Here is a 72,089-nt window from a genome sequence, read left to right on the forward strand (position 1 = left end):
TTAGAATATGAGTGCAAGGCTAAACACATTTGGAAAATGGCGTAAAGTTATCAAAGAAAGTAGCATACTGTAAAAAATTTTATAAAGCATTTTTCCAAACTGTCAGATTATAGAAAGCATTTGAACGTGGGTAGAGTAGGATTTTCTTCAACGTTTATTTTAAGGTAATAAGAAATTAACTGTTAACTTTTTAAATGTCTCATTTTTCTAAACTATACAATATGGAACTTGAGTCTCAAAGTGACTCCTGATTGTAAGCCTCCAAACTTGAGGGAGAATAAAGGTGTGGAACAAATGTGTAGGTCTGGATACTTAATCCATGTGAGCTTCACTTTTTTATCCACAAAAATCATTTATTATTGCTCTCATAAGTTAATTTATACACAGAAGGCACCCTGAGCTTTCTAAAGAAGTGCAGTATCAAAGTAAGGTGCTTGCTGACACAAGTGGTAACTTCTTTCAGAATTAATATGGCATGAGTGTTAGATCGTTTCATTTGTAGAAATCACCTTAAGTCACCATTTCTCTCATCATAGAAAAAATATGTCTAACTTACATCTGAGATCATAATTTGGCCCATCAACTAGACAGAGAGAAAATCAAATCTACATTAATATGTGTAACATTAAGAATTACCAAATTTCTAATACTATTCTCCAAGTTTACTGCGCCCTTCTATGATGATTTTTTATGACTAGCTTTTTAAAGTTTTCACAAGTAACAGATCAGACACATAACATGCTTCACTTTTATATTCAGATTATATGTTATCAATAGACTCTTCCTCACATGAGCCCACTCTTCCCTGATGTTATCTCAAAAAAATAGACTGAGGTGTTTGAAAAGTTGCCCATCCCTGTGAATACTGAAGGTGTCTCAGTTTCAAGATAACTTAGCATTATATAAAATTCAGAGGTTTATACAGTGAAAATATCTGAGTTCAACCATGGACTGAGGTATCAGGATTTCAGCAAAGAAGAGATATATAGGAGATAAAAATGTAAGTCCTTCTGAGAGCAGCTTTGAGGATATCTGTATCATGAATCAGCTTAATATTAATGTAAAAGAACATAAACTATTTTAAATACATCACGTTTAAAACTCAATAATTCTGTGTGATATTTTACCAATTTCTTCTTAGAAATGTGAGAATGGTAATGCAGCTCGAATACATCTGCATGTGTGAATGTCATTAAGTACTATCTGTAAACAAGGTTTTTTATTTAATTTTATAGCTTTACAAAAATCAATTCATAAAAAGTTGTTTAAAATTTTTCTTACTCTTTTAGTAAAACTGACATCTTGTGATGATAGCCTCCTAGAGGAAGCGGAGTTTGCTTGTGTGATTATAACATTGGGATAACTCCTCAAAAGCAGAATTTCGGATTCAAAGATCAAGAACAGTTTTCAAACTCTCTCTAGATTTATTCCCTAGGTAACTGCACCCTCCTTATAGTTTTAAATACTATACATGGAAGACTCTCAACTGTGAAGCCCTAATCCAGGCATCTCTCCTAAGCTCTGAAGTGATAGGTCCAACTAAATAGTGTCTCCAAACATAAAATGTATTTAAAGCTTAAAATGTGCAAAAAAGCAAAAAAAAAAAAAATCCTCTTGATTTAACAAAAATTGTCCTCCAAATTTTATCGTGATTTTGATCAGTGACACCTCTGTTTTTCCAGTTGCTGAGCAAAATAAAAAACTCGAATCATTTTAGGATTCTCATATTCCTTGAAAATATACATTCATTGTGGTGGCATATCGTATTACGTGAAGAAATGTGTCCAAAACACACCTAATATTTGTGCTACTGCAACCATATTTTAGACCTGCATCACGTCTTATGTGGATTATACTACCCTTCCGCTCTTGCATTATCCACATGGCAACCAGAAGGATATGGTTAAAAGTTAAGTTACGTCATGCTTGTCCTATTCAAAGTGTACTAACGACTGTTTGTTTCATTGAATAAAAGTCCTTACCATGTCTTCTAAAGCCCTACTTGATCAGGCTCTTCCACATCTCTGATCTTCCTCTTTCTCCCAACCCACTCACTGCCACCCACATTAGCCTCCTTGTTTTACCTCAAACATGTCAGCATGCTCCTTCCCTAAGTGCTTTTTAAACACTGTTCCATCTATCTGGATTGCTCTTCCCTGGTATAGCGATATGGCCCATCCTCTCCCTTCTTTTGGCTCTCTGCTCATGTGATACTCATCTGAGATGCCCTCAGTAAACACCATTTGCAACATGGAACTCTCTATCCTAATATTTGATTTTGCTTTGTCCTGTTTCATTTTTTTCTTTATAGCTCTTGTTACCATTCAGGCTTTTAAGTTTTTAAATCATTGTTTGTTTGTTTGTTTTTCACACACAATGGTATGTCACTTGGAAAAGGCCAAGGTTTTGTCACTTTTGTTTTTACCTATTTCATCACATCTAGGACACTTCTTGGTTGATGATAGGTGTTCTTTAAATATTAATTGAACAAATTAATCAAGATTTTTGATGCATATTAGCAAAGAGCTTTCTGCAAGTTCAAGTCTGTTAACTCCATCACCAATGATGTTTGAAGGTACCTTTTCAATTGGGCCTTAATTAACATTTGGAAATGTAGCTCTGTGGTCCAACACACACACACACACACACACACACACACACACACACACACACACATTCATTTTCATTCTCTCTCTCTACAAGGCTAATAGGAATAGAGTCAAGGAATAATGTAAGATTAGAGCATTTTCATTGTGAGTAGAGTACTCTGCATAAGTGGGGCCTTGGATTATTAGAGAGTTGCTGAGGACTGAAAGAAGAGAAAAACAGGAAGGGTGTAAAGACAAATGCAAAAGAGAAAGGTAGAGGGCAATCGTGTACAACAATTGAAAACAGATTTGGGGAAGCTCTTTTAGCCAAGAACTGATATGGACATTGGGCTTTTGCATATGCCCAAATCACTAATTACAGTTTTTCACCTTTTCTGAGAATGTGCTCTGAGATCCAGCACACCAAAAGGAAACTTAGTTTTCACTATATATGTTTGGGAGCAGAGAAAACAGACAACCACAAATAATACACCATGATTAAGTCTGGGTGGTGAGATAATGGATTATGGTTTTAAGTGAATTATCTCATTCAATTCTCACAAGAACTCCTTGAATTAGCTTCTATTATTAGTTTGTAAGTATCTTGCCCTAGGTCCCAAAGCTAGAGCCTAAACTTCTCAGTTCTAAATTATTCTAAATTCATAAAACATTTTTAAAATTTTTCAGAATAAAAATATTCTCTCTCCTCTTCCCTTTTCTTTCTCTTCATCTCTTTCTAGCTCTATCTATTTATCTATCCATCCACATATATACATCACAACTAGGTGATTCATGGACTAATAATAAGACTGTGCCATAAACCAAGAGTTATGATTAGTCTAATTCTGAGCATGTGAGCTTCATTTAAATAAAATGTGATTTGTTTATAATGGATTTTATGATTGATACCCACTATTCATTCCCCCCTTACATGATTAGCCTAAATTCATTATGGTAGCTTAAATTCACCATCTTTACCAGTGACTGGTTACCAGTTTGATAGGCCTTGAACTATTTGGGCCAATAAGAAACCAGGGAAAGTGTCCTCCCGGATTTTGGTAAAAATAAGCAAGTAGTTCTCATTCCTACTTGATGAAAATAAAGCAGAATCCTTTGGTTTCTATTGTTAAAAACTAACATTGGGTGAAGCCAACACTTGTCTGGCAAAGGAAATATACCAGAGATAAATATATACAGATAGAGATGGAGATGACAGAAAGAAATGAGAAAGAGAGGGAGAGAGAGAGTGTGTGCTTAGAATTAACATTTAAAAATCACTCAAAAAAAGTAGTGTTTATTACTAAAGGTTAAACATAGTAAATGATAATCAGAATGATCAACTGGGTTAGAGGGTAGCCTCTACCCCCACTTCAGGTGTTTAGTAAAAAGGACATGGATCCCTGTGGAAGCAACTTTCAACTGAGAACAAAAACCATTACAAACTTCAACCTTTCATACTAGGTTGTAAACTAGAAGTGTTTCGATGATTACTGGGTTAAATTGGGATATTATTATTGGCAAGATATTATTATTGGCAAGTTACCTACTGTTCAGTGTTTTTAAGACTCAATAAAACAATGTTTGTACCAATTACTATAATAAAATGAGATAAATATCCCATACTCTACAGAACTGAGTTGTGACTATTCAGCACATCTTGCAGCATTTAAAATATAAATCATTATTCATCTTTCTAATGATATATACCCTCAATTAGTTACCAGTTGACTTCCATGTGTACAAAATTACTACTGGTTGTTAAACAAATTTATATTAAAGGATCAAAACCTAGGAACATTTTAGGACAAAGGTTATTTAGTACTGCATTTACAACATGTAAATTACTGCTAATTATTTATTGTTGAATACTTTTTAATCAAAGGAGGAGTTATTACAAGTCATTTACCTGGTGCTACAATGGGAAAAAAATAGATGTAGGTGGTTTTTGATTAAGGTAATCATAGTTTCATTCTTCAAAAGGATATCAAGCAAAAAATTAAGTTCAGCATGGCATGCAAGGATCAATGGATTCTGGCTATTGCCCAAGCGCATGTATTTCCATCATAAATCCTTTGTTCTAAAAAAGCAAAATTTATTTATTTATTTATATTTATTTATTTATTTATTTATTTATTTATGAGAGTGGGCAAGAGAGAGAGAAAGAGCATGAATGGAGGGAAGGGGCAGAGGCAGAGGGAGAAGCAGACTCCCACTGAGCAGGGAGCCTGATGGGGGACTTGATCCAGGACCCTGGGATCAGGAACTGAGCTGAAGGCAGATGCTTAATGAACTGAGCCATCCAGGTGCCCTCAAAAAGCAAAATTTGAGAAATTTTGTTCTTTCTTTGGGTTACTTTTCTTCTTTTTCATTTTTTAAAAAAATTTTATTTGTTTATATATTTATTTGAAAGAGCTGCAAGAGAGAGCATGTGTGAACAGGGAGGGGGTGGGGTGGAGCAGAGGGAGAGGGACAAGCAGACTCGGTACTGAGCTTGAAGCCCAATGCCGGGCTCCATCTCATGACCTGGAGATCATGACCTGAGCTGAAACCAAGAGTCAGATGCTTAACCGACTGTGCGTCTCAGGCACCCCTCTAATTCTTTTACCACATCTTCTTATAAGCTTTTTCTTTATTCCTAGCCTTACTGGATGGCACTCATCTATGTCTCTACAGCATCCTGTACCTTCTGCTATAATAGATTTTATTATGATGTATCACACTTCTGTAGTTGTCCATCTCTCCCACTAAAATGGTATCTCCTTAATAACAGAATTCTTTTTTACTCCTCATCCCCTAATACACATCACAGGGCCTAGCATATGGAACAAACTCAATAAATATTGCTGAATAAATCTGTTAACAAATAAAGTTAATGGGACACCAGTAAATTCTATTAGTGTCAATAGTGTAGGAGAACTTAAGTCATTATTTAAATTTTGGTTCCTGGGGGTGCCTGGCTGGCTCAGTTGTTAAAGCACACCCCTCTTAATCTCAGGGTTGTATATTCAAGCCCCATGTTGGGCGTAGAGATTACTTAAAAAGAAAATCTTTTAAAATATAAATAAATTTTAGCTCCATTTGATGTATTTTGTTATTTTTAAATAAATAAGCTTCAAAAATATTATCTAGGCAAACTTCCTATATAGAATTAACACTACACCTAAGCAATTATAGAGTGCCAATTCCATTCCTAAAGTTTATATTAAAAATAGTTCATAAAAATACTATGAGAATGCATAACAATATAACAGCAGATATGATTCTCTAATTTCATGTTTTAAAAAATTGAGAAAAAGAAATCTTTGTCTAGTTAATCAAAGGAGTTAGCTGAGAAATGTATATGGGAAAGCAGACATCTATAAAGCAATATCTAAGCAGAACTGCTGTATATATTAAGAAATCAATCATTAGTTCCTAAAACAAACAGAAAGTATTTGGTAGCTCCCCGGACAGAAGGAAGAAGGAAAGAATCAGGCCTATGGATAGAAACCATGGATATTAAATGCTGAAATGCATGCATCATCTCTCTTAGACATTTCCTTTGGATGATTCAACCCAAAATATCTCTGTGTCTGCACTTGTGATTAAACTTTTTGGAAAAGGGAATCTGACTAGTCTACTTCTGAAATTAGGAGAAATGTGGTTCTGTGATGTAGCTAATTGTGTATTTGGGGGTGAGGGAAGATAATTTCCCCAAAGGTCACAGATCAGATCAAAAATAAAAACAATGTCAGAACCTACCATAATCATTTAAGTTCATATATATATATATATATATATATATATCTTGTATATTAAATCTTGTAATGAAAGAAGAAAGTGATATTAAACAGACAATAGAGTTAACTGTGGATTGATATTTCAAAGTTATACTATGGATTAAAAACTTTCACTCATTTTTTTCAGTTAAAATTAGCTGATGTCTGGGAAAATTAACTTTCTCTCATGATAGTCTACCAGAAGATTCAGGAAAATAGACTCTCATTATTAATTCTTTTAACAGACAGAATTTGTTTTGATAGAAGATTGGGTAAACAGATGTTTGGAAGATTGAAAAAGAAAAAAAAAGTAATAATAAATATTGAAATAACAAAGTAGCAATAACTGCAGGAAGGAGATGCCACCCTTACAGAAGGAGAAACAAAGGGGATGTTAGAATCCAGAATCCTAGAGGGGGAGGGCCTCCTAGACCCAGCTGTGTCTAGTCCTTTGGGAAGCAGGTTGTACTCGGCTGTGAGAGTTGACTGCAGGTGGTTTGGAGCACCCAGGGAAGCAGGAGACTGGAAGGAACAGCTGCAGGGGTAAAGGGACATTCTCGTGCTAGGAGATCCAACAAGCAAAAGGACAAGAGAAAGTGCTTTCTCCCTTTTCCTACCATAACTTCTTTGTATGTCTCTCTTGATAAGGGAGAATTGAAGCCCCAACTTACACAAAAAAGAGTGTGGAAGAGGGAGACACAAGAGTGTTGAAGCTGAGAAACAATAGCTTCATAACCACTACAAACAATTTATACTTTGACACATTGTTATTTTTCCAAATTAGCCCTTATTTTATTGCCATTTTAATTTGATGTCATTAATTACAAGTTATTTCCTGTAATACTGATAGTATATAGAATGCCAATAAAGTTTTGTGAATTTAATTTTTGTCTTGGTTAAAAAGATGGGGCGCCTGGGTGGTGCAGTCGTTAAGTGTCTGCCTTCGGCTCAGGGCGTGATTCCAGCATTCTGGGATCGAGACCCACATCAGGCTCCTCCGCTGGGAGCCTGCTTCTTCCTCTTCCACTCCCCCTGCTTGTGTTCCCTCTCTCGCTGGCTATTTCTGTCTGTCAAATAATAAATAAAATCTTTAAAAAAAAAAGTTACCCAACTTTTACTAGGCAATTCTAGAATTCTAACTTTTGACTAGGTCATAGTTTAATAATAAGTTATGATTCTTTGGCTCTAGTAAATAAGGCCAACTTTGTAATCCTGTCGCCATTTTTTTGTCTCCCTTTAAGGCAGAGGATAATATCTATAAGCCTGCCATGCCAGACATAGTCCATTAGTCACAGGAAAAAACAGACAGTAGCGTGTGGAATGGATCAGCCCAAATTCATCATGACCACTAAAATCAACACAAAACAAATATCTTATTAGTGATGTGCCAAGCACTTGATCATTTCGAGTGAAGGATGGCATGTTAATGAATACATATAAAGGCAGTTCTCAAATTCACATATTTCAAATTAACAGCAATCAGTCAATTACACGCATGATATCGACTTGTTTCACATATTGCCCTTGAGTAGGCTGGAAACATATAAATGAAACTAAGTCAGATTTATGATGGATTTGGAGGAGATTCCTAATTCAAGTCATAGCAAATACTTTATCATCCTGATACACAGAACCAAGCAGCTTTAATCAAAATAACCAACTCCAAAATAGGCACAAATAATGTCTAAGCAGTTATGGAGGGGAAACAAACAACATCAACAACAAAATCCCTAAACTGAATAGAGTGGGAAGGCATTGAACAGGACCTTTGACCTGTTATTATATAATGGATTTTCTAAAGGAAGGTAATATATTTTCTGAATTCCATTATAAAACAGGATTCCAAAAATACATGGATCAGTAGTAGCATTGCTGGAATAAATACAGACATAGGGACTCATACAACTCAACTGCAAAAACCAAAAACAACCTCCAAAAATGGCAAAGGGCCTAACCAAGTAATTTTCCAAAAACATACCAACATCCAATAGGTACATGAAAAGGTGTTCCACATCACTAATCATCAGGGTAATGCAAATCAAAACCACAATGAGATAGCAATTCACAGCTGTTAAGAAGTCTATTCTTTTTTTTTAAAGATTTATTTATTTATTGGGTGGGCAGAGGGAGCGGGAGAATCACAAAGCAGACTCCATGCTGAGTATGGAGCCTGATGGGATCCCACCACCCCAAATCATGACCTGAGCCAAAACCAAGAGTCAGATGCTTAACTGACTACACCACCCAGGTGCCCCAAGAAGTCTATTATTATAAATGCTGGGTGTTGAAAAAAGCAAATCCTTGTACACTGTTGGTGGGATTGTAAACTGGAACAGCCATTATGGAAAACAGTATGAGTGTACCTCAAGAAATTAAAAATAGAACTACCATATGACCAAGAAATCCAACTTTTGGGTATATATCCAAGGGAAACAAAACCATTATCTCAAAGACATAGCTTCACTCCCATGTTAATTGCAGCACTGTTCACAATAATCCAGTTATGGAAATAACCTAAGTATCCATTGACAGATAAAGAAAGAAAATGTGATTTTACATATATGATTATACATGTATATTCAACTTTAATATAATATATAAGCTGAATATTATTCATTTTTATTTTATTTTTTTTATTTTTATTTTTTTAAAGATTTTATTTATTTATTTGACAGAGATAGAGACAGCCAGCGAGAGAGGGAACACAAGCAGGGGGAGCGGGAGAGGAAGAAGCAGGCTCCCAGCAGAGGAGCCTGATGCGGGACTCGATCCCAGGACCCTGGGATCACGCCCTGAGCCGAAGGCAGGCGCTTAACCGCTGTGCCACCCAGGTGCCCCTGAATATTATTCATTTTTAAAAAAGAGAGAAATTCTGCTATCCCTGGATGAATTTGGAAGCTGTTATACTAAGCAAAATTTATTTAAATGTGGAATCCAAATACATATATTCATTTTGGGGGGGTTACAGTATACGTTATTGATGGTAAATGACAAGATAAGGCTCCCTAAACCCCTCCCCTTCTTCAGAGAGTCTGGGATAGAAACGGCATAAAGGTTGGGAGAGTCTCAGTGTGTTGGGGGATGAGTTGGGGCAAGGAGTCCCCCAGCAACTGAGGGCCTCTCTCTTCCTCTTGCTTTTACTGGAGCTAGTGGTCCAAGGGGTTTTTACTCCTTGGAAGCCACGTGGACCATAAGGTCCACCACTTAGTTGCTACAGCTAGATTCATTGTCCTATCAGAAAATGAGCTTGACAAGTGGTCATTGAGGGAATGCCAGCCCCAACATCAACAACATTAACATTTAACACTGTAAAGTCACAGGAGACAACCTGGTCCTCAGTGGAGCTTAGGATGCCTGTGAGGGGGCTCTCTCACTCCTGCTTCACCACCTTCTTGATGTCATTGTACTTGGTAGCTTTCTCCAGAAGGTGGGTCAGATCCACAACTGACATGTTGGGGCTAGGAACACAGAAGACCATGCCAATGAGCTTCCTATTTAGCTCAGGGATGACCTTGCCTACAGCCTTGACAGTGCCAGTAGAATCAGGCATGATGTTCTGGGAAGCCCCTCAGTCATCATACCATAGCTTCCTAGAGGGGCTGTCCATGGTCTTCTGGGTGGCAGTGATGGCATGGACTGTGGTCATGAGTCCCTCCACAATGCCAAAATTGTCATGATGACCTTGGCCAGAGGGACCAAGCACTTGGTGGTTCAGGAGGCATTGCTGACAATCTTGAGGGAGTTGTCACATTTATCATGGATCATGCCCATCACAAACATGGCATCAGCAGAAGGGGTAGAGATGATGACCCTCTTGGCCTCATGCTTCACATGAGCCCCAGCCTTCTCCATGGTGGTGAAGACACCAGTGGACTCCACAACATACTCAGCTGGTGCTGAGTTCTCAGCCTTGACTGTGCCATTGAATTTGTCAAATGAATGGAATCCTACTGAAACATGTAGACCATGTCATTGAGGTCAATAAAGGGGTCATTGATGGCAACAATATCCACTTTGCCAGAGTTAAAATTAGCCCTGGTGATCAGGTGCCCAATGTGGTCAAATCCATTTACTCCCACCTTATCCATTGTGTCTAGGGGACTGCGGCTGGCACTACACCAGAAGATGCAGCTGTTGGTCCAATGGGGAGGAGCAGAGAGCCTAAATACATATATTCTTAATGCAATCATTTCAATAGAAAAGATCAATTTCAAACTATGTTTTATTTGGTAATAATTATAGTATTTTAAATATAGTCATGTGCTAATTGTAAAAATCCTTTTAAGTTCTTTAAAATTTTTGATAAAAGATCAAAACAATACTCTAGAGATCATTATGTTTACCACATATCTGCTTTGAGAATGAGGTCAGGCATAATTAATTAAATTAATGATGCCTTTAACTGTTAATATCATTTAGCAGTTGTAGTTTCACAGGGATGCATTGTGTAAATTTTGTTTTGTAAATCTATTCAGCAAAGTAGACATTTAAATTTGTCCACAATTACTTAAAATCTTTGAGATGTTTTGATTATGAAAAGCAAAATGGTGAACTTTCAAGAGAGGAAATATCCAACTGAGTAAGCAAGATGTATTTCCTCAGGTGGTATATAATATTTTATTGGGGGCTTTTTTATTTAGCTGGGTTTATGTATGTCTATCAGTGGGAGACAGTGAGATTCCTTGAGTCTTAGATTGTTTGCTTCTAATGGGACCATAGTGATATCTTTTTAATAGTATTATTTAGTCATAATTAGCATTTTAATATTAAATTTTAAAAATTAAATTAATTAAACATTAATTATCTTTTTTGATTGCGTTCCCACATCTCGTGAGGAATGTGAATTTGGACTCGACCTCACTCATGATATAGTTCTGTGATTTTGAATCCTCATCTCAATTCTCCCCTACGAGTATTGGTTCTGGGTGGACGGAAAGCCTCCTGGTAGCCTCTGTAGGATGAAAATTGGAGATTTTCTAATCATCTTTTCATTTATTGGGCAGTTTTTCAATGAGCTGTATTTTGTATAGAAGCCCAATGACAGTATGCCACCTCTCATTTGATCCAAGGCTCTGCCTTTTGTCCCCATATACATTAAAGACCTGGCCCCAACCACTAGATTGGCATTTGACACCCTTCACTCGAGGTTCCTGATAGATGGCAAGTGTTCTACCATGATGTTCCCTCTGTTTTGTTACTCAGTGGTTTAATTTTTTTTCTTGTGTTTGTTTTTTGAAACTTAAGTATTTATTTTATCTGACATGTATATTTGACATTGGGAGTGGCAGGAGTTGAAGATGTGCCTTCTTACCAGCTTAGTCTACTGCACTGAGGAAGACACTGTACGCTGAAGGTACATATAGAGCAGAGGTTGCTGCTGCTAATGAAATGAAAACTCCCAAAGAGATAAGAAAACTCTATTCATTCCAAAGGCCCAGAACATCCAGTACTTTGCTTGCTAATATTAGGATGTGCTATTGGATATGTTGCCACTCTAAGGGAAGGAAAAACAGAGCTAACCTAAACACACCTGTTGCTAACTTGCTATTAAAAAAAAAAAAAAGTTCTATAGCTCCATTTAAAAGTCATTAATTCAGTGCACACAGTATTTTGGATGTCAAAAAAATAGATACTATACTACTATAGTTTGAAATATGCAAAAATATAGTATATGCACATTGTTCTCATGAAGCTTAAGCTTTATCAAGGAAATATATCCAAGCACACTAGCTATACTACTAGCCATTATATGAAAGAAACTGAAGCACAAAGCTGAAACTATCAGTCTGATTGGGTAGTGGTCAAAACTTCTTTGGGAATAGGCAATTTTTGTCAACTGTCCATGTAATGAAATTTCAAACCTGTTTAGTGACCCTCTGATTTTTGTGTCTCCTTAGCTCTCCCTTTTATAGTGATCACAGGAAATGAGGAAAATGAAAGTGAAATTTATCCAGTGTAATTCCTTAGAAATTAATGCGTTTGGAAAGTTGGCTGGAGGGGAACACCAACACATAATCATAATAGTTAACGTTTTCCTGAGTGTTCACTCTATGACAGGCAGTTCCCTAAAAAGCATAGTTTTGTATTACCAGTGCATTTTAAATAAGCAATCTATTTCCTGTGTCATGCTATGGGGTACATGCAATTGTGTTTTCACTATTAATAGATAAAAATTTATCTTTCCATCTATCCTATCATAAATATGATTACTGGATTATTTAACCAAAGAAAGTTTCATTTAGTTTAAATAGGTAAAAGGATCCTGGAAATACTGTGGGGGTACCCATTAACTTTCTGTTGTTGTTGTTGCTTTTAAGTTTTTATTTTAAATCCAGTTAGTTAACACAGAGTATTATATTAGTTTCAGGTGTGCCATAGAGTGAATAGTGACTCAACACTTCCATACATATACATTAACTTTCTCTTAACATGTGAGGATACTAAAAGCAATTAAGAATTTAAAATATGAAATGGAAAGATTATCTAAATATTAATAGAAATAAAAATACAAAAATTTCTAATCCAAATAAAATCTCAACCTTATTTGAACCCAACCTTTGAAATATAAAGCAGGCTAGGTATATATTAAGTTGCACAGAGTTTGGCTAATAGCCATGAAATTGTCTAGTGGTACCGTAACACAATTGGAAGGTACTTAGAAATCTGACACAATGAATAAAACATTCTGCTTGGGTTCAAAGAAAGTACATGCTTATTTAAGTTACTGCCGTAAAAGACTTAGTTTTGTTTTATTTTGCTTTTTAAGTGAAGTTAAATATTTTCATTAAATGAGCAGTTCCCAGAGACGGAAAAGGATAAATTGAGGATGATTTGTTGTCGTCTTCTTTTTTATATCCCCTTAGTTGTGAGTCAATGGACTAAATTGCGATGATTTCTTAATTAGTTCAAAGGGTGTATAATATTTGTGATGTTGATAAGCTTTCCCATAAAGGAATATATTGCAATTACCTGACAAATAAAATACTGTGAATACTAAATATTTCCCTTCATTTGTTGGGAGAAGCAGTCAGGATAATAATCTAAAAAGAAAATTCAGAGTTGGAAAAACTGGATTCCAGAGCTAGGACGGATAGTTAACCTCACTGACCAATGATGTTTTCTTTTATCTAAAATATGGTGAGTTCAACCATATGATCTTTAAAATATGATCTTTAAATATTGATGTTTATTGCTTTTACAAATGCACCATAGTATTGTTTGGGGAGTAGAGACAATAGATTCACCCTGACCTTGATTTTTTTTTCTTTTTACTCCCTTTTTAGCTAGGGATGCACATTTAAGACATCAGTCTATTGGAGGAAAGAAATCAGTGAAACATGAAAATCATGAAACAACACATGGTAATAAGTAGTCCACTCTTGACTGAATATCTTACTATCAACAATTGGGTTTTTATTCAGAAATGATTTAATGGAATATTTTATTCTTCTTTAGACAGTCTCTATCCTTTAGATTTAATATCTTTAGGGGAAAAAAGCAAAATTAATAAAAGCTTTTATCTGTTTGTCAGTAGATGCAAAGGAACTGATTAAATGATGTGTATAATAGATATAGAACTCCAACCAACTCTCTGAGTAGAAACTACCCATTTCAGTCATATAAACATGTGAGAAAGTCCTTCCCCCTTTTTGCCACTGTCAGTATTTACCCATCATTTCAAACGATGCCCTCCTTCATCTCTCCATGACTAGAATGAGAGAACCATGACTTATTAGTACACGGAGACTTGAGAAATCATCTTGTCCAAATTTCTAATTTAATGTCAGAATAGATAGTCTTGGGTTGTAAGTCAAAAGAACTTGATATTAGTTCTGCGTCATGGCTCTACTGATAGCCAGCTCAGCAACAGTGGTCACCTAGTAGATGACCAAATATATTTCCTCTTCTGTATAATGGAATCAATAACTCACTTCCTATCTGATTGGGCATTTCTCCCAATCAAAGTAAATATGAAATATAAAGTTACTCTCATTAGCCCACTTTTATGTTTATCTTCCTTAAAATTCTATAGTCCTAGTTCTCAACCATTATGAGGACCAGAATTCAGGAAGAAATTGAAGGGGTGGAGTGACAGAAAGTGAAAATGTGCATAAACATGCAGACTGTCTTTCCCTAACCCCCACATGATGTGAGCACCATCACTGGTAGGATTTGTTATACTTGTGAATGACAACCAATGGCTGGGTCGGTTAGAAAGAAGCTGGAACTTCTTATAACATTGATTTTCATATCTTTAGGCCCCTGCGGATGAGCTACAGATTGATTTCAAACACAATTCCTTATTTAGTTCTTACACTAAAATGATACAATTCCATAGATTTCATTTTATGAAAGATTAAGGCTACTTCCTAGTAAACAGTGAGTATAAATTTTAGTACTCAAAAACTAAAATTGGTGCATTGTTAGAATTTTGGAAGTTTCCAATTCTGTAGAAATTCTACTTGCCAAGTACCATTATGCAACATTGTAAGCTATGCTTTGAAATCCCAAATTTCCAAGAAAAAAACTTTTAAGTATGTCATTAGTGTAGTCTTGAATAAGACAGGATTTTCAGCTGCTGCTCATTTCATTCTGTATCTCTGTGTATAAGCACCATTCTTTTTTAAAATATTTTGTCAAAAAAGCAAATATACTTATGGTAGTAAAAATACAGATTTTAAAGTTGAAATAAAACGATACCATTTTTGTACATGGGTCATGCACATGGACAGCGGCATACAATTCTAGGTGAAAAATTAGCATGATATATAACTGCATACTAGAAGCATGCACCATTACCAAAATGGTATTCCCACATTAGGAAATGTAATGATATGATTAATAACATTAGATATCCAAAGTTCCCTACTACTCTTTATGACACTGAGATGTCGAAATTTCACAGTAAGTGGATTAGGAGAAATTTCACCCTGGCAAGGGCTCTCATATGATAGTTAGTCCTATTCATTAGGTCAATTGAATCTGTACCTGGAGACAAACTCACTTTTAGGTAAAAGGAAGAAACCTAGCTGGTCAGTATGTCCTATCTGGAGAATACGCTGATCGGTGAAAATGACTATCACTGCTCAGTAGCCAAAACAAATTTCTTTCTTTTGAGGACCTTACATTCCAACATGATATGGAAAATGGACAGCAAAAATAATAAGAAAAATGTGTTGTATGTTAGAAGGTAGATAAAAAGAAAAACATAGTAGAAGAGAACAGTATCCTGCAGGCGGAAATGGAAAGAGAATACGATATTGTATTGTGAGGTCATGACAGACTTCATGGAAAAGATGATAAAGAAGGATTTCAAGAACAGGAGGGAGGGAGACAGCCTAGGCAATATTTGGGAGATTAGTGTTCCAGATAAAGGAAACAGAAAGATGGGAACATTCTTCCTGGGTTTAAGAGAAACTAAGAATTCAATGTGACTGACATGGAGCGTGTGAGAATGTGAGAGAGAAGCAAGACGGTCACAGAAGAGAGTCAATTAAATTGGACTTTCACGACTTATTCGGGGTAAAATGTTGAGCTATCACAGGGCATGAAGTAGAGAAGTGACATTATCTGGCTTACATTTCAAACGGATCATTCTGGCCCCTGAACTGAGTATAGATTGTAGTAGAAAGGCCAGGGGCTGAAAGAAATGAATCAGATATGAAATAATTGCAGTATTGCAGGTGAAATATGAGGGTGGCCCAAACTAGAGTGGTATTAATGGATGCAGTGAAAATTGGTTGGATTGTATGTATTTTTTCAAGATAGAGCTGGCATGACTTCCTCATAGACTGTGTCGTGAAAGAGAAAGAAACAAAATGACGTTAAAATGTTTATTTTTAAAAATCATTATTCTCATCATTTGCCATTAACTGGGATCTGAAAATCAGCAAGTGGCACAGATTTGTCAGGGAAAATTGGGAATTCGTTTTTAGAGATTGTAAGTTTTTAAAGGTTTATCAGACATTCAAGTGGAGACGTTCAGTAGCCTGTGGAGTAGATAAATACACTGGTGTTTGGACAGAGCTCTGGGCTGGAGTTCTACAATTTAAGGTTGTCAGCCTATCGACGGTGTTTTAAAGACATGGGATTCAGTGAGATCACTCAGAGAACAAGGCAAGGGCACAGAATGGAGCCCTGCAGCACTCCAACATTGAGAGATTAATAGGTCAGGAGAGTTCCCAGGGTAGGTGATAGGGGATCAGAGAGAGAGAAAGGCAGAGGCTGATTTCTAGAAGCTGACACATGTTTTGCTAAAATAGCAGCAGTTTATTGTCATAGATCTCTTTAACTACTGCCTGTTGGCCTCCTTGAAGGATATTTATAGATTCTAATGTTCATTCCTTTTCCTGTGTCTTCAGCAATGAATGTGGCAGAGGGGTAGAAATTGGGACCCAGGCCAGTCAGGATGCTGAGAAAAAAATGCTTATCTTCTCTATCATTGGTGCAAATCTGACAGAAGCAAGGGAAGTGGTGGAAAGGGCAAGGGCACAGATGCCTAGAAGAGTTCTAATACACAAAAAGCTGAAGAACAATTGGTTTAGGTCTAGCAGAAAGAATAAATATCTGGTAATTTGCATTCTCTAATAATTTTAGGCATAAGTAATAGTAGCAAAGTGAGGTAATATGAACTTGTTGATTTTCATTGAAAAATAATTGTATTTATCATACAGTTGTTGTCGACATGAAAAGTAAAAACACTTTTCCCTAATTTAGCATGAACACTCTTCATGAGGCATTCATGGAGTCCTTGAAACACTGAGATACCATTTATTTAAAAATCTAATTCATCTTGTCTAACGCCATTCAATAAAATTGTCATTTGGTAAGGCCATCATTAATTACTCAACTGGCAGAAATAACTATTTTTAGATATTCTCCTTTTGGCAGCTCAGCAAAAAGAAAGCAAAAATTGCCTCTGCAGAATAAGCAACTGAAGGTTTCTTTGTAGTCAGCATTTAAAAGTGACTTCTGATCTGTTGTTAAGACATATTCCTCTGGAAAAAGAGCATTATGGCACTTTCCCTCACCCTTTGCTTACTTTATAATTCATTCATAGGAAAATTAGAGGCTCAACAACAGCATAATTCCATCCTTGATGCTTGCCTTTCTTCCTTCCTTTCCTTTTCCTTCCTTCTTTCCTTCCTTCCTTCTTCCTTTCCTTCTTTCTTAGAACTACATAAAAAATGGCACTAGTGGAACGGGATTTCACTTTCCCCTTACCGAGCAAAGATGTTGCTGATTATACAGATCTGAAAATGAAAACACTGAGATAACAAATTTTAAGGATCCAGGACTTTAAAAAGAAAATATACACATAAGTTGAAATGCTTTAGAATATGCTTTAGAATATGAAAGTCCTAAACTCATATGTGGGGCTGAGATTCAATTTATAGCTATTTTTTTTCTTTTTATCACCAGCACTTGACTTATGTAGCACATACTTGCAAATGGAAGTTATAAAGGCACTCCTCTATGCATCCCAATATGAACTGTCTATTGATCAACCTGCTTTGATACCTTTGCTTATATAGCTCTAGAGGTACATAGAATTAAAAAATACCGGTACCCACATTCTCTGTAGCATGTGAGAAGTCTATATAATTTTTGGAGTGTCATGCTTCCATGTCAATGAAATTAAAAAATAATTACCTTAATTCTTATCTTAGACCACGTTACAATAAATACTTCCAAATGAGTTCAGTGTTCACAGTCTCTGTGACACCAAACCTATAAAATAACAAATGAATAAGAGCACCAATAAGAAAAGGTACTTAACATATATGCTCACATCAAAGAAAACCCATAGTGTAATAAAAAAAAAAAAAAGGCAGTGGGAGAATCAAGCCATCTCCCAGACCTAGACAGTATCAGCTCATCAAAATCAAAGAACTTATGATGAAGTAGTCAGCAGACTACATCTTGAGCGGCCATGTAATTTCAGAAGAAAACATCATCCATAGCATTAATTGTTATTCTATTTTAATTTTGTTGAATTTGTAGATTTAAAAAAATAATTTATGGATTTTCAAGACTCACAGAAATTATTAACATAATAATTTTATACTACTTAGAAAATGTTATAATAGTTTGTTAAAAAATGGCAGAGTGAAACTGGTTTCCTGAAGTCCTAAAACTAAATCCAATAAAATACACACACAAATACTTAGGATACACACAACAAAGTTCATCAACAGCAACCAAACAAGGAAGGGGTTCAAACTCATGCCATAAACTCTAAAAGCACGAAAATCAAAGAAACTATCATACCATTCTGGGAGGCCTCAATGGAGTGTCTAACCCTGCTATCCAAATCCCAAATTGTAGAGGAGAACATGATGCATTAAAAAAAATCCAATAAATTATTACTAATATGCCACAGTTTAGGGAGAATGAATATGTAGATAGGCAGTAGGAGGATCGAGGGAGAAAAAGAGATGAGACAGAGGGAATGAACACCGAAGTCTTTTAATATAAAACAGGATCTGAAGATCCAAGCAGAGGTGGGGAAAAACCACCAGGTTTTACATTTTCAATAGATCCATGGTAAAATTAGAAGTGAGGTGGAACTTGAATGTGTTGCTCTACCCCTTGGAAGTAAGGCACAGTCACCTACTAATGAAGTGAAATCCTAATATAGTTTTTTGGTTGGTTTGTTTGGTTGGTTGGTTAGTTGGTTTAGTTTGGTTTGGGTTTTTTGTTGTTGTTTGTTTTTGTTTGTTTGTTTGTTTGTTTTTTAGAGAGGGATAGAGAGAGAGTGAGTGCACACACATGCACATATGTGTGAGGGCGGAGGGAATCCTAAGCAGGCTCTACACCCAGAACAGAGCCTGAGACAGGCTCAATCTCACCACCCTGAAATCATGACCTGAGCCAAAACCAAGAGTCAAGATGCTAAACTGACTGGGCCACCCAGGAAACCCCCTATACAGTTTTTTAAAAATCTAGCTAGCAAATATTTCAAGTTCTCTAACATAAATTATTCCCAGTCCAAGTTGCATTCATAATTGCATGACAACTATGAAAACATATTATGAAAGAGAAGGAAGGAAGGAAGGAAGGAAGGAAGGAAGGAAGGAAGGATCTAACAGGCAAAAGACAAAGAAATAAAAAATCATTATTTGTTTATAAACTCTAAGGAAGGAAGGAAACAAACAAACAAACAAACAAACAAACCTCCCTGGGAGTTTCTCCCACCTTAGAAGAATTTAGTAAAGACTTAATTCTGTAGAATAAGAATTGAAAGGTAGATTAATAAAGAATGAGATTTTTGAGCTATGGAAACAAACTGAATAAATCAACACCATTAACTGAACAAATAAATTAATTAGGGAAAAAACAGGATCAAAAAAGTTGAGGATGAAACAACCGCCATAGAAGAAAGTCATGAGATCATTATTTTGAATGCAGAAGGAAAAAAAAGAGAGAAAGATACTGATATTGAAAGGACAGAAAGAATGTATCAGATCGTAAGTATAAGTGTTATTTTTGCAGTTAAATATTCCACAAATGGAATGTAAAAGTACACGTGCAGATAACGTAGGAAAAGTCTAGCTGTGGAATAAAGAATTGATTGTGAAAATGTAAAAGGTCACCTCATGTTCTATGAAAAATTGATACAAAGTAGTACACATTGAGGCATGCTCTAGTTTAGTTATTGAATTTCAAAATGACTAAAGAAATTTTCACGCACACAGGCAAAGGAACAAATGAATGAAAGGGGAAAAATCAAGTTTGCCTCAGACTTTCCACAATGACATTTAGTATCAGAAGAAAATGAAGCAGTATCTACAAAATTCCAAGGAGAAAATATTCAGAGAAAGACCAATTTGTAATTCAAGTTCAAAGGTTATTTATATATAAAGGCAGAAGGCATTTATCACCAGACACAGGGAAAACCCCTAAGTTCCTCCTGAAAACCTACTTTCTGTCTCAATCCAGCAAACCAGGAGAGGAGTAAAAATGTAGAAATCAGGAATACAGTTCGTAGTTGGAAAAATTAATAGGTAGGAAGTGAAACCCTAATATAGTTTCAGATATAAAACTGGGCTAAACAACTGAGAGCTGTATGCTTACAGAAAAGAATACAACTGTTTTGGACTTTGAGAAATAAAAAGCAAAAAAAGACCATTTTATCTTATTTTATTTTATTTTATTTTATTTTATTTTATTTTTTTTAAAGATTTTATTTATTTATTTGACAGAGATCGAGACAGCCAGCGAGAGAGGGAACACAAGCAGGGGGAGTGGGAGAGGAAGAAGCAGACTCATAGCGGAGGAGCCTGATGTGGGGCTCGATCCCATAATGCTGGGATCACGCCCTGAGCCGAAGGCAGACGCTTAACCGCTGTGCCACCCAGGCGCCCCCCAAAAAGACCATTTTAAAGCAGAAGGGTGGAAAGAAAGAAAAATAATCTAGTGCTGAATTCTCATCCTTTCTAGTAAGGAGGCATTTTGATAACATAAGATTGAAATTTAGAGAGAAAAAAAATATAATGGCTCCAGCTTTATACTGTCCATTACAATATTTCCTTCTTAACTTAAAAGGAGTATTCTAGGAATTAGAATCTGTTTTGTTTTTTTTTAAAAAAAGAAAGCATTTATCTGAAACTTGTTTCTTTCTGACTCCTTTTTATCCTAAAAATTCAAGAAATATTGAAAATAATATTTTAAATAAAATACATGACTATGACCTCATTTTAAGAAAATAAATTTTATTGATCTATACATTATTTTTCACCACACATGCATAAAAAGAAACTGGAATGATGCTGTCCCATTTTCTCTCTTGATAATGAGATTCTAGCGGAATTTTTAAAAAAATTATTCTTCTGTACTTTGTATTGCTTGACTAAAAAAAATAAGCATGTGTGATTTCATATAAATCCTATAAAATCATTACCCAAAATGAAAAGAGGTCTATGTGATGCTTATCTTTATGTAACATGAATTTACTTCTGTGCCTCTGGTTGGTGAAACTGGTAGGCATTGGCCTGGGGTAATAAGAGACTGAGGACTTTTTCTTCACAGAAGTTTTAGGCTCAGAAATCATGGGATTTGCTATTCCTACTTTAGTCTTACCTGTGAAAATGCCTAGTAAGGAGCTTTTTTTCAGATTTTTAATGTAGGCTAAAAGCAGTCAATCTCTGTGTTTGGAAGCCATGGCCAGGAACATTTTGACACTGCCAAGATGTACAGTCCTTGCATCTTATTTCCTAAAAGTCTGCTATATTTATTAAAAATCCACATGGTGGATCAGTAGCAAGGGAAATCTTGGTATATCTCCTGGCTATCTAACTAGTACCAGTACTGAAGGGAGTTACTAATAACCTGATAGAAATCAAGAGGAAAAGGAAGGAAAGCAATATTCATCTTTAAAAAATATATGTATATGGTAAAATAATGATTTTGAGATTGAAAACCTGCAAAGGAGGAAAAATATTCAAATCCCCTTCATCCTAATGGAAAAATTCACTGACTGACAGTGAGATGTTGTATCTTGTCAACGACAGCAGTGACCTTTAGACTTGAGGCTGACATCAATATACCACAACAAGCGATCTCTTAGAAGGCAAACACAGATCCATGTGAATTTCAAAAATCTTCAATGAAAATTGCACAAAGTCATTTACTCTATGATCCTTATCTTTTGAAATGCCTAGAAATTGCACTTCTAAATACTTCAAATAACTAGTCTCTAATCTTTAAACACATTTATCTAATTTTTACTTTTTGTTTATGGGAGAAGAGTAATTTCTAAAGAGCGATGGGAGGACAGCTGCCTTCCTGGAACCTTAACTGCATATTTTTTAAAAGCCTGCATTATTGTTTCTATTTAAAGTAAAACTCTCCAAAATAAATGGATGAAAAAGAGTAGTGGCATTCCTTTTTTTTTTTTTTTTAAGATTCTATTTATTTATTTGACAGAGAGAGAGAGACAGCCAGCGAGAGAGGGAACACAGGCAGGGGGAGTGGGAGAGGAAGAAGCAGGCTCATAGCAGAAGAGCCTGATGTGGGGCTCGATCCCATAACGCCGGGATCACGCCCTGAGCCGAAGGCAGACACTTAACCGCTGTGCCACCCAGGCACCCCAAGTAGTGGCATTCCTGTTTGTGTGACTTTGGCATCTTTGAAATTCAATTTCCACCTTTCATTCTTTAAAAAATCTAAATAAATGTATCAATTAAAATAATAGTTTAATTTTAGAACTCCTATGACATCCTTTTGCCTTGAAGAATTATTTCTCCTTCCCTTCTACCCTCCCTCCCTTTCTTTTCTTTTTCTAATTTGTTCTGCAAACACTTATTGAACACTGTGCCCAGGCCTTGTACTCAGCACTGGGAATAAAAAGAGAATGGACACAGTCTATACTCTTGATGATCTCAAATCCAGTTCTAGGTAAGTATTGGTAAGTCAAAGATTACAAGGCTTGGAGGACTGTGACTGTGTTTTTGAAGTAAAGCAACATCTTTTACAAATAATTGAAAAGAAGTGTTGGCATATACATATATACATACACAGATATTTTTTCAGATTTTAGTTTAAGCACCTTTGACTAACATTAATTATTTCCATTTTGAGCACCTGCAATGTGTCATGAACATATTGTATTCACTCTCTCCTCTAAGGAACAAGCTTCAACCTTGTTCCTCTTCTTCAGAATGTACCTTCATTTCCTTCAAAGTGCTTCTCAATCATGAAAACTTCTTTAAATTCAGGTAGTCCCATTATGTTTTTTCATTTACAAGCAGATCTTGTATAGATAGTTGACATAATTGAGCAGTTAACCTATACCACACTCTTCACATGTTAGTCTGATGTTCCCCTGATTGGAATGTAGTCAGCTGGAAAGATCTTTGGGTTCTTATAGTACCAAAGAGAGTGGGGCCACATAGTAGGAGCATGAAAACTACTTAATTATTGAGGTGTGTTTTTCCCTAAATATATCCATCAAGAGGTGCTGGGTGTAGAATTTTCACATCAGAAACAAAAATAGGACATTCAGTTAAATTTGAATTTCAGATAAAGATGATTTTTTTGTATATAAGCATGTCCCAAATATTGCATGAGACATACTTACACTTAAAGAAATTATTTTCTGTTTATCTGAAATTCAAATTCAGCTGTGCATCCTGCATTTTATCTGGCAACCTTTATTGGAAGGAAACATTTTTAAAAATTGTATCGCTTCTCGGCCTTTTGGCTAAGATCAAGTGTAGTAAAAATTGTGTTAGAGCTTCCATCAGTAGACTGGAAGCATACTGCATATATATATAATCATAATATTCAAAAAGGACAAATACAGAGAGTCATCTTTGTTTATTGGAGGGAGGGAATTTTTCATTTTAGCACATGTATATACGCTCGTGTGTATATGCGTGCACTCATGTGTATGTGTTCATGCACACATATGCATGTATGCACATAGGAAGAAGAGCACCTAGCACTATTTTCAGGTTCTACAGCACAATCATAGAATGACAATAGGAAGAAACACCTGACTCACAAAGGTATATGAAAGCAACTCAGATATAATCAGATGTTAGAAGACTATTCCTGAAAGGTTAAGATCCATTATGTAGAAAAAGACACATAAGACTGTTCATAAGCCACATTTCATTTAAAAAGATAACTATTTCAAATTTATTACAGTATACTTTCTTTTCTTTAATTACTATTTGCCTATTTTGCCAATTCAGGACTAAAGATGTGGGCAATTTTTTTTTTTTATTGCATTTGGACTTAGTCAAAAGTGTTGGGCTCAGGGAAAGATTTTCTGCCAAGTTCCTCTAGGTTCATGCCAAGTAATTTTCAATTGGTTTATAAGCCCATGTGTATTTTAAATGAAATGAATACATACATTTAAGATTCTTTTACCCTTAACTCACCCAGATGGTTCAGAAGACATTGAATAAACCTTTGATTCATGTTATAAGAAATAGATTGCTTAAAGGTTTTGGAAGTCAAGAAGCAAGTCACCTCATTTGCAAAGAGTAAGTGGACCCAAATGTTGTAACTCCATGTGTATGATGACAGTGAGTGTTGTAGTCTCGAGATTTAGTGCTTGGTTAAATGTTCAAACCTAATAATACTACACTTTACATTTAATATCTACATGTCTTGGATCATACTAACTTCATTAGCCTGGTATATATTGCCTACTACTAGCCTCAAGCTCTTACTGCCAATACATGAAGATATTGAAAATGGTACTATATTCTTGTTTAATACTATTTTCATATATGAATTAGCTTCTATAGTGCATTGGAAGCCAGTGATACAGATGTAACTATAAAACAGAAATAACTACTTAACCCTACTGTGCACATCTGAGTTGGGTTTTTCGCAGAGCTTTTCATATCTAGAATATGATTAACAATATGTAAAAATAAAACATTTTTGACTTTATTGATTATATTCTTGATATGAAACTTTGTAAAAACTCAGGTGTGCATAAACTCATTCTTAGCCAAGACAACCTGTCTTTTCCTAGGGTTAGACTAAATATTTTGGGAATGAGGGGGCTTCCATAGTACCAAGGCTTTTTGGGAGGGGCTACTTACTCTTCTGCATCTGGAGAGATGTCCACTATCTGCTGCTTGGTTTTCAGGCCACACAGGTGGCTATTTAGATATTTCTTTTTTTTTTTTTTTAGATTTATTTATTTATTTTAGAGAGACAGAGAGAGAGGTGGAGAGAGAGTGTAAGTGGGGGGAGGCTGGGCGGTGGGAGAGAGAGAATTCTCAGCCAGATTCCCCACTAAGTGTGAAGCCTGATGTGGGCCTCGATTCCAGAATCCTGAGACCACGACCTGAGCAGAAACCAAAAGACGGACACTCAATTGACTGAGCCATCCAGGTGCCCCTGAGATACTTCTTGTTTCTGTCCTCATGCCTCTTTAGTTCTAGTGGAGTTCTATGTTATGTCTACCACCCTGCTAATTTTTCCCCTCTTACTTTCCTTCTTTTTCTCCCTAGACTGGGGAAAGTGTGTGGATGTGTGAGTGCATGGATCATTCTAACTTGGATCATGATAATCTTTGTCAGAAGTTACAATCTAGAGCTCTCTTGATGTGTTATGAAATGCTTTGTCTATGCCAGCGGATTTCTCTTCCTCTAAAGTCCAAGGTTTTTTATAAATCAAAGCCAGGAAAAGTACAAACCCACTGACATAACATTTGAATTAGTCTGAGGACTACAGAGAGAGAAAAGAAGTATCATTCTATTTTTTTTTAAGATTTTATTTATTTATTTATTTATTTGAGAGAGTGCTCCCATGATTGGGGGGGGGGGTGAGGGGCAGAGGGAGGGGGACAAGCAGACTCCACACCAAGTGCAGAGCTGACCAGGGGCTTGATCTCAGGACCCCAGGATCATGACCTGAGCCAAAGGCAGATCCTTAACCAACTGAGCCCACTAGGCACTCCAAGTAGTGTTATTCTAAGAAGTAAAACATCTCAGCAACTTTGTCACTTTTAGAAGGAATTTATTCCCATTATTTAGTAATCTATATAAACTATGTAGAGGATGCTTTAGCAGTAAAATAGTACAACCATGAACTTAAAACCTCTAAGCCCAAGGTCACAGAAGAAAAGATTTGAATCACTATTTTTCAAAAATGTAAAAAAAATTAAAAGGCACTACTATAAAATAGAGGTACTTTTAAATTAGGCTAAGACCTAAGGAATTCTAGGGTGTGAGACGCTGAACTGGTGGTGGGTGGGTAGGGGGAGCTGGGCTAGTTGTGTTCAGATTTACACTCCCTAGAAGGACTTCTAATTTGAGAAGGAAAATAAGTTACCCTAATGCCTGTTACATACACTGGAAATAATAAACTGGGGAGTAAAATAGAAGTTGTGACACATTCAAGATTAAGAAAAGTAGGAAAGTACCTGTTCAAAATATATTACATGGATTTAGTGGGCTTTCTGACTTGGGGTCCTTTCAGTTAACAGGGATTTAGGACTATTTGTCTTTAGGTTCCAGTTGCACCCATTGGTGCAGACTCCAGTACCTTCAGAATCCAGGCAGGTGATTCAAATGCAGATAGGGTGGCATTCTAATCCCACTGGAGTAATGGAAACCAGAAATGTACTTTCTGTCCTATGAAAAGATTCACTGTCCAGGCCGAATGCAAGACATCTGCACGCAACATGGGTGACTTTCAGGTCACTGCCAAAGCAACCACACATCTTGAAAATGATTTGGAAGAACTGGCAAATAAATTACGAAGTAATGGATTACTCTGTAAATTATAATATTGAGACATGAAATGTTGAGAAGGAAATTCCAAAAGTATTAATTTCATTATTATTCGGAAAACTTTCGCGCTTGTCTCCCTTTGAGAGTCTACAGCTCTTTCCTTACAGTTCTCCTTTTATCTTTTCAAAATAGGACAGTAGCAACAGCCTTCTTGTGAAGCAGGAGGAATCAGTAATTTAGAAAAGTGTGACTCTTACTGTATGAAACTGGTGACGTTAAGCTGGAAAGCTGACTTGAGGAGGTGGAGAAATGTATTTAAAAATATTTTAATAGATGGTGAGATACTGAGACACTTACCAGGGTGGACATTACTTGGTTTTCTGTCAAATGTGGAAATACGGGTCTCCACAGTCCCCCTCCTCCCATAGATGTGTCATGTTTCCATCATACAGTAGAAATGTCATTGTACTGGATTATCTTTCTACCAAATATATTTTCAACTATTTTATTTTACTGGTCTTTTCCACATATCTGTGAAGGAGGTATGATTTGTCTCATCCTACACGTGTGGGAAAGTGATATTTAGGAAGTTTAAGTTTTTACTAGAAATCAATGAGTCAGGCCAGACTCGACAGAAAATGGTTTCCTGGCTCCTGTTGGGAAGTTTCCTTATCTGTTCTAGTCTGAGCTTTGCAAGAAAGCAAGAGCTCTTCATTTAGCTTGATATAATTATTCTGAGTTCTTTCACCCATAGACTAAATGGATCTTTAGTTTATATGCTCTTTTACTTACAGTTTATGGTTTTAATTACAGCTTTCATCACTTCCTTTGACTTTTAACCACCTGTCATTCCTTTGCAAGATTGTTCCTTTCTGATTGGTCACTGATGGCAATGTCGCAGATATTTAACTTCAGGCCTGTGCTTTTGTTCCATTTATGCTAATAATAAATCCTACAGTTCTAACATGATACTTAGGGTAGAATTCAGTGGAGTTAATTATATTCCCTTGCATAATGTAATTCTGAACTCCCTGCAATGAAAATAGCATTAGAATTTTCTGTAATTTTATGTTTGCTCTTTCATTACTTCTGAGATTTAAACAGATTTAGTTTAGGTGACCTGAAGTTCAAGGTTTTCCTAAGTGAACTGAATGAATTATCTCTGCTTTCCACTTAGCAATGATGTTTATAAACTGACAATGAAATGGGATGACAGTCTCCTAAGGGTAGGGAGCCAGGCAAGATGCTTGTCAGCACCGTTACACATTCATTGGTTTGTTTTGTATTTTTTCACTGGCTCTTTGTTCATGAAAGTCAAATCACAAAATAATCCTAAAGGATCTTAAGGTCAACCAAGATTGTATTAACTGTTCTCATATTTCAAGTTTTTGATGAGAAAACATAAAAAGAAGGAAATACAATTATTTCTTCAGCAAAAATAGCCTTTTTTCTTTATGTACTACCTGTGCATTCATATGGAATTGTAAATATTGAATTTTGCAAAAAGTGATGAAACTTTATTCTAGGCTTCTCCATTGTTCCATGGTATAACAGAACAAAGACATCAGAATTAGCTATAGATTTGCATAGCTGATATTCCCCAAACTATCTAAACCCTCTTAGCTTCATGTGAGAAACTGGGACATTAATATCTATCTTACAGTGTCGTTATGAAGATCAAATGTAATAATGTGCATTAAAGTCCTTCAATAAAATTAGTGGTTATTCTTGATAAGTTTTGCATTTATATACTGGTGGTAGTTATTTAGACTAAGTTATCCAAAATTTAAGCAGGCCCCCGAATATTCAAGAAGGGAAGTATTTTTAAAGAGTCTAAGTTATCTCACATTATTCTCACTCCTGGCCACTCTAAGCTGAAGATAGTGTGAGGTTGTGATAGCAACAGACCCCCTCTCTGAGTCTCTGGAACTGTGCCGTGTAAGTCCTTCCATTCAGGTTCAGGTAGGTCAGCAGAGTTTTGCACGGCCTCCCCAAAGGTCACAATTTACATTTTCTTCTATCACAGCCCTGTCTTGTCTGCCACTTCTGGGTGACCTTTCATCACCACTGTGATATCCTCTGTCACTCCTGAGGTTGATCTCCAGACTCTCAAACAATCTGGCCATTCAGGTGAATTTCTCTTGTTTTTAATGTTGAAGAGGGTGCTTTTATATAGATATATTCTGAGCTGATGTAGAACACATTCTCCCCATAAATCCTACCCCACAGAATTATGTTGCCGTCCCTTTGTAGGCCACAAAATAGAACTGAATTTTTCTCTTATTTTCTTAAACTGACATATGGTAATAGAGTTCTTTCATTTCACCTATTTTTATTACAGCTCTTTTTCTCTGCAGGAACCCAGGGACAGGCCAAAAAAACAATCTGACATGCATCATTACTCAAATAAACATTTCCCTTTGTGCCAGCCCTCATAGTCTGTCCATACTTGTGAACCCCAACTGTATTTGTCCTCTGGCTAACATTCTTCTTTATGGGTTAATAATGTCTTAAAAATAAGCAGCCATTAGTCTCCAATCAAAATGCAGTCAGTGATCTCATGAATAGAAGAATGTTGAGTGGCCTCTTTCATAATCCACTCCCTGCCCCCCACAATGCATTTTCAGATTTGGATGAATTCTCCAAGGTATGGAGTTCTCTTTATGCTGCTGTGGCTACTTAAGATTTGTGAAGATGGCAGTCTTTGTCATATAATTGTGGTCAAAGTTCATCAAAAGTACCAGAGCCCAATTTAGGTTTGCATTGTTGACTAAAGTGATAAGCATACATTATGAGAGACCTATTATTAGTTCCAGTCGGGTTTTTGAAATTTTTTTCTTGATGTTTTATGTTATACTCATCTGGTCTTGAATTACAAGTGAATCACATTTCCCAGACTACTGGATTCTTATTCAAAATATTTATCAGCTATCATCAGAAGAGATGGCAGATTAAGCTAATTTTAAATGTACCCTTTACGAAGGCTGAAAGTATTTTCTACCTTCTGAGGCTCTAATTGTGGAGGTTGTTATATTTGAGTGTTCATACTACACCCTTGTAAGGATAGCTGTGGAATTTTAATGGTTGGGTCAGATCTACCTGCAGTCTAAAGGATTTTGTATGGACCCATCATTTGTTACAGAACACCAAAGGGTTTCTAGGGAAGCAAAAGCATTTTCTTCCTAAATAGAATGGAATAGCTAATCTATTCAGGGAAATCTCTTTGCATTAAAATAGTTATGTTACTTCCTAATCACCCATGAATTACTGAAAACATCTTTGAAAGATTTGAAATGTGGGGTTCTTTACTATCATCTGGTGCGTTAATGTTGAAATTAAAGATGAGCTTAGATAAGAGATCTTATTTTCTTTTTAAATAAATATGCCTTTTCCATTAGATTATTGTCTCTATGGTTGTCCCACTGAGCTGTAAATTATTCCCATTATTTTATCATGTGCTTCATTTCTGTCGTCCTGGTAACAAAGCATAATTGCCTTTTTAATATTTATGTATTTTATTCAAATGATTCTTTTTAACTAAAGGAAAAATGAACTCTAACAGTTGAAGGGCATGCCAATTCTAATCTATAAAACTTCCTTTTCTTTTTCTTTTGCCTTTTTCTTATATTAGTTCTATAATATGAGCTTCAGTATAGACATGAACATAATTCTTAAATATTTGTATAAAAATTCTATGTTCAACAGTAAAACTATCCATATTTATTTACTAAATGTAAATGTGATAATTGAATATTCCAAATTATATTAAATGCCATTGCTAGTAAGTTGGCCATTCTCACTAAGGCATACAAATTATGATGAAGAAAGCTAATTCTGACCCTTATTATTATCTATTATCCTGCTGCGGTGCTCAAATAATGATCACATTTTTTATAATGGATAGCTCATTTAAGATTGGCTGTTTTAAAGAGGTTTGTCAGTCATTAAACCTGGGCAAAAAAATGTATCAGTTTGTACAAATTTAAAATCAATTACATTAAAACATCACGTTTTCTTAACAACATTTTATTTCAATATCTAAATATAATTTCGGGAATTATATGTAAATATCCTGGGAATATTATAGTAAGTGGTGATATGGCACATTTTCATCTCATTCTACTGCCGTCATAATTAAAAAAAAAAAAACTGCAAGAAATCTTGTACTTAAATTAGAGATAAACAGATTGTGAAAACAGATTTTAGTTTTCAAGAAGAAGGAAACTTACATGAGCTAGAGACATAAAAAACTTTCTAAAATGTTATAAGGCAGCATAATCCTAACTTTCGATTACAAACTCAGTACATATCAATCACTTTGTTTTTTGAGTCAAAGAATATTTTTTTTAAAAATATGTGCAAACTAAAGCTGTATACAGCGCAAGAAAAAATAAAATTTTTAAAAATCCTGCCAAGCAAAAAAAATTAAATAATTTGATATTTACAGATTCTTCTAAGTTTGGAAATGGTCATCTTTCATGGCTTACACATGAATTTTAGGGGAAACAGTGATAGAGTTATTCCTGTCTTTGATTTTAGCTTACTACATTGTACAGAAAGCTTGTAAACATTATCCAATATATCACAAAATTTATGTAATAAAATTTAAGCTTGGCAGTTATTTTTAAGGGGATTTTTGCAAGATTGAATTATTATTTCTTTACGTATTCAATTTTTAATCTAATCAGGTTATTTATAAGTGACTAGAATTTTTAATAGCTTTAAACTAATATGAATTACAAATTCTGGATCAACCCACAAGTTAAGCAGTGTCACTTTAAACCTAAGACTGAATTTTTTTTCTCTAATAGACTAATTTTTAGAGCAGTTTTAGATTCACAGAAAAATTGAAAGGTGTAGAGGTATAGAGATTTCCTATATACCCCCCCCACACCCATAGCATATCTCATTATCAATATCCCTGATCAGGATGGTACATTTCTTATAGCTGATGAAACTACAGTGGCACATCATTATCACCCAGAGTCCATAGTTTACATTAGGGTTTGCTCCTGGTGTTGCACATTCTATGGGTTTGGACATACATATCATGACATGTAGCCACCATCATAGTATCATACAAAGTATTTTCGCTGTCCTAAAAATCCTCTGTGCTCTGCCTATCCATCCTGTCTCCCTAATCCCTGGCAACCACTAATCTTTTCACTGTCTCTATGGTTTTACCTTTTCCAGAATATCATATAGTTGGAATCGCACAGTATGAAGTCTTTTCGATTGCCTACTTTCATTTAGTAATATACATTTGAGTTTCATCTATGTCTTTTCAAGGATTGATAACTCATTTCTTCCAAGCACTGAAAAATATTCTATTCTCTGGATGTAGCAGTTTATTATCTATTCACTACTGAAGGACATCTTGGTTGCTTCCAAGTTTTGGCAATCATTAATAAAGCTGCCACAAATATTTGTGTGAAGGTTTTATGTTTTGATATAAATTTTCAACTCCTCTGAGAAAACACTGAGGAGTGCAATTTCTGGATTGTATTATAAGAGTATGTGTAATTTTATAAGAAACCACTTTCAAATGGGGCTGTACCATTTTGCATTCTAACCAGTAATGAATGAGGGCTCTTGCTCCATATCTTCACCAGCATTTGGTGTTGTCAGTGTCCTAGATTTTGGCCATTCTAATAGTTATATAATGGTATCTCATTGTTTTAATTTGCATTTCATTGAGGACATATGACTAGGAGCATCTTTATAAATGCTTATTTGCCATGTCTGTATCTTCTTCCATAAGGTGTCTGTTAAGGTCTTTGGCCAATTTTTTTCAATTGGATTGTTTGTGATTTTATTATTGAGTTTTAAGATACATTTTTGGGCTATATTTTGAATAACTCCTTTATCAGATACATATTTTGCAAATATTTTCTTTCAGTATGTAACTTGCCATTTTATTCTCTTGACATTGTCTTTGGCAGAACAGAGATTTTCAATTTTAAGGAAGTCCAGCTTATCAATTCTTTCTTTCATGGAAGCTGTAGTTTGAAAAATGCCTGGGGTATAGAAGAGAGATTTGTTTACTAATCTCAGAGCCTATACTGGATAAAGCAGGGATCTTAGGGAGACTTCTCCAAGAACAAAGAGCTGGCAGTTTCCATCTCCCTGCCCCACCCCCCAGTCTAGATACATGGACACCTGCAAGAACCAGTGTAGTGCAAACTCTATCCACCTAGCTTCCTAACAGTGCACCCCAACCCTGTGGTCTTCTGAAGACCTGTCCTCCTCCAGCCTGGATGTGGCAGGAGTTTTCCAGGGAAGTTGAAGCTCCCCTCCCAAAGCAGACCTGTGCAAAACGTGCTAACATTGAAAATACCACCCCCTGCAACCACCTCAGCAGGAGTACATCCAAAGAGGTGCCAAAAGCATGGCATTGTGCAGGCAGCCCTAATAAAGGACAGCATCACTTCCAAGTGACTGCTACCCCAGAGAGGGGGGAAAGGTAACCACATACATCAGTCTAACTGCAGCCCCAGTAGTGGGTTAAGGGAAGACATCTAGTCTTACTACAGGGCTCAACCACCAATTAAACCTCCCAGGGGACAAAACAGGGAGACCACCCTGCTATTTGTGGCAACTGCAGCTCTGACAGATGCCTACTCTAACCCAACTCAAGTCCAATGTGGCCCCAGGCTGGCTCACTAACAACATAGTGAGCCTGCAACAGCCAAAGAGAACCACTGAAGATGACTGGACTGAAGGCAAATGCAGCTCTGCCACAATAGTAGGATGCATGCAACACACATACGAGATAATCTTAAAGCACCTGGTTGGTAAATAAAATGGCACCCGGGGGACATTGCACTACAGGGCAGTACAGTACCTCTTCTACATAAGGCCACTATTTATAAGAACGGGATATGTAGCTGAATTTCCTACACATAAAAACAGACACGGAGACTTGGACAAAATGATGAGACAGAGGAATATGTCCCAAATGAAAGAAGATGACAAAATCAGAAGAGAGCTAAATGAAACAAAGACAAGTAATATGCCTACCAGAGAATATAAATTAATAGTCATACAGAAACTCTATGAACTTGAGAAAAGAGTGGAGGCTCACAGTGAGACCCTCAACAAACAGACAAAAAAAAAAATAACAGAGATTAAGAACTCAATAGCTGAAATTTAAAATACGCTAGAGGGAATAAATAGTAGACTAAAGGAAACAGAATAACAGGTCAGTGAACTGCGGGACAGAGTAATGGAAAGCAGTCAAGCGGAACAAGAGAGAGAAAAAAGAATGAAAATAGATTCAGGGAACTCAGTGACACCATCAAGGATTATAATAGAGATTGCATCTGCATTATAGGGATTGCAGAAAAGAGAAGAAAAAGGGGGCAGAACATTTATTTGAAGATATGATAGGTGAAAACTTCCCTAATCTGGGGAAGGAAACAAATCTAGATCCAGGAGGTAAAGAGAGCCCCCAAGAAATTTAACCCAGGGATACCCACACCAAGACACACAGTAATTAAAATGGCAAAACACAATGATAAAGATAATTTTAAAAGCAGCAAGAGAAAAGAAAACAGTTAAAAACAAGGGAAAATCCATAAGATTATCAGCTGATTTTTCAACAGAAACCTTGCAGGCCAGAAGAAAGTGGCATGCTATATTCAAAGTGCTGAAAGAAAAAAAAAAACCTGCAACCAAGAATATTCTATTCAGCAAGGCTGTCATTCAAAATAGAAGGAGAGATAAGGAGTTTCCCAGATAAGTAAAAACTAAAGAAGCTCATGACCACTAAACTAGACCTATAAGAAATGTTAAAGGGGATTCTTTCAGTGGAAGGAAAGATCATAAGCAGGGGTAAGAAAAGTAGGAAGCACAAAGCAGTAAAATTAAGTATATCTATAGAAATCAGTCAAGGGATTCACAAAATAAAAGGATGTAAAGTATGGTACAATTCACCTAAAGTGGGTGGGGAGTAAAAATACAGTACTTTTAGAATGGGTTTAAACCTAACTGACCATCAACTTAATATAGACTATTATATGCACAAGATGTTATATATGAATCTAATGGTAACCACAAATCAAAAACCAGTAATAGATAGGCAAATAAATAAATAAATAAATAAAGAGAAAGGAATTCCAATTATATCACAAAAGAAAACCAGCAAACCATGTCAGAAGAGAGCAAGAGAAGAAAGGAACAGAGAAGAACTACAAATATAACCATAAAACAAGTGACAAAATGGCAACAAGTACATACCTACCAATAATCACTTAGAATGTAAATAGACTAAATGCTCCAATCAAAAGACTTGGGTGATTGTCTCTCTCTCTAAAATAAATATATTTTTTAAATTTTTATTTATTTTTATTTATTTTTTTTAATGGGGCACCTGGGTGACTCAATTGGTTAAGCATCTGACTCTTGTTTTTGGCTCAGGTCATGATCTCATGGGTCATGAAACAGCCCCACATCAAGCTCCACACTCACCAGGGAGTCTGCTTGAAGATTCTCTCCCTCTGCCCCTCTCCCTCCTCTTTCTCAAAGAAATAAATCTTAAAAAAAAAAAAAAAAAGACTTCGGTGACAGAGTGGATAGAAAAGCAAGACCCATCTATATGCTGTCCTAGGAGACTGATTTAAGAACTAAAGAAACATGTAGGCTGAAAGTGAAGGGATGGGAAAAACATTTATCATGCAAAGGGAAGTGAAAAAAAAAAAAACAGCGTGGCAATACTTATATCAGACAATAGACTTTAAAACAATCACAAGAGACAAACAAAGACACTACACAATCATAAAGGAAACATTCCAACAAGAAGATATGACAATTGTAAATATTTGTGCACTCAACATGGGAGCACCCAAATACATAGAGCACCTATTAACAAACATACAGGAAGTAATCAATAGTAATACAATAATAAAAGGAGACTGTAACACCCTACTTACATCAATAGGTAGATCATCTAAAGAGGAAATCAAGGAAACAGTGGCATTGAATGATAAATTGGACCTAATATATCTAACACATACATTCAGAACATTCCATCCTAAAACAGCAGAATATACATTCTTTTCAAGTGCACATGGAAGACTCTCCAAAGTACATCACATGTTAGGCCACAAAATAAGGCTTAACAAATTAAAAAAGATCAATGTCATACCATGCATCTTTTCTGACTACAACACTATGAAAATGGAAATCAACCCCAAGAAAAAATCTAGAAAGAACATAAATACATGGAGGTTAAATAACACGCTGCTAAACAATGAATGGGTCAAACAAGAAATTAAAGAGGAAATTAAAAAATACATGGAGACAAATAAAATGATAACACAATGGTCTAAAATCTTTAGAATACAGCAGAAGAAAGTTTATAGCAATACAGGCCTACCTCAAGAAGCAAGAAAAATGTCCAATAACAACTTAAACTTACACCTAAAGGAATGAGAAAAAGAACAAACAAAACTCAAACCCAGCAAAGGGAAGGAAATAATAAAGATTAGAGCAGAAAGAAATGAACTGGAAACTAAAAAACAAAAAACAAGCAAACAAAAAAGCAGAACAAATCAATGAAACCACAAACTGGTTCTTTGAAAAGATTGACAAAATTGATAAACCATTAGCTGAACTCATCAAGGGAAAAAAAAAAAAAAGAAGACTCAAACAAAATCAGAAATAAAAGAGGAGAAATAACAACTAATGTTTCAGAAATACAAAGGATTATGAGAATATTATGAAAAATTCTATGCCAACAAATTAGACAATGTAGAAGAAATGGATAAATTCCTAGATACATAAAACCTTCAAAAACTAAATCAGAAAGAAATAAAAAATCTGAACAGATTGATTATCAGCAATGCAATTGAATCAGTAATCAAAAAATTCCCATCAAAAAAATTCTAGGAGACATGGCTCCACAAGCAAATACTACCAAACATTTAAAGAGTTAATACCTATCCTTCTCAAACTATTATTAAAAAGAGAGAAGAAAAGAAAACTTCCAAATCTATTCTATGAGGTCAGCATTACGCTGATACTAAAACCCAATTAAGATGCTACAAAAAAAACAAAAGAGAGAACATCGGACAATATATCTGATGAACATAGATGCAAAAATCCTCAACAAAATAACAGCAAATTGAACCAACAATACATTAAAAATCATTCAACATGATCAAGTGGGATTTATTCCCAGGATGTAAGGGTGGTTTGACATTTGCAAATAGATCAATGCAATACATCACTTCAACAAGAAAAAGGATAAAAACTATATAATCATTTTAATAGATTGTACAGAAAAGCATTTGACAAAGTACAATATCCATTCATGACAAAAACCTTCAACAAATAGGTTTAGAGGGAACATACCTCAACATTATAAAGGCCATATAAGAAAAACCCACAGCTAACTTATACAATGGTGAAAAACTGAAAGCTTTTCCCCTAAGATCAGAAACAAGACAGGGATGTCCACTGTCACTACTTTTATTCAACATAGTACTGGAACTCCTAGCCACAGCCATGAGACAAGGAAAAGAAATAAAAGGCATAAAATTTGGTGAGAAGTAAGATTTTCACTATCTCCAGATGACATGACACTATATATCAAAAAGCCAAAAATCTCCACCAAAAAACTACTAGATTTCATAAATGAATTCAGTAAAGTCACAGGATACAAAATCAATGTGCAGAAATCTGTTGTATTTCTTACACTAAAATGAAGCAGAAGAAAGAGAAATTAAGAAAACAATCCTATTTACAATTACACCAAAAATAATAAAATACCGAAAAATAAACTAACCAAGGAGGTGAAAGACCTGTACTCTGAAAACTATAAAACATCAAGGAAAGAAATTGAAAATGACACAAACAAATGGAAAGATATTCCATGCTCATGGATTGAGGGAATAAATATTGTTAAAATGCCCACACTACCTAAAGCAATCTACACATTTAATGCTATAACTATCAAAATACCAACAGTATTTTTCACAGAACTGGAACAAGTAATCCTAAAATTTATATGGAACCACAAATGACCCAGAATAGCTAAAGTTATCTTGAAAAAGAAGAACAAAACAGGAGGTATCAGAATCCCAGATTTCAAGATATACTACAAAGTTGGAGCAATCAAAATAGGATAGCACTGGCATATAGATCAATAGAATAGAAAACCCAGAAATAAACCCATACCCTATTCTCAATTAATCTATGATGAAGGAGGCAAGAATATGCAACGGGAAAAAAACAGTCTCTTCGACTAATTGTGTTAGGAAAACTGGACAGCCACATGGAAAAGAATGATTCTGGACCAGTTTTTTACACTATACTCAAAAACAAACTCAAAATGGATTAAAGGCCTAAATGTGAGATCTGAAACCATAAAAATCATAGAAGAGAGCACAGGCAAAACTTTCTAATCAGCCATTGCAACATTTGTCTAAATATAAATCCTAGGAAATCAAAAGCAAGAATAAACTATTGGGACTACATCAAAATAAAAAGCTTCTGCACAGCAAAGGAAATAATCAACAAAACAGAAAAATAACCTACTGAATGGAAGAAGATATTTGCAAATGATATATCTGATTAGGACTTAGTATCCATAATATATAGACATCTTCTACAACTCAATACAAAAAACAAACAAAACAAAACTATGATCAATCCGATTTAAAAATGGGCAGGAGACATAAACAGACTTTTCTCCAAAGAAGACATACAGATACAAGAAAAAATGCTCAATATCACTAGTCATCAGAGAAATGCAAATCAAAATCACAATGAGATATCATCCTACACCTGTCAGGATGGCTCAACTCAAAATACAAGAAACCACAAGAGCTGACAAGGATGTGGAGGAAAAGTAATCCTCATGCCCTGTTGGTGGGAATGTAAGCTTGGGCAGCCACTGTGGAAAACAGAATGGAGGTTCATCAAAAAATTAAAAATAGAATTACCATATGATCCAGTAATTCCATTACTGGATATTTACTCAAAGAATACAAAAACACTAATTTGAAAAGATACATGCACCCCTATGTTTACTGCAGAATTATTTACAATAACCAAAATATGGAAGCAACCCAAGAATCCATCAATAGAACAATTGATAAAGAAGGTGTGGGGTGTGTGCGTGTGTCTGTGTAATGGAATATTACTCAGCCTTAAAAAAGAATGAAATCTTGCCTTGTCCAACAACATGGACTGACCTAGAGAATATAATACTAAGTGATAAGTCAGTCACAAAAAGACAAATACTATATGATCTCACTCATATGTGGATTTTAAGAAACAAAACAAAGAAAAAAAGAGACAAACTAAAAAACCACAGACTCTTAAATATAGAGAACTGATGGTTACCAGAGGGGAGGTGTGTTGGGGGGGGAGGGTGAAATTGTTGGAGAGGATTAAGAGTATGCTTATCATTATGAGCCCTAAATCATAATGTATAGAATTGTTGAGTTGCTATATTGTACACCTGAAACTAATAAAGCACTGTATTTAACTATACTGGAATTAAAACAAAACAAAACAAATATACATATTTTTAAAAACTCAAGGTCATCTATATTTTCTCCTATGTTGTCCTATATTATCTTCTAGGAGTTTTATATATTTTTTATAATTTTTTAAATATTTTATTTATCCATTTTGAGTTAATTTCTGTGAAGGGTGTAAGATATGTGTCTAGAGTTATTTTTGCATGTAAATGTCCAGTTCTAGTACCATTTGTTGAAGAGCCTCTTTTCTTCATTGTATTGCCTTTGCTCCTCTGTAGATTACAATTCTTCAGAATAATTTTCTAATATATCCATGTGGCAGAGGTAATGCTATGTGTTCACCAAACTTGAACATAGGAGAACATGTATTTGGTTCTATTCATAGGAATGTGGGCAGAAGTTGTGTCTGCTACTCATAATCTCCCATAATCTTTCATTCGCTGTCTTTGCCAGTTCATTCATTTTAGCAGAAAGCCCACTAGACAGATAGAATCTGGATTCCTGGTTAACACTGGGGAGGTTGTCTAGGGCACCTGCCTGACCTGCCTTAGAATATGATAAGAATGAGACCTATGTTTCTGTGTTAAATCATCAAACATGGCAACTAGTATTACTTACCCTTAATACTATGGTGCAATGTAATACAGAAATAATTTTTTAAGAATCTCCAAAACCCAGAAATTTTAGAAAACAGTTGTTTCATTGAATTAAAAATGTATTTAAAGTTCTAGCATTTTAAAATTATAATTTATTTTTCTTATACAAAATTAAATAGTGCTATTTTTAATAGTATTAAGTGTATGTATATCTATAAAACCAAAATGTCAGTAAGAATATATAACACTGATTACTTCTAGATTTTTAACAATATTCCACTCTATTTTTGACATATAACCTTCGCACTATCATTAAGACAGCTTCTTACAGACTCTTATCCCCTGTAAAAACCATTGTCTTGGTAATCAAAGCAAGAATAAAATAGGTCTTTTGCATGGTTAAAATATCTTTCACTCCAATTACTTAAACTTTTACATTAAATTCATGTAGTTATAGGACAAATGATGGTGGAAATACATGTAAGTAATTAAATATAGAGAATATATTTTTCAGGTTAAGTGCATCTTTATTGATTTTCTGCCTCATTGAACTATCAATTACTGGAAGAGTGGTGTTGAAGTATCTAATCATAGTAGTGGATTTGTCTATTTCTCGTCACAGTGCTATCAGTGTTTGCCACACATATTTTGACACTCTGTTTTGATGTAAACGTGTTTAGGATTATTAGAGCTTCTTGGAGAATTGAGTCCTTTATCATTCATTATATAATGTTTTTTTTTTATGGCTGATTGTTTTTCTTATTCTGACGTGTCCTTTGTCTGAAACTAATATAGCTACTCCAGTTTTCTGTTAAGTGTTAGTATCACATACACTTTTCTAACCCTTTACTTTTTTTTTTTTTTTAAACCAACAGGAGAAAGAGAGAGTGGGAGGGTGGCCGGGCGGGGGGCGGGGGGGGGGGGGGGAGGGAGGGAGAGAATCCCAAGCAGTATCCACACCCAACTCAGAGCTCACAGGGGCTCATTCCCACAACCCTGAGATCATGACCTGAGCTGAAATCAAGAGTTGGATGTTTAACCAACTGAGCCACCTGGGTGCCCCTCTACACCTTTACTTTCAATCTACCTCAGTCCTTACATTTAAAATGACTTTCTTGGGCACCTGGGTGGCTCAGTCAGTTAAATGTCTGCCTTTGGCTCGGGTCATGATCCCAGGGTCCTGGGACTGAGTTCTGCACTGGGCTCCCTGCTCAGCAGGGAGTCTGCTTCTCCCTCTCCCTCTGCTCCTCCCCCCCCAACTTGTGTTCTTGTACTCTGCTCTTTCTCCCTAATTAAATAAAAAATCTTACAAAAAATAAAATGACTTTCTTGTAGACAACATAGGTAGCTCTTATTTTGTTATCCACTCTGACAATCTGTCATTTAATTAGTATATTCATTCATATTTTAAGTAATTATTTATATAGTTGGATTAATATCTATGTTTTTATAACAGTTTCTATTTGTTGTATTTGTTCTGTTTCCCTTCTTTCTTTGTCTCCTTTAGTTTTAATTGGGGATTTCATATATTTCACTTTTCTCTGAGCAAACCAGTTATACTTTAAAACATTTTTAGTGGTTGCCCTAGAGTTGCTAATATATATTTTTAACTAATCCAAGTCAGTGTTCAAATAACACTATACCATTTTACAGGTAGGCTGCATTTATAATACATCTTCTCTAATTCCTCCCTCTTGTCCCTTGGGATATTGCTATTAATGTTATCAATTGTCCAGCTATTATGGTCAGTAAATACATAAAGACATTGTTACTATTATTACTTTAAGTGGTGACATTAAAGATCATTAAAGAATAAGAAGAGTGAAAGATTTTATTTTGCCCTCACATATTCCTTATCCCATGCTCTTCTTTACATAAATCCTAGCTGCTGACCTGTATTATTTTCTTTCTCTTTGAATGCTGTATTTTAACATTTCTTGTAGGCATGAATCATGTTGATGGTTTCTCTCAGTTTCTGTTTGTCTGAGAAAGTCTTCTGCTTTACTTTTGAAGCATAATTTCACTGATTACAGAATTCTAAGTTGTTGTTCTTTTCTTTCAGTTCTTTAAATATTTCACTTCACTCTGTTCTTGCTTCTATTCTGTCAATGCCTGATATAAGTATTATCCTTGTTCCTCTGTAGGTATAGCAATGTCCCCTCCACGCTTCTTTCCAAGATTTTCTGTCTTTGATTTTCTGCATTTTAAATAAGATATTCCTAGTTGTTGTTTTGTTTGTTTGATAAGTATTTAACCTGGTTGGTGTTCTCCAGGCCTCCTGGATCTGTGGCTTGTTGTCTACTGTTAATTTGGAAAATTATCAGCATTTTAATTTCAAGTATTTTTTGTGCTTAATTTTTATATTATTACTACAATTATGTTTATGATGTAACTTTTGAAATTGTCCAAGGTTTCTTGGGTGTTCTTTTTAGTTTTATTATTGTTTTCTCTGCATTTCAATTTGGAAAGTTTATGTTTGCATATTTTCAAGTTCACTGATTATTTCCTCAACCATGGCTACTGATGAGTCCACTGAAGGAACTCTCCTTCATTTCTGTTAGTGTTTTTGATTGAGCATTTCTGTTTGATACTTTCTTAGAGTTTACATCTCTTTGCTTACATTAAGCATATGTTCTTCCATGTTGTCTACCTTTTTCCATGACAGCCCTTCACATATTAGTAATATTTTAATTTCCCTGTTAATTCCAATATTAGTATCAGATGTGACTCTGGTTCTGATGTTTTCCTTTTCTCTTTGGAGCATTTCTTTTGGCCTTTTGGCATGCTTCGTAAATTTTATTGAAAGAGGTATCATATTGGGTGAGAGGTCTTATGTTAATCTTGTTATGAATTGGACTGTGTCTAATATTTTCTGTAATTGCAGGTTCTAGAGGCTTCAGTCCCTCTATTGACCCTGTTTTTGACCCTCTGCTGACTCCTCCTTAAATAGAATCTGTGTCTTGCCACTCTTTCTGTTTTAATTCATTTTTATTATACTAGAGAGCTATTGGTATGATGGTTAGATTTGAGGGAAGGTAAGTTTCTCATAATCTTATGATTTAATCTCAGTTTTTTAGTGGTCCTGTGTCCCTAGTCTATGAACTTCACAATGTTGTTCCAGTGGTATCACTTTTTGTCCCCTTAGGTGAAACAGAAAGGGTAAAGGGGGCTGGATTGGGAAGAACGACATCCTTCAAGTTGAAATAGGTTCTGGCAAGTCTTTGCCCTTGCAGAGTAGGTTTTTATAGATGTTCTGGGCATATTTCACAAGGATATCTCTCCCTCTTCACTGCTAGATATAGAACTCTATTGTGTGAAAGGACAAGAAATGTACGATCCTCTCAATAGATACAAAAAAAGCATTTGACAAAGTAAAGAATACTTTCTTGACTAAAACTCTTCAGAGTGTAGGGATAGAGGGAACAAAACTCAATATCATAAAAGCCATCCATGAAGAGCTCACAGAAAATATCATTCTCAATGGGGAAAAACTGAGAGCTTTTCCCTTACGATCAGGAACAGGACAGGGATGTCCACTCTCACCACTGTTGTTCAACATAGTACTAGAAGTCCCAGCCTCAGCAATCAGACAACAAAAAGAAATAAAAGGCATTCGAACTGGCAAAGAAGAAGTCAAACTCTCTCTCTTCACAGATGACATGATACTTTATGTGGAAAACCCAAAAGACTCCACCCCAAAATTGCTAGAACTCATACAGGAATTCAGCAAAGTGGCAGGATATAAAGTCAATGAACAGAAATCAGTTGCATTTCTACACACTAACAATGAGACAGAAGAAAGAGAAATTAAGGGGTCAATCCCATTTAAAATTGCACCAAAAACCGTAAGATTTCTAGAAATAAACCTAACCAAAGAGGCAAAGGATCTGTACTCAGAAAACTATAGAACACCCATGAAAGAAATTGAGGAAGACACGAAGAAATGGAAAAACGTTTCATGCTCATGGATTGGAAGAACAAATATTGTTAAAATGTCTATGCTATCCTGAGCAATCTACACATTCAACATAATCCCTATCAAAATATCATCAACTTTTTTCACAGAGCTGGAACAAATAATTCTAAAATTTGTATGGAACCAGAAAAGACCCTGAATAACCAAAGGAATGTTGAAAAAAAAAAAAAAACCAAAACTGGTGGCATAACAATCCTGGACTTCAAGCTCTGTTAAAAAGCTATAATCATCAAGACAGTATGGCAGTATGGTACTGGCACAAAAACAGACACATACAACAGTGGAACAGAATAGAGAACCCAGAAATAGGCCCTCAACTCTATGGTCAACTAATCTTTGACAAAGCAGGTAAGAATATTCCATGGAAAAAAAAGACAGTCTCTTCAACAAGTGGTGTTGGGAAAATTGGACAGCCACATGCAGAAGACTGAAACTGGACCATTTCCTTATACCATTCACAAAAATAGACTCAAAATGGATGAAAATGACCTAAATGTGAGATAAGAATCCTTCAAAATCCCAGAGAAGAATACAGACAGCAACATCTGTGACCTTGGCTGCAGCAACTTCTTGCAAGACACGTCGCCAAAGGCAAGGGAAACAAAGGCAAAAATGAACTATTGGGACTTCATCAAGATAAAAAGCTTTTGCACTGCAAAGGAAACAGTCAACAAAACCAAAAGACAACCAACAGAATGGGAGAAGATATTTGCAAATGTCTTTTCAGATAAAGGGCTAGTATCCAAAATCTATAAAGAATTTACCAAACTCAACACCCAAAGAACAAATAATCCCATCAAGAAATGGGCAGAAGACATGAACAGACATTTCTCCAAAGAAGACATACAAATGGCCAACAGACACATCAAAAAATGCTCAACATCACTCGGCTTCAGGGAAATACAAATCAAAACCACAATGCGATACCACCCGGCACCAGTCAGAATGGCTAAAATTGACAAGTCAGGAAATGACAGATGTTGGCAAGGATTCGGAGAAAGGGGGACACTCTTACACTGTTGGTAAGAATGCAAGCTGGTGCAGCCACTCTGGAAAACAGTATGGAGATTCCTCAAAAAGTTGCAAATAGAGCTACCCTATGACCCAGCAATTGCACTACTGGGGATTTACCCCAAAGATACAAATGTAGTGATCCGAAGGGACACCTGCACCCCAATGTTTATAGCAGCAATGTCCACAATAGCGAAACTACGGAAAGAGCCCAGCTGTCCATTGACAAATGGATAAAGCAGATGTGATATATATATATATATATATATATACACACACACACACACACACACACACACACACAAGGGAATACTACTCAACAATCAAAAAAATGAAATGAAATGTTGCCATTTGCAAGGACATGAATGGAACTAGACAGTGTTACACTAAGCGAAATAAGTCAATCAGAGAAAGACAATTAGCATATGATCTCACTGATATGTGGAATTTAAGAAACAAAACAAAGGATCATAGGGGAAGAGAGGAAAAAATTTTTAGACTTAGGATACACTTTATTATAGAAGACTAATATTCAGCCAGTTTTTATTTCTTTGGCCCAACATTTATATTTTTAAATACTTGACATTAAAAAAATGAAATTTCACACAAAAGTAAAGGTTTGCTCTTTCTCTTCAAAATTGGAAGTACTGGAATGCTGAGTTCACAATTATACATGGAAACTATAATTTAAAGTCAGTTGCAGATGCTTCCTTTAGACCAGGTATGCCCTATTGCATTTATCACATTGAATAAAAACATTTATTTTATTTATGTAAACTTCTCCTAGCCACACATTCTGAGTTTGCCACTGAAATGAAATTCTGACCCAAACTCCTTGGAATAAAGTCACATTTCACAGGTTAATAGCATAGCTCCCCACAAGACTACTCTCACATCAGACACCACCAGCCACAAGCTCTGGATTCCAAGGTCACCTGTACTATGACCAACAGGTTACAAATGAGCAGTTTACCACCTCTCAGGTTGAAAATTTTGCTAGAATGACTCCTAGAACTCAGGTAAGTGCTATATATATGATTTTGATTTTATTATAAAGGAGGCAAATAACAGCCAGCCAAAGAAGACCCAAAGAGAAAACTCTGGGAGCAAACGAGAAGCGTCCATGTCCTCAGAACATGTTACTTTCACATCGCTGTGTATCACCAACCATGAAGCTCACCTGACATTTAGTGACCAGAGTTTGTATTGGGATTTTATTACATAGGCATGACTTAGTAAATCTCTGTGGTTGAACTCCATCTCTAGCTTCCCTCTGCTCCCAAGAGGGCAAGCTGATGTCACATGGCTCCAATCCACGAATCACATGATTGATATTTCTGGTGTGGTCTGTCCCTAACATGAGTTTTCTCATTAATATAAACTATGGGAGCCAGCATAAGTCACCTAATTAGCATAAATTCAGGTATGGCCCTAGGGTCCTGCCAGGAATAACAAAGACACTCCTACCACTCAGGAAATTCTGAGGGTTTGGAGGGTTTTTTTCCCCAGGAACCAGGGACAAAGACAAGCCAATTTCTTTACTCTACAATAGTCATACCTATTTTGAACCAAAGTTCTGAAGACACATAATACTATAAGCAAACAATGCAATAATTGAGAAAAGATAGAGATTAGCCTGTCAATAAAGAAGAGTAGAGGCTACTTTACAAGTACTGATAATTATCAGAAGCTAAGTAATCAGCTGAGTTGCAAATTTAGCAGCTTCATTAAATTTTGTACTCAAGTAAATAACTTAACTCATAGTACTAAAAATCACAATAGTTAACATTTACAGATTTTTCCAGTTTGTAAACTACTATGCATTTTAAATATTTTATCTCAAAATCTCAGAATAGTTCTGCAAGATGGGCATTCTTTTTCCAATTTTATAGATAATGCATTTTCCCCCAAGAGGTAAAATATTCAAAGACACATGCCAATAAATGACAGAACAAGGACTGAATTCACTTATAAGACAATTTCATACATCTGAATATATTTTACAATTACAAATCAAATTAATATACTTGCCTAACTTACTCTAAAGTTATAGAATTAAATTTGGCTGAATCTTATTTTAAAAAGTTGCTCCAATAATTAATACAAAGTAATATAAATAATAATTTTAATTAAGCAGTTTTTCTTTAATTCAAGGGAAGAGAATTTTTAAATCTTTCATTTGTTTTTGTAGGGGAAGAAAAAAAATGAGTAATTTCCCCTACGCCCTACCAAATTCTCAACTGGGAACTGTCTAACAAAAGACAGATTAAGAATTAAAAAAACAAAAACAAAAAAACACAGAAGTTTATTAACACATGTAGTTCAGGTATACATAGGAGCTACCCAGGGAAAATGAGTAACTCTCCAAGATAGCTTAGGACTCAGGCTTAAATATCACCTTCAGCTAAAGACAAAAGAAAGAAAGGTATGAGCGAGGGAAGCCAGTTATGGAGAGGTTACCAGGAAAAGCATAGTAAACAAGAGTTAAGTTTTGTTATGGAGACTAAGTCACTGCCTTCTCCACACTGGTAAGATTCTTTTGTGATTTAAAGTCATCCATCTGTTTATGGTACTAATAGAGATATACCCTTATAAACATTTTCTTTATAAATGTTAATTTTCTTTACAAAAGGGTAATTTCTACTGAGATTTCAGAGCTTCTCCTATGTTTCTTGCTGTTTCTCAAAAATAATCACCACAAAATAATTCTTATTCATAGTAGACATATTTTGGGGTGGCCTGTTCTTCTACCCTTTACTTTGTACTTTTATTTTAATTAAGAGTTTAAAATCTACATACAAGCAAACCTAGACTAATCACATTGTAATATACAGTTGAGTAATTTTGATGCAAACTGAGGACAAAGCACAAACTGACACCCCACAATCCGCCCCCTCCCCCGCCACCCCAGGTGGGATACGTGTGACATTTCTCAGGCACTCCTGCCTGAGGGAAAGAAAACCAAACAGTTAACTTATAGAGATTATAGTCCTGAAGGACAGGAGTCTTCCTCAGTTTACAAATGTCTTAGTGATTTACAAGAAAAAAAGCATTCTTATCAATAGCCTAACTTCCAGAGACCCATAGACTCCATTTCCTGGAGCCCTAACATCACCCACCCAACCATAGTGACGGGAAACAAAAGTGGAGGGAATGTAAATAAAATAAAATTTCCTTATAACTTATAGCCCATTGACAAGCCCTTGAAAGAGGCAGATTGACATTCTCCTAGAGACTTAACTGCCTAGATGGTGACACTTTGCTAAGGACAAAAGGCAATTTTAGCCCAACCCCTAGTATGCTGTAAGTCTACTTTAATATATAAAAATTCCTTTGAAAACTTCCTTTATCTCTATCCCCTGCCACTCCCCACTCAGATACATGTTGGCAATCATCCCCCAAGTACATAACCCACCAATATACATTTGAAGGGTCTTATTGAGTAAAGGACTGGTGGGGCTAGGTAGGCAGAGATAGGTGGGGGGCTAAGGGATCAGATTCACAGAAGTCCAAAAAATGTGTGACCAACAAAGAATTACCAGACCCTAAAAAAGGAAAGAAGCCATTAAAGATATTATCATCAGTCCTCACTCAAACCAAAACATCATAAGAACGGTAAGGCCACAAGCTTCCCGGTCAGTTCTAAATAAAAGGCTGTGAGTGGAGGCCCACATTGGCAACTCTGTCAGGACCCCTCTCACTCCAGAGAGCTTTTTTTCTGTATCCTTGCTTAATAAATCGCTATTGCTTTACTCACTCTCCTTTGTCCATGAGATTCATTCTTCAATTCTGTGACACATGCACCTCACTCTCCCGCTTCAATTTCATGAGCCTATATTTATATTTTTAGTTATGGATATTGCAAAAGAGAGAATGCTTAACTACCTCCCGTAGTCAAGGTGGACTACATTGGAGTAATATTTGAGTTTTTAAACATAAAAATGAAAAAGAAATCTTTAATAATAAAGAAAAATTAATAAAAATAAAATAACATAAGAAAATTCATTTGATGTGGCCAAGACATGTAAGAGTTGTGGCTAGATCTTGGCAGAAGCTAGATTATGAGGGTCTTTCATTCCATGTTCTGATATTTGGGTTTTCAATCTAAACTCAATAGGAAAACATTGAAGGATTTTATGGAGGTCAACAACATGATCTGATATACTTTTAAAGTTATTCTTGTGGTAGTATGGAATTTATCATCATTTGTAAAGTGACAGTATTAAATAACTTACAGAGTATGACCGATACACAGAAGAATGCACAATCCATAATTGTACAACTTGATCAATTTTCACCAAGTGGCCATACATGTAATCAGCACCCAGATCAAGATAGGACATGGAATGTGGTCAAGCCCACGAAAAGCCACTTGTAACTTCTCCCAGCAACTCCTATTCCTCCTCAAAGAGAAATAATATCTTGTCTTCTAACATCAAGGATTATTTTTCCTATTTTTGAACTGTCTGTAAATAAAATCATATATTATACACATTTTTCTTAAAGATTTTATTTATTTATTTGACAGAGATAGAGACAGCCAGTGAGAGAGGGAACACAAGCAGGGGAGTGGGAGAGGAAGAAGCAGGCTCCTAGTGGAGGGGCCTGATGTGGGGCTCGATCCCATAACGCCGGGATCATGCCCTGAGCCGAAGGCAGACGCTTAATGACTGCGCCACCCAGGCGCCCCTATTATACACATTTTTATCCTGGCTTTTGTCACTCAGGATTATGTTTGGAAGATTAATTGACATTATTATGCCAAGCAGTGTTTCCTTTATTTGCCATGCTGTACAATATTCCATTTTATAATTACTCCAATTTATGTATCTACTATTCTTTGGGTTTTTTTCAGTTGGGGCAATTATCAACAATGATACTATTAATTAATATTCCTATATATCTTTTGATGTCCATTTCCATACATTCTTGTGGATTCTAGACCAAGTTGTGGAATTCTGGATCTGAGAGTGTGCTTTAGTTCAGCTTTAATATATACTGCCAAACATTTCCAAAACTGGGTTTCAGATGTCTACTCATGATTAGGTAGAGAGATTAAATAGTAAGTAAAAATATATCTCAGGCTCCTAGGAGAACAATATAGGAAGAGTATACATGTGTGAGTTATCAGCATCCAGGTGATGATTAAAGCCACGGCAGGGGCGGGGGGGATGACTAGGGGAATAAAATAAATGTAAACAAGAGAAAGCTACAAGGAAGAAAACTAGGAAATTCTTAACTTCCTAAGTGGGCAGAGAAAGAGGAACCCACTGAATCTGAGAAAGAAAAGTCACAATTAAGAAAGAATGATAGAAAAGTAATAATAGACAAAGTATACATATATTTCAGGCATAACATAGTCAAAAAATAAACATTTTGGGGAAATTTAAAGGAAAGGTGATTGGAATGTCTTCATTTGATTTTAGTACCCAGACGATCATTGGTTAACTAATAAAGACTATGTAGTGGAGGTAGGAGTCATGGACCAGATGGACACTGACGAGGGAATTCCAGGTGAGGTGGAGATTGCATTTAGATTAGCTTTCTTTAGTGGGATACATGGGCACATGAGAGCTCTCTAAGGGAAGGCTGGGAAAAGAGCTTGGAAAGTGCATTTGTTGTCTCTTGTTGTCACAAGTTTAGTGGTGCATGATTTCTGTTAGCTTATTTTTTCTATTTGTGGAATAAAATTCCAACTGTATTTTTTTTAATAACACCTGCTGGCCATTGATAATATTTGCAGCCATGAACTGTACTACAGTGAAGTAGCTTATTAAACCAAACCAAAAAAAAAAAAAGGGGGGGGGGGGAGAAAAAAGAAAAAAACAGCTAGCATTTTTCTTTTAATTAGCAATATCCACAAGTTTCTTTAAGATTATCCCCAAGTCGTGCCAGGGCTCCTATTAAATGTGGCACACCGGTCTTGCCACAGCAGCACTGTTCAATAGAGCTTGAAATTAGTGCAAGAGACAGGGATCTTTGACAGCCAGTCTGCTCATGGCCGCCAATTCTGAGCAAAGAGCAGCAGTTATTTTGCTCACAGGAGAAATAAGGTTAGTAGAAATATTAAAGAAATGTGAAAGCCACTGCTTCGTAGTAATTGGTTCTTTGTGATTCATGCTGGCTTGATTCAAAACCCTACAAATTGAAAGCTTAAAAGCCGTATTTCAGAAAATGCCTCTTTTCTTAAATAATGAAAAGATGCTAAATGTTTATTAAAATAATCAACTAGATTTAGTTTCAGTTATTGTATGGTTGTATGTAAGGTACTTAGTACAAATTTCTCCTGTAAAATAGTACACTCAAACCATTGCTTTCTATAGATTTTTGTTTTATAAGTTAATTTATATTTAGGGAAATATGTGTATATGTATGATATATATATACATATGTACTATAAGTGCTTTTTCATGTGTATATGTGTTTTAAAACATAGTCTTATTGTCTGCCTGCTTTTTTTTCTGAGCTATTAGCATTTAACTTATGGGACAAACTTACTTCTTTGAATTTATTCTTGTGTTCTTAAGAGTGTATTATCTGTAAGGAAATTGCTATCATGTCCTTATGACTGACCAAATGTATATACACAGGATCAGCTCTGTGAATCAAAGGAGAGTTCTTTTGCTAAAAGTCACAGAATTAGCCTCTGTGTGGTTAAGGAGCAACTGAAAATTAAGCACATGGATGTTAAATTGAAAATCAAAGCAATCTTGAGGTACCATCATATTTATCCCATTATATTAAAACAGTACAACAAAGCTTCTGAATGTAATGTGCAATTGGTATGCTCTAGTACTGTTGCTATGCATAGTATAATGACATAATCATCTGGGAAAACAATATGGCAAAATATTTTTAAAAGTTATAAATATGTCTTGTCCTTCAACTTACTAAATCTATTCCTGGGAATTTATCATAAAAAAAGTAATTCTGAGATCTTAGTGTATCATTAGTCTGGCAGAGTCAATGTAGCATTAGTTACATTTAAAATAATCCTAAAACAGTGTGGATTAGTCTGCTCAGACTGCCATAACAAAATACCACAGACTGGGAGGCTCAAACAACAAAAATTAATTTCCCACAGTTCTCGAGGCTAGGAAGTCCAAGATTAAGATGCCAGCCAATTCAGGTCCTAATGAGAGCTTGCTCGTCCTTGCAATTGGTTGTCTTCTCACTGTGTCCTCACGTGGCAGAGAGCTAATAAACTCTCATGATTTATAAATACATAATCCAATTGGATTAGAGCTGTCCTTTACAACCTCATTTAACACTACTTCCTTAGAGACCCCATCTCCAAATACAGCCACAGTGGGGGTTAGGAGTTCAGTGCATGAATTTGGGAGAGAGGGTGAAGCACAAACATTCATTCCACTTAAGAATCTAATGATTCGCTAAAATAATGAAGATTTCTTGGTAATCTTTAGGAAGATTGGGTAGAAATTGTGGGAAAATGTTTAGAATATATATGAATGAAAAAGAATGATTCTATACAGTATGATGTGAGGTTTATTGCAGGAGTATTCATCTGAAAAAGGTTTGAAGGATAGAATTTAAAAAATGAATATAAACTCATCAAGTGCTTTCTTTAGACACTATTTTTAAGTAAAACATAGGTACCCTGATATATGATGAACTATCATTTTAGATAAAAGAATAATGGACAACTTTTTTCATGAGGAAATATATACTTAATCTCCCTACCTTATACCATACACAGTAATCAATTCCAGTGTAAAAGACAAACTGATAAACTGTTAGAAGAAAATATTGAAAATTATCTTTATGGCCTTGGGGGTAGGAAATATTTAATTTTTTTGAAAGATAACCAAAATTGTTTGGGTCAGTTTTAAGCAAACGATTTTAAGCAATCTTGTCTGAGAATAGTTAGCAAGCAGAGCCAATTTCCCTTGAGAACCCTGATAGTTTGTAACACAGTCATGTCAAAAGCATATGCAAGGAACATTCTATTCTTAATATTGGACATATTTGTGCTGATCAAACAAATCAATGAAATACGTAAGAGCAAATGGGTGAAATTAGAACACAGAAAGCTTTTATGTTCTTTAAAAATATTTGCGTTGTTAGTAGGCAGAGGAAAAGATTTCTTAAGCAAGACACAAAGTATAAAAGGAAAGGAGGAATAAATTTTACTACATTGAACATAAGAACATAACTAATTAGCCGTTCTTCTCTAAAGAGAATGAAAAGACGAGTCACACTTGGAACACACACTGGGAAAAGATATTTGCCATTGTTGTATTGTTATGGATTGGTATTCACAATGTATAAAGAATTACTGTAAAGTAATAAGAAAAAAAAAAAAAAACCAAGCAATTTAAAAGAACAAGGAGTGGCCAGTAAGTATGTGTTCAGCCTCTTTAGTAATGATGAAAATACAAATTAAAGCCAGATTAGCAAGAATAAGAAAGTCTGATAATATTACTTATCGGTTAGATAAGAAGCAACCTAACTCTCACGAACGACTGATCTATTACTTTGAAAATGGATTGACATTATATAATAGAGTTGAAAATGATCAGATCCTCAACTTAGTGATCCATTGTTTAGCATATATCCTAGGGATGTTGTTGAACAAGTGCTTTTGGAGACTCGGTTAGAAGACTGAATAGTAGGGGCGCCTGGGTGGCACAGCGGTTAAGCGCCTGCCTTCAGCTCAGGGCGTGATCCCGGTGTTATGGGATCGAGCCCCACATCGGGCTCTTCTGCTGTGAGCCTGCTTCTTCCTCTCCCGCTCCCCCTGCTTGTGTTCCCTCTCTCGCTGGCTGTCTCTATCTCTGTTGAATAAATAAGTAAAATCTTTAAAAAAAAAAAAGAAGAAGACTGAATAGTAGCACTATCCATAATAGAGGGGAAACATAGAAATGACATAAATATTCATCATCAATAGAAATAATGAATAATCAGTAGATTATCATATAAAAATTAAAGCTATGCCACAATGAAAATAAAGCTATTTCAATCAAGATGAATGAATCTCAAAAGACATCATGTTTAATGTTAAAAACAAGTGATGATAAAATACATAAATTACAATTTTATTTCTATACAGTTCAAAAATAGACAGACCTAACCAATATGCTAATGCATGTCAGATATAGTAAAATGATAATAAAAAGCAAGACATATTTAGCCAAAAAATTTGGATGAAATAGGGGGAAAGCTTTATGCAGTCAGTCAGGGGTACACGGGTCTTGAATATAATACTCAATCTTTTCCTTTCTTTTTTTTTGGATAATGCTCAATTTCTTACATTGTGATAGATATTACTATTTGCATTACTACTTCTCTGTTTCAAAATGTACACATATATAATGCATATTGTACAATTGCTCTTTTAAATAAAAATAATATCTTTTTTTTGTAATGGTTTAATGTGCAAAGTAGCATATTTAGGACATTTCTTTCCTAGATGGTTTTCTAAAGACATGGTCTTCCCAAAGCATGCAGATTATTTCAATTGGGCCATTTTGATCCTATTCTTTTGAACTCACTGAATTTTGATTATAAGCATTTAATCAGAATTACAGAAATGTTGTTGTACTTGTCTTCAATAATAATTGTCTGGACTATCCTCAAGCTAATGTAATATTTGCATAAATATAATGAAATAAATAAATTTACAATTTTTTCTATTTTTATTTTTTCTAAGTTTTTTTTATCAGAACAAATTATTTTTGATTTAGATTTTCTGATGAAATTTCAAATTCTGAGCCAGGTTTTATATCAAATTGTACCAATTATTGATTGGGAGAACATGCCAGAGACGAGTTTCTTTTTGCATTTTTTTCTATTTACTCTCATTTCTCCAAGTCCAATTTTACCTCGCTAAATTTGACATTAATATTTCATTTTTCCCCGTTAATTTTACTCAGTAGTAACATTTATTTTTTCTACATTCATAATATCTATTATGAATTATACAAAACTGGTTTATATACTTCTTACCTCACTGATGAGAAAATTGTGGACAGTTTTGCAGAGAAAGACAGAGAAAGAAATGTTCAGAAATTAACTCAAAACCCACATTCAGGGGAAGAGAAACAGCAACAGAGATTAAGAGTTTACTGTTGTTCAGAAACATTGACAACTAACTCTTAAAAACAGGGTAATGTCAAAATGCCCCAAAGGTCATCCTGGATTAGGTTAATTATTCTATTTAACATCTAAACACCACCTCTTAGGTAATTGTTAATTTACTGTAATGTTCTTTCATTTGTAAAAAAAAAATGGTATATTTTAATGTTTTAAACTTTATTTTTTTTAATATCTCTTTTTCCTGTAGAAGATCTGTGGAATTCTGTAATACATTTAGGAGGGAAAAAAAACAACAAAAAAAAAACGAATAAGAAAGGACTGCCTATTATCATCCCAACTCAGAAATTTAAGGTTCAGTTTGACTTTCAGAGAATTTTTAACTTGCTAATAGTTTACTAAAACAATTCTCCATATTATTAATCCAGGAACAATGTATGTCCAAATGAAGTCCCAAATTTCAAACAGAACTACTGACAGTTTTTCAGTGTCCTATTTCCAGGTGACCACTGGACTTTCTTGGGACAGACCTAAATTCAAAACTCTTCTCCTAATGTTTTAATTGTTTTAGTTATTTGTCCAAATTGTTTATTTCTTGACAAAGTAACATACCTAAGATATACCCAAGTCTCAGAGAGAAGGAGTTGCTTTGAAGGTCCACATGGTCTCAGCTAGCTGGGGTGAGACACAGGTGGTTAATTTGAAAGACAGCTAGCATTATAACCATGGTCTCTTTCCCCCCACTCCTTCTGGTGACAACATAACTAACTCCCTTTTCAAGAATGTTTAAGAATGTCATGCTTGGGCATTTGGTAATCAAACAAATTGCTCTGGGACCCAAGTATTAGGGACAGCAAACTTCTTTTGGCCAGGGTTTGTGCTGCTGCCACCCCACCTGTTGCTCATTTTATTGGCAAGTCTCCGAAGTAGACTCTGAAAGATCGTGCCATGGGCAGAGTTGAGAAGACTAGACTGATTAAGGGATGTGAATATGTGCCCCAAATCGTTATTTTACTTATTATTTTTAAATTAATTTTAGAGTCTATTTTAATGTATATGATTATACATTAATAATTTATTTTGAAAATAATTTTAATGGAAGTATTTTATAGGTCCACCAAAAAATAGAATGATTCGTTCATCAGTATATAAATATTTTAAAATTACATAATTATGTTAGCACTCTTTTGTATTCCCCAAAGTAACCGTAGTTGGACAATAAATGGTTACCCCACTTACTTTCATCTTTACTATCCCTTTTGTCCAATTTATATAATTATGAAACAACATTTCACACAAACTGTGTGCCAGATTTATTTACTTACTTACGTATTTAATCTTCACCTCAATCCCATTAAGTAGAACTATTAGTATTCCTTTTTTATAGATTAGGATGCTGAGGCCTAAAGAGATTTAATAACAATTCTGCATTTGTTTTAATAGCAAAGAAATGAGAATGTCAGAATTTGAGTTCAAGAGGTTTAAATCTCATGCTCTCAACCACTCTGCTCTCACTCATGTATTCTTCTGTGCAGTCATGAGATCTTTAAGTGCCAGGAAATCTCAGAAAATGTAAAAGTAACAGTATATTGCAAAAGGCACGAACTCAAGTAAAATGCAATGCAAACTGCGTAAGTTACTTTAATGTTGATCAGACCATGGGAACCAGGGAGGAGTGTATACCTGTTACAAATGTACTCCTCCTTCTCTTACGTTTAAAGAAGGGTCTGTGTAGTATGTGTGTGTGTGCGTGTGCCTGTGTGGTAGTTAGAAAGTTGTAATAAATGCAAAGTCAACAAAACATATTTGGGTATACAGTACTTCAAATAACCATGTAAATGGGGAGAGATACATTAGAGTACTGTTTATTCTGTAAAAATGTAAAAAGTGGCTTTTTTCAGCAGGGGAGAACACAAAAGAACAACTACAGCCACCATCTTACATACAAAGCTATGGTCCCATATCAGATTGTGACTCTGATCACAAACTGTCAGTGAGACAGTGATATTGGCCAAAAGTGGCAAAGAAATGAATTATTCAAGAAGAATAAAAGATATTTGATATAGCATGAAGGAAACAAAATTAGTTCTCAGTAATAATGGTTTTAGAAAAGGTAGCATGAGTTTAAGCTCAGATCCATCTTTTGGAGTTTAGATGTGATGAAACAACAGCAGCACACAGCAGACAGGCCCTACTATTGGGATGGGATAACAGGCGCAGCCCTACCAAGCTGTTTCGAAAATTGTCCCTCTGAAGTTTAAGGTGCCACTTTGTACTTTGGCCACATTTTGAATTGGAGACTGATCCTTTCTCTTGTACTACTCAACAGCTCCACCAGCTCTGGAAGCATCACTCCATCTCCTATCCACTCAAAGCAAGGCAGATGAGGTCTTTCTCCTGGGGCCAGAGCCTCGCTGGGAGCCTGTGGGGCACTATCTCGCCTATCAAGTTGTTCTGGATATTAGAAGGCTAACACAGATTACAGACTGGGTCACATCAAGGCTAGTAATTTTTTTTTTTCTTTCAGAAGATATATGTCCTTTTAAGTAAATAGTTTCTGGAATGAAAATAGTTCCAAGGAATAACAATATTTGATCTCAACTTAAAAAAAAAATCATTATACTTTTATGGAAAAGAAATCACAAGCTTAAAAAAATTCATGAGTAAAAGCACTTTTTATTTTATTTATCTGATTTCTATTTCCATGGAAACAGAATAGAAATTGCAGCTAGAAGCCAGAAACCGATTAGAAACCCTTCTTTTAACTTTGTTAGCTCTCTGCCAGAGGTAATAGACATTGGTAGTATGTTATGGGTAAAAAAAAAAAAAAAAAAAGCAAAACAAAAACAAAAGCAAATGAACAAAAAACAAAGGGAAGACTTTCACAATTCAATGAACTAGAGTTTGGGGTTGTCAAAAATCTAAGGAACACTCTTCAATAAATGACCATGCACAAAAATCTACTTCTTTCCAGTAAAAGTCACTGAATATTTTTGAATAGGTTTTTACCAGAAACAAAAGCATAACATACAAAACAGATTTTTAATTTATGCAACTGTCAGTAACCAGAAAAATCATTTATTTTTAATTGAAGCCAAATATGTAGAAATCCAGGAAAACATATTAAATAACAAAGAAGAAGATAGGAAAGTTAATCCCCGAGCTGTCTTTGAGTCTTCCTAAAGCCTAACCCGAGAACACACACACACATAAACTGAATCTTACCTCGTTGGGCACATACCTTCCAAGAGTAATCCACTGTTAGAGTGTGAGATGTTTTTGATAGTGCTGGAATTCTTTTAGCCTAGATTCCATGTCGCCATCTGACAAAAGAAAGAATATTTCATTCACACCCAGAAAAGATAATAGGTTTCTGGAAATATCTGGTAATATAGTTATATCTTATTTTTCTGTTTAACAATCATCCATTATACCGCTGAAAAGGCACCTGAATTCACAATTACTAATAAATAATGAGCATGAGCCTATTTGTGAAAGAAAATGTTTTGGTAACTAAGAGAAGTATATAAAGACCTTAAGGGTCATGTGCATTTTGTAAAATTTTGTTTAAAAAACTAGGTGTTTCAATTACTTAAGATTTAAATAGATCATAAATCTGCCTCTTAGGAGCCTTAGAGATGAGGCCAGGAAAGAACCTCTGTGAAAATTTATTTTAAATAAGAATTTGCAAACTGTGTTGTAGTATCTGGAATGAATAAAGAATAAATTTCAAATTAAAGTTATGGTTTGTAAGAATTTTTGTATTTCTTTCTATCATTGAAAGGTTAGATTTTCAAGGCATTAACTTGGTCAATTATGTCTAGAATATAAACATATTTATGTAATTTTGTTAAATAAAATAAAGCATGCTCCTTTTTTTCTCATGACCATGATTTTCTTATTCATCACCCATCATTTTGGGGTTATTCATCTAACCCAGTTTAATCAGTAGTGGAATAATTATTTTTAAAAGTCAAAATAATGATGAAATTTTATTAATTTCCTACTCTTCTTTAATTTTCTTCTTTTCTCCTTTGACCTTAAAGTATCATGTGTCTGTTTATGTCTATAATTATTTAACAGTTTTATTCTGCAGCTGGTATGCCTTTTCCATATTTAATTTCATTTCTGTGTTTATCTTAAGGTGTGAAGTTCCAAAGACAGAGATTGTGCCAAAAGAATTCTTTCTCATAACCCTTAGCAGGGGGTCATGTGAATTTATATCCTGAAAATTTAGTATTTATTATTACACTTTAATGTATGAGGATATCAGATTTTCTAGTTCTTTTTAGTCTTATGCCTTCATTTATCTCTCCCTGGATTAGAAAAGCTCTCATTTATTTTTTAACCAGATTTTTTAAATCTCAGAATCCCAAAGTGGAAAGAGAGAGTTACAATAACTAGAATTCAGGAAATTGAGACCCAATCAGATATATTGACATAGCAAGGGCACTACTAATCCTAGGATATTTTTAAATTGTTAATTGAATGCAGAAGATTCTTTCCTTTATACTTCAGTATGTGCATATAATCGACTATAATCACCTGTGTAATTAGAGTGATTGAGTATAAAAGTTAGCATTTGATTACTTCTTCACTAGTGAATCTTAAAATGAGACTAAACTGTGGATTATTTGAGTTTCAGCTCATAAACACTGCTTTTATAATTCAGTCAAAAAAACACAATTGGAATTTAGCCTCAGGAGTGACCTCACCTGTCACCTACATTATGCTGTCATCATTTCTACTATAAGTATTAGGAAAATACACTCAAGGAGAACCTTCTAAATATTCCAGTGGTTTTTTACACTAAGTGGAATTAGACATAATGCACACGTTGCTAACAAGATTAGTTATTTTTAATCTATAGTTTAGCAGTTCGAAAAATAAGTGTTTTAGACCACAATAAATTTATATCGTGTGTTTGGGGGTGTGTGTGTCACATTCACTTGAATGTATTTTACTATTGTAAACATCTACTATCCAACAGTGTATTTTTTCTTGCTTAAGATTGCTGATACAAATTGGTATTAGCCATCTGATTCCTTTCAGGTGGCATTCCAGGAATATTGCTGGAGACATGCAAGTGGTGCTCCAGCATGCTATGAGAATTTGCATGGATCAATTTAACTTTATTTTTTTAACTGCAAAAAGCATCTGATGGGGATATATGATTCATTTATAAAGCAGAAGCTTTTGAAGTTTTCAGCACTAAAGTTTTATACTCTGACATGGTAAACTGGGAAATGTTATGAAAATAATAAACCATAGAAATGTATTTAGAGTAGCCGACCAGGCCTGGAAATTTCTAACATTTATCTCTACTCCCAACGCTCTATTCCCACGTGCCCATCCCTTAAAACACATAAACACAAAAGCCTGGTCTTACCATGATGAATCGCTGTAATGGTACATCTACCTGTACTTTGCCTTAATGAATGGCTCACATTCCCAAAGGAGATGATGGAGAAAGTGAAAAAGAGAGTAAGAAAGAGAGAGGGAAATCATTTTCATAGCTCTTACAGTCCTTAGATATTATAAGCAAATTTAACTTCCTGGTTTCTCCCTGGTTCTCATCGTCAAAGCAGCTTTGTTCTTATACAGCCAAATTAAACTGGGGAAGAATTTTTTCATATATTGTTTTAAAAACAGGATTGTGATTCATGTACAAATTCTAATGTAAAATTACAGTTCCTCGTATCAGGAAAAACTAGATTAACAGAGAGTGAAATTGTATATGAATTGTCATATTATCCATTCTTTCATTCATCCCACAAATATTTATTGATAGGATATGTGCCACAAACTGTTCTAATAAGTGAATCAGACAGACCAGATCGCTACCTTCAAATATTTACATACTAGTGGAGACCGAAAGTAAACAAACACATATCATAAAATTTCAAGTTGTTTTTAATAAGTGCCAACAAAGCAATTAAAAAGAATAATGAGAAGAGAGAAAGGGTAAGGGGAATGGCAGAGGGAAGCAAATCTAAAAATGCACCATTTGACAGAGACCTTAAAAAAGTGACAGCAGAAACCATGTAAATATCTGAAAGAAAAATATTCCACACGAATGAGAGAACACGTTGAAAAACTTTGAATGAAAAACAAGCTTCTGTCTGAGGACCCCAGGAGTGGGACTGCTGGATCATATGGTATTTCTATTTTTAATTTTTTGAGGAAACTCCGTCCTGTTTTCCATCGAGGCTACACCATTTGGTATTTTCACCGACAGCGTACAATTGTTCCAGTTTCTCTATATCCTTACCAACACTTGTTATCTTTTGTGGTTTTGGTTTGTTTTGTTTTGATAATAGCTAGTCTAACAGGTTTGAGGTGATTTCTTATTAAGGTTTTGATTTGGATTTATCTGATAATTAGTGATGTTGATCACCTTTCATATACACGTCTTCTTCATTTGAAGAATGTTGGAGAAATGTCTATTCAAGTCCTTCAAACCATTTTTAATTGGTTTGTTTCTTTGCTATTGAGTTGTAGGAGTTCTCTATATATTTTCCAAATTAACTCTTTATCAGATATGTGGTTTGCAAATATTTCTCCCATTATGTAGGTTGCCTTTTCGCTCCATTGACTGTTTCCTTTGCTGTGCAAAAGGTTTATAGTTTAATGTGGTCTTATTTGTCTATTTTCACCTTTGTTGCCTGTGTTTTTGGTGTTACTACCAGAGCCGGGGGGGGGGGGGCAGTGCAGAAATCTTTTGGAGATGATGGATATGTTATTGATTATGTTAATGAGGTCACAGGCATATGCACATGTCAAAACTTATCAAAATATATACATTAAATGTGGAATTTTGTATATTAAGCATGCTTCAAGAAAGCTGAAAAAAGAATTTTAGCATCTCCTATGAGCAAGTCTCTATAAATATTATAAATATAAAAATAATATAATTACGATAATTTGGGGCATGTTTCTTAAATTTGCTTGTGGATAAATGGTAGCTATAACTAGAAGACAATATCTGGGTACATGTGACAAATGCCATAATAGTAATAGAAAAAAAAAACAACCTCAAGTTTGGAGAGACATTTTTTGAGATTTTCAAGACCAAAGCAGAGTTTGCTTTTAAGTCATATACAAAAGGTAGAACTTTCATTGATTTAGCTACTCAGGGAAAGCATTAGAAGGAAATAATGGCTTCAGAAAAATTAGAACTGTGGGAAAGCAAAAACAGCAGTAAGTCCAGTGTGGCTGGAGCAGAGGGAGTGCATGTAATGACTGGCAGCTGAGGTTAAAACAAGAGAGATGGACTGGGTCGTAATGTACATAGCTTAAAAGAGCCATTGAAATTATTAAATAATATTAAAAGAATGGTCCTGAAAAGTAAGTAGCAGCATAGAAATGCTTATTATATAATGTTGCATGAGAAAAATAGCATTCAAAATTGTATCTATATGATGAACTCAAATATTCAAATATATAAAGTAAATGGAGCACTGTTTTTAGAAATGAAAAGTTGTTTTAGAGGGATTAAAAGCTTAAACATTTTCATTTCTTTATTTTATACCCTTATCATGTCACTAACATCAACTAAAATAATAACAAATTACTTATATGATTCTAAGAATGGGATTGAAAAAGAAATGGAATTAAAAAAGAGTAATTAAGAAGACTAAGAATACCCACTACACACCAAGGATTGTGCTGGACACTAGCAATACAAAAAGCACTTACATATAGCCTCTACTGTCAAATGACTTACCTTCCAGTGAGAGGGGCAAGCACGTAAGCCGGAGTTGCTTCTCCTTGTGATGACAGCTAGGTTTGTAGGAAACCCAGTTTGTTCTGGAAGCACACAGGAGCGGTCAAAAAGTATCTTGTTAAATATTCATTCCGATTTAGTACCTCGAGGTGTGTTCTCTGATACCTCAGTCCTACCAAGCTTTCAGCTGATGCCACGCTGCCATCTATGAAAGCATTAGGGTAAAGGAAGCAGTTCTAGAGACTATAACACTTTTGATGAGATCTGAAAAGCTAAAATAGAACTGGACAAATAAAAAACAGTCAATTTGGTGTTCTAATATCGCATTTTAGAACTTAAAGTTGTTTTTAAGATATGAACTAGTAAAATCCGGGCATAATGAATGGCATCTGTCTCCACAGTAGAAGCATCTAGAGGTTTTCAATAAATATATGATTGAAGAATTTAAGAAGCCCCAAAACTACAACCAAGGTAAACTACCTATAGCCCAGGAATGGCAAGAAGGGTAGACAATTCTAATTTGGTAAATGAGAATCTTATCAATTTTATTTTACGTGTTTACAGAAGCATTGTGTGATAGAAAAAAGCCTTATCCTCTGGAAAAGTACTCCTAAGTCTTGTTAATTGCTGTAGTCTGGGGCAATTTTAAATGAAAGCAATATGCCAGCCTCACCTTGGATCAATTATCTGGCTCTATGATTGGACCCAGTCATCAATAGTCTTAAATACTCCTCAGATGATTCAAATAACCAGGGCTGGGAAGTACTGATAGAGAGGTGGAAAAAAAAAAAAGAAAAGAAAAGAAAAGAAAAAGAATCAGAGGTTGGCAGTAGTGAATAAAAACATTAACCAAGGGAAGGAGGGCCCCAACATGTGAAGCTGCATAGATCAAGCTCTCAGCCCTGTAAAAGACAAATTTTACTGGATAGGTTAAACAAGCAAGGAATACTTTATTTAAGACTCTTACAATAAAGATCTTAAGATCAAAACTGTTTCAAGAGAAGAGAGATTGAATTCAATTCTGTTGAAACAAAGTATGGAAGTGTTTTTAAGCACTGGGTGAGGTAGTGGAAAAGTTCTGGAGGACACCGTGGAGCTGTTGGCCAATGTGATTAGGTCATCTGATTTGCTAATTGGCATTTATCAAAATTAGGCTTCTATCCTCCCACAGAGGAGCACTATCTTTCTAGGTGATTACATTTCAAAGGAACAGCTCCCAGGTTCTTGAGAAAGATATTCCTGGGTTGTAGAAGATTTACAAAACAATGGAGCAGAGAAAGATTTTACAATTGCATCTTTTCAAAAGTAAGTGCTCCAAGAAAAGGAAGGGGCCTACAATCAGGAAAAGGTCTGTTAAAAGTTTAGGCAGGTTAGCCCTCGTGCACTGTAATCAGTGCTTGCCGTTGTCCAGTTCTATGATCACTAAACTTTCAGTTGAAATTTGGTTTCTTGTGGACACCTGCTTAGAGGGAAAGCACTGTCAGGTCAACTGGAACATTCCGGAATTCCATGCAGCAGGTCAGTCTTACTTTCTCAAAGTGAATTGTAAATTCTCAACCAAAAAATGGTCTAATCTGATTCTCTAGTATCATGAAATTCATAGGTTGATCACTGTCCAGCATTCTATTCATCAATGTTTCAGCCTTTCAATTGGAGAAATTTACATTAATAACCTTTCTAAGATGCAGGAAAAACAAAATCCTATTAAAGCATCGTTTACCAATCAACACACTGTGAACTAGCATGAGATAGATTAAATGATCTATAACATAGTTATGCACACACACGCCTTATGGTAAAGAGATAGAGTTCCACTAGTTGACATTGGCTGGCCTTTTTCTACGTGCATTGTAAAACGTAATTCAGCTAACACTGAAAATACCCAAACATTTGAGATTGTCATTAGTATCATCTTTATTTTATGAATAAGAAAAATGAGAACACATTATATTAAAACTTGCCCAAATCATAGAGATTAGGTTAAAGTTGCTCACTTTAAAATCCTAAGTATTCTACATTGTTCGCTAATTGTTTTTCAAAGGCAGTATGCAATTTCCCTACCGGCACTTTCGTTATGTGCAATCACCAATATAGCTTTACTTTCCAGATGACTTAAGCAACTGGTTTGATTTTCCTCTTCAGATTCTCATTTTCACACTTCCTGTTCTAAATTAGATTTTTGACTGGACTAGAGAAGGATTTTCATTGCGAAGGTAAAAGGGGCTTTTCAGAGCATTTTCTTCCTTGCTTCCTGAAATTCTGGACTGTGGACTCAGGAAGAGAAGTGGTTCAGCTGTTGGAATTGAACAAATTTAAACAAACATGCAGTAATGTTTTGACCTTCTGGTTCTGGTTTGAAGTGGGTATTATGAACAAAGGACTATATTTACCATTTCTCTAAGAGTAAGTTCTTGTTCCTGTTGACATTAGGATAGGATGCAGTGGTTACACTTCAAGAGGATATGCTCCCAATTGCAAAGACTTGGGGAAACGTAACTAAACATTGAGAGATTTTTTTGTTGTTGTTAGTAGGATGGATTTATAGAAACTGCTCAAATAAAAATCTAAAACTTAAGACATTGTAAAAAGAAAACTATATTTTAGAATTAAAGCAAATGAATTAAGTCATCTAGACATCTCTATGACAAACTGTATTTATAAGTTTAATACACTACCATTTTTATATCACAGTTCTAGGACCAACCTGCTTTCAACAAACCATGACACTTGAGTTTTTTAGGAGTGAGAATGAACTGATTAAACTATCCATATTCTTAGCCAGATCCTCTTTTAACCCACACTAAACTAAGTAGACAGGGATGCCTCGGGTTATTTTCACTGGGGGTAATGTTGGTGGTGAATACATATAAAGTTAAAGGAGAAAGAAAACTGAATTAATGAGAGGTAGACCTTTAGAAGGAATTAAAATGAGAAGCTGTCCTTTACTTGTTGAAATCAATAATTAGTTCAATAGAGAGCAAAAGAAGTAAAATCATTTTCCCAGGGTATCAAGTGCAACCGCTCTGTAAGTTAACTGTTCTTAAAGCACTCTTGAGGCATCCACTGAGAGGAAGGCAGGATTACCATCCGTGGATGACACACAATAAAGTGATTTTGTTTGGTTTCTTCCCAAAACATGGGAGGTTTGTTTGTTCAGCACTACTAAATAAGCTACAAATTTACAGTGTTAAATACATATGCCCCCCCCCCCCTTTTTCACTATTCAGTAGAACATAGGCTGGCCTTTGAAATCAAATATAACCAGGGTTTCAGTGACAGTTTCCTTTAATCATTATTAGGCATCATATTTATTATGTGTACTAAAAGCCCAGCATGCTGGATGATGAACCACCCCTGATGGTGGCAGGCAAACCCAAAAGTTATGAGGAAGGGGAATATATTACCAAGAGCAGCATTACTGAGCTAGTCACTAGAGACATCATGAGAAAGAAGTATCTGGTTTGAGAGTGATGGTAGGGATGACACTACCTGTGCAATCAATGAAAACAACTTGGACCAGATCAGCATGAGCTGAGCACTGATTCTTGCTCTCGTGAGTAACATGTACCTGAGTTTACACAGGAACCAGTTGATTTTATTCATAGATTATCAATGGGCTCTAAACACATATATAGGGAAACCTGTATGGCAGTTGGTTAAGTGCCTGACTTCAGCTCAGGTCATGATCCCAGGGTCCTGGGATGCAGTCCCACATTGGGCTCCCTGCTCAGTGGGGAGACTGCTCTCTCTCTCCTTGCCACTACCCCTGCTTGGTCTTTCTCTCTCTCTGACAAATAAATAAAATATTAAAAAATAAAAAAAATATTTTGAGCTGAATGAAAATGAAAACACAAGTTACCAAAATCATTAGATATAGCTAAATGGTGCTCATAGTAAAATTTAAAGCCTTAGATACTTAAACTAGAAAATAATTTAAATGATAATGATCTAAGTTCATCAACTTAAAACTAGAAGAGGACATTAAAACCAAAAGTAATTAAAAGAAAAGAGCAGAAATAGGGGCGCCTGGGTGGCTCAGTCATTAAGCGTCTGCCTTCGGCTCAGGGCGTGATCCCAGTGTTCTGGGATCGAGCCCCACATCAGGCTTCTCTGCTAGGAACCTGCTTCTTCCTCTTCCACTCCTCCTGCTTGTGTTCCCTCTCTCTCTGGTTGTCTCTCTCTCTGTCAAATAAATAAATAAAATCTTAAAAAAAAAAGCAGAAATAATTAAAATAGAAACTACTTATTGAGAACAATTAATAAACCCCACACCATTTGAAATGATTAATAAAATTGATAAAACCTAAGGAAGACTGATCAGTATTAAAAAAAAAAAAAAAAAAAGATGGGCGCCTCAGTGGTGGCTCAGCCGGTTAAGCATCTGCCTTCAGCTCAGGTCATGATCCCAGCTTCCTGGGATTGAATCAATGGGCTCCCTGCTCAGTGGGGAGTCTGCTTCTCCCTATCCCTCTGTTACTCCGCTCTGCTTGTGCTCTCAATCTCTCTCCATCAAATAAATAAATAAAATCTTTAAAAAAAGAAGAAGAAAACAAAAATTTCCAATATCAGGAATTAAAGAGGGGCTATGACTGCAGGTATTACAGAAAAGGAAAAAAAATAATACTATGAATAACTTAAACAAATTTGATAATTTCCATGAAGCAGACAAAATCCTTGAAAAATAGTTTCTCAAGACTTATTGAATAAGAAATAAAAAATCTGAATGGGTTGGTATCGATTACACTAATTTAATTTATAACCAAAACACTCCCACAAACAAAACATTGGGCCTAGGTACCTTGATGAATTTTATCAATAATTTAAGAGAGAAATAATGCCAATTTCATACATACTCTTTCAGAAAACAGATGAGCAGGAATGCATCTTGACTCATTTTATAATATCTGACATTAAACCTGATAAAAATAGTTCTATATATCTTTATATCTAGATGTATTTATTTATAATATCCTAGAGATTACTTCCCATCATTAACATGTATGTAAAAAACTAATAAAATGTTAGCAAATCACATTCAACAATAAATCAAAAGGATGATAAATAATGACAAAGTGAATAAAAAATAAATTCAACACTTTAAATTCATCAAAATTAAGTGAAAAAATAGGCATCAAACAGAATAAAGAAGAAAAAATATAAGATAATTTTAATAACTGCAGAAAAATTATTTAACAAAATTAAACACATATTCATGTTGAAAAATCCTCTCATAAAACTAGGAGTACAAAGAAATATCCTTAATTTATAAGCAACATACATAAAATCTTTATAGTTAGCATATTAATTTATGGAAAATATTGAATGCTTTCACTTTAAAATCAGGAAGAAGATAAAGACATCTGCACTTGAAATTTTAATTCATAGCATATTGAAGTCTCTAGCCGGAGCCATAAGGCAAGCAAAGAAATAAGTCATAAGTACTAGAAAGAAGTAATATTCTCTCTATTGGCAGAAGAAATGATACTCTATAGTAGAAAAACCTGGAGGAAGAAAGAAGATGGTGGAGGAGTAGGGCACCCCTTTTTCAGCTGGTCCCCTGAATCGAGCTGGATAGGTACCAGACCAGCCTGAACATCCATGGAATCAGCCTGAGACGCAGGAAGACGCATCTGGATCTCTACAAACCAACATCTCCAGCGCTGAGTATTGAGGTACGAAGCGGGGAGCTGTGAAACCACGCACAGATATCGGAAGATAAATGGAAGGGGGAGGGAGCCGCCAGGTTCGGGGACCGGGAAGTGGTAGCCAAGTGCACTGGGGAGGTGGCTGGACTCGAGGACCGGCACCCGCGAGAGAGCAGACTGAGACCGTGAGCCGGGGAACGCGCGCCACCAGACTGAAAACCCGAGCTCTGGAGCACTCACTGGAACTAGACTGAAACCAGGAGCTCGGAGCGTGTGTGGGAACTGGGGGTGGCTTGCGGTGTTCGAAGCACAAAGGGCAGAGACGTGCCGGCCCTGGGAGCGAGGGCTGGAAGAGTGGCTGTGGGTGCACAACCGGGGACGCTGTGGGGTTTTTAGCAGCACCGACAGAAACAGAGTTAAAGTGGCCAGGAGAGCTCAGTGGAGAGCGGACTTCGATCTCTCTGTTCTGAGATAGAGGCTAGGATTCAGCCACTGCTGCTCTGACTCTCAGAAGAGTCATAGAAAACCGCCAGGGAAAGCCGCCAGAGAACAACAGCCTGGAAATAACTGGTTCACATTGTGCCCATCCCCATCCCGCATTGCAGGGGACGGGTCAACTCTACCCAAACAGGGCTACCTGAGTATCAGCATGGCAGGCCCCTCCCCGAGCCCGAAGGCAGGATGAAAAAACAAGAAGCCCACACCTATAAGGTCCCTATAAAACAAGTACACATTGCCTGGGTCCCGGTCAATAATTTGGGCTCTGTATATCCCCACAACTACTCCTCATGAGAATGACAAGGAGGAGGAATCCCAAACAAAGTAAAGAAACAGAGACTGTGGCCTCTGCCATAGAACTTATTGATATGGATATACCAAATTGTATAATTCCATAAATGGAATTCAGAGAAACAATGGTCAAGATGATGTATAGGCTTGAAAAAAATATTAATGAAAATATTAACGAGAATATAGAATCTCTAACGGCAGAAATGACAGTGAATCTGGCAGAAATTAAAAGTGTTCTGAATCAAATACAGTCTAAACTGGACGCTCTGACGGCCAGGGTAGATGAGGCAGAAGAACGAATTAGTGATTTGGAAGATGGGATGATAGAAAAGAAGGAAAAAATGGGAACTTGGCTCAAAAAAATCCAATCTCAAGAATGCAGATTATGGGAAATTAGTGACTCAATGAAACGTTCCAATGTCAGAATCATTGGCATCCCCAAGGGGGTGGAGGAAGAGAGAGGTCTAGAAGAGATATTTGAACAAATTGTAGCTGAGAACTTCCCTAATCTGGCAAAGGAAACAAGCATTCCTGTCCAAGAGGCAGAGAGGACCCCTCCCAAGATCAATGAGAACAGACCAACAACACATCATATAATAGTACAATTCGCAAATCTTAGGTCCAAGGATACAATCTTGAAAGTGGCCAGGGGGAAGGGATTCCTCACCTACAGAGGGAGGAACATCAGAATAATGTCAGACCTATCTACAGAGACCTGGCAAGCCAGCAAAGGTTGGCAAGGTATATTCAGAGCTCTAACTGAGAAGAACATGCAGCCAAGGATCCTTTATCCAGCAAGGCTGTCATTCAGAATGGATGGAGAGACAAGGAGCTTCTAAGACTGGATGAAACTGAAAGATTATGTGACCACCAAGCCAGACCTACAAGAAATATTAAGGGGGGTTCTATCAAAGTAGAAGGACCCCAAGAGTGATACAGAACAGAAATTTACAATCTAGAGAAACAAAGACTTCACAGGCAACATGACAATATTCAAATCATATCTCTCAATAATTACTCTCAATGTGAATGGCCTAAATGCTCCCATAAGATGCCACAGGGTTGCAGATTGGAAAAAAGACATGACCCATCCATATGCTGTCTACAAGAGAGTCATTTTGAACCTAAATATACATCCAGACTGAAAGTGAAGGGATGTAAAACAATTTTTCATGCCAATGGACCTCCAAAGAAAGCTGGGGTAACAATACTCATATCAGACAGATTAGATTTTAAAGACTATAGTTAGAGATACAGAAGGACACTGTATTACTCTTAAAGGGTGTATGCAATAAGAGGATCTAATAATTATAAATATCTATGCCTCCAACAGGGGAGCAACCAGATAAACAAGCCAACTCTTAATCAGAATAAAGAAACATATAGATAATAATACGTTAATATTAGGGGACCTCAACACTCCGCTCTCAGCAATAGACATCATCTAAGCAGAAAATCAACAAAGAAACAAGAGCTTTGAATGACACACTGGACCAGATGGACCTCATAGATCCATACAGAACACTCCACCCCAGAACAACAGAATACTCATTCTTTTTGAATGCACATGGAACTATGGAAGTTTCCCCAGAATAGACCATATACGCGGTTACAAAACAGGTCTCAACCAATACCAAAAGTCTGAGATTATTCCCTGCATATTCTCAGACCACAATGCTTTGAAACTGGAACTCAGTCACAAGGAAAAATTGGAAGAAACTCAAACACTTGGGAACTAAGAACCATCCTGCTTAAGAATGATTGGGTAAACCAATTAAAGAAGAACTTAAGCAATTTATGGAAACCAATGAGAATGAAAACACATCGGTCCAAAACCTATGGAACACTGCAAAGGCAGTCCTAAGGGGAAAATACATAGCCGTCCAAGCCTCACTCAAAAGAATAGAAAAATCTAAAATGCAGTTTTTATATTGTCACCTTAAGAAGCTGGAGCTGGAACAGAAGAACAAGCCTAACCCACGCACAAGAAGGCGGTTGATCATGATTAGAGCAGAAATCAATGAATTAGAAATCAGGAGCACATTAGAGCAGATCAACAAAACTAAAAGCTGGTTCTTTGAAAGAATAAATAAGATTGATAAGCCGCTGGCCAGACTTATTCAAAAGAATAGAGAAAGGAGCCAAATTAATAAAATTATGAATGATAGGGGAGAGATCACAACCAACACCAAAGAAATAGAAATCATTAGAAACTATTATCAACAACTATATGCCAATAAATTAAACAACCTGGAAGAAATGGATGCCTCCTGGAATCCTATAAACTACCAAGACTGAAACAGGAAGAAACTGATTATTTAAACAGACTGATTAAGTATGAAAAGAATGAAGCAGTGATCAAAAACCTCCCAAAAACAAGAGTCCAGGGCCAGACGGATTCCCCGGTAATTCTACCAAACGTTCAAAGAAGAAATAATACCTATTCTCCTGAAGCTATTTCAAAAAATAGAAACAGAAGGAAAACTACAAAACTCATTCTATGAGGCCAGTATTACCTTGATCCCAAAACCAGGCAAAGACCCCATCAAAAAGGAGAATCACAGACCGATATCCGTGATGAATATGGATGCCATAATTCTCAACAAGATCCTAGATGATAGGATACAGCAGTGCATTAAAAGGATTATCCATCACGACCAAGTGGGATTCATCCCTGGAATGCAAGGGTGGTTCAACATTTGCAAATCGATCAGTGTGATAGATCACATCAACAAGAAGAGTCAAGAACCATATGATCCTTTCAATTGATGCAGAAAAAGCATTTGACAAAATACAGCATCCTTTCCTGATTAAAACCCTTCAGAGTGTAGGGATAGAGGGTACATTCCTCAATCTCATAAAAACCATCTATGAAAAGCCTACACCAAATATCATTCTCAATGGGGAAAACCTGAGAGCCTTTCCCTTAAGATCAGGAACACAACAAGGATGCCCACTCTCGCCATTATTGTTCAACATAGTACTAGAAGTCCTTGCAACAGCAATCAGACAACAAAAAGGGATAAAGGTATTCAAATCGGCAAAGAAGAAGTCAAACTGTCTCTCTTCACAGATGACATGATACTCTATATGGAAAACCCAAAAGACTCCACCCCCAAATTACTAAAAGTCATAGAACAATTCAGTAATGTGGCGGGATACAAAATCAATGCTCAGAAATCAGTTGCATTTGTATACGTGAACAATGAGACTGAAGAAAGAGAAATTAGGGAATCAATTCCATTTACAATAGCACCA

The 72,089-nt window shown here is 35.6% G+C and overlaps 2 pseudogenes; one reads left to right on the forward strand and one right to left on the reverse strand.

Moving 5' to 3' along the window:
- Positions 1-9,569: 9,569 nt before the first annotated feature.
- LOC113264702 (glyceraldehyde-3-phosphate dehydrogenase-like) lies at positions 9,570-10,434 on the reverse strand (annotated as a pseudogene).
- Positions 10,435-23,529: 13,095 nt separating this feature from the next.
- Positions 23,530-23,757, forward strand: LOC113264872 (U2 spliceosomal RNA; annotated as a pseudogene).
- Positions 23,758-72,089: the final 48,332 nt, after the last annotated feature.

Source organism: Ursus arctos, unplaced genomic scaffold (genome assembly GCF_023065955.2).
Source record: "Ursus arctos isolate Adak ecotype North America unplaced genomic scaffold, UrsArc2.0 scaffold_13, whole genome shotgun sequence".
NCBI classification, from domain to species: domain Eukaryota; kingdom Metazoa; phylum Chordata; class Mammalia; order Carnivora; family Ursidae; genus Ursus; species Ursus arctos.